At 47.4% G+C, this 70,768-nt stretch overlaps 3 protein-coding genes, 1 long non-coding RNA gene and 2 other non-coding genes across 11 annotated transcripts; 2 read left to right on the top strand and 4 right to left on the bottom strand.

The window, feature by feature from the left end:
• The first annotated feature begins 2,111 nt into the window (after positions 1-2,111).
• LOC101932206 (olfactory receptor 11G2-like) lies at positions 2,112-6,816 on the top strand. The gene is made up of 3 exons (XM_005310266.2): positions 2,112-2,168; positions 4,321-4,396; positions 5,078-6,816. Exons 2-3 carry the CDS (start codon positions 4,367-4,369, stop codon positions 6,023-6,025), a joined length of 978 nt encoding a protein of 325 aa, XP_005310323.2. The 5' UTR covers positions 2,112-2,168; positions 4,321-4,366; the 3' UTR covers positions 6,026-6,816.
• A 9,158-nt stretch (positions 6,817-15,974) lies between these two features.
• On the bottom strand, positions 15,975-23,711 carry CCNB1IP1 (cyclin B1 interacting protein 1). The gene is made up of 3 exons (XM_005310265.4): positions 22,123-23,711; positions 19,547-19,880; positions 15,975-18,324 (listed from the first exon to the last, which is right to left on the bottom strand). Exons 1-3 carry the CDS (start codon positions 22,417-22,419, stop codon positions 18,125-18,127), a joined length of 831 nt encoding a protein of 276 aa, XP_005310322.1. The 5' UTR covers positions 22,420-23,711; the 3' UTR covers positions 15,975-18,124.
• A 3,897-nt stretch (positions 23,712-27,608) lies between these two features.
• On the bottom strand, positions 27,609-36,159 carry LOC101931633 (uncharacterized). Of its 6 annotated transcripts, none has more exons than XR_002889847.3 (6): positions 36,054-36,114; positions 34,550-34,601; positions 33,257-33,337; positions 32,085-32,228; positions 29,665-29,739; positions 27,609-28,850 (listed from the first exon to the last, which is right to left on the bottom strand). It is a non-coding gene; the product is annotated as an uncharacterized LOC101931633 (long non-coding RNA). The 6 variants fall into 6 exon arrangements; XR_006173257.2 differs by having other exon boundaries at positions 34,550-34,720; positions 36,054-36,086; XR_006173258.2 differs by lacking the exon at positions 36,054-36,114 and adding an exon at positions 35,481-36,044 and having other exon boundaries at positions 34,550-34,720.
• LOC112060541 (small nucleolar RNA SNORA79) lies at positions 29,101-29,248 on the bottom strand. Its single transcript, XR_002889850.2, has one exon. It is a non-coding gene; the product is annotated as a small nucleolar RNA SNORA79 (small nucleolar RNA).
• On the bottom strand, positions 30,017-30,094 carry LOC112060542 (small nucleolar RNA SNORD126). Its single transcript, XR_002889851.1, has one exon. It is a non-coding gene; the product is annotated as a small nucleolar RNA SNORD126 (small nucleolar RNA).
• A 20,977-nt stretch (positions 36,160-57,136) lies between the features above and the next one.
• LOC135974649 (olfactory receptor 14A16-like) lies at positions 57,137-58,093 on the top strand. The gene has a single exon (XM_065563066.1). It carries the CDS (start codon positions 57,137-57,139, stop codon positions 58,091-58,093), a length of 957 nt encoding a protein of 318 aa, XP_065419138.1.
• The last annotated feature ends 12,675 nt before the right edge of the window (positions 58,094-70,768 follow it).

Consider the following 70,768-nt stretch of genomic DNA (forward strand, 5'->3'; position numbering starts at 1 on the left):
ATCCCACACATAAAGGGTTTTGCTCTTCCCTTGGCTTGGAAAAGAAGAAATACATCATCCCCCCGCAGTGTGAGGTCTACACTTGGCCTGTGTTTATAAAGCATCTTTGCCCTTCGATTCCATGTATACAGCATAGGTGAGATGCAGCCACTTCTTGGGTGGAGAAGGTTGGGAACAACCGCACAGTGGCACTGCATGGGGAAAGCTCGCCTGGTGCTGAGATGCAGCCAGCTCTGGGGTGGGGCTGCTGGGTGACAGCGTACAGCGACAGTGCTCAGGGAAGGCTCGCCCGGTGCTGAGGGCCTATGTGTGTCCCTGCTGCTGTCTGCTGGAGGGAATGAACCCCTCTCAGTGGTTGGATAGAGCGAGAGAACCCAGCACCTGCTAAAAAGCAACAGAGAGTCCTGTGGCACCTTTAAGACTAACAGATGTATTGGAGCATAAGCTTTCGTGGGTGAATACCCACTTCGTCAGACGCATGTGGCTGCTAGAACACAGAGCACTGCCTTAGTGCTGCCAGCCCCTGCCTGGGATTTGCCATGTGTCCAAGGGGCTGGTGTGGGGACTTTTAATGTGACCTCATCTTAACACCCCCAAGTCCTGTTTGTCGGGGTTGGGGGGCTGTGTGTGTGTGGTAGTGTTGGTGTCACTAGGCATAGCTACCAGGTAACTCAGGGGAGTGGAAGGCCAAAGAGCCGATGAAGCTCTTCTGCTCTGGGTCTATGAGCCACAGTGACTCCATTTTGTGAACTCTCACCTACTTCTATGCTAACTGCTTACATATTGAAGCAGAAATGTAAGGGTCAGCTTTTCTAGCAGGCAGACTGCTGTAAACAGGCCTTGCAAGGCCAAAAGATAAGCAGACAAATGGGAATTTTTCTAATTGTAACCCCTACAGAAGGGAGGCGTGGGAGGGGTAAGAGGGAGTAACAGAACAAAGGCTTACACAGAAACAGCTTGGAGTATAAAAGGTAAAAGTTGTTTGTATGTGTTGCACTGGATTTGAGACATGCTGGTCTCCTAGTGCCATTTCAGAGCTCTGAAATAAACTTGGCTGCTTTCTCCCCTCGGTGTCTTTATTGGTGCCAAGCACACCGGGCGACAGACCCCTGTTTGCCATCTCGGGGCCTTTTTAGGCAGGCAACAGTAGGGAGGTCTGTGTGTGTGTGTGTGTGTGCTGTGGGAGGGCTGCGGGGTGGGGACGACTCTGTGGAAGGCTGTGTGTATGTGTGTGGGGAAATATGTGTGGGGGGTGTGTGTGTGTGTGTTGGGACTGTGTGAAAGGCTGGGGGGGGGGGGGGGTGTGCTCTCCCTGGTACTCCCCTGGGTGTCCACAGATCATTCAGGGATCAAATCCAGATCTGGCTGCTCCCACCCACTCCAGAGACCACGTCCCAGGCCTCCAGTGGCTCAGAGAGCAGATATCAGCCCCCTCTCGCCCTACCCCCTTCATAGCAGAGGCGGGATGAGGAGGCTGAGATCTCACAGCCAGGTATGTTTTCATACACAGCTTTATTCTTGCTTTGCTTCTTCCATGTCTGCTGCACTGTTCTGCCATCCAGCCCAACCTGCTCCAACCACTAACCTGGCCATGCACAAACTCAGGCTGGAAATTGGTGTCTAACTATCAGAGGGGGGAGGTTCTGCAACAGCCTCACAATAGGAGTTGTTGGGGGAGCAACTTCATTAGTTTTGAGGGAGAGATAGAGAAATGTAGGAGTGTGATTGCATGATGGGGTTTCCCTTTTTTGGCTCTGTGTCTTACCATCAGAGGGGAGAGGTTCTGCAACAGCCCACAATAGATGTCATTGCCAATTACTGAGTTCAGCTAAAAAACGATTTGAAACAGTTCACCCTTATTTCCAGTTTTAATCCAGATAAGATTTCCAACCTTCTTTCTCCCCAAGGCCTTTCCTCCCTATCTCTTCCTCTCCTTCTTGCTGACCAACAGTTTTTCCTTTGCACCTAGGCTCACATAGGCCCTGATTTTTGAGATAACACTGGCACCTGGGGTGGGAAGGGTTTTTAGCTGAAGTCAGTAATTGTCAATGACATCACTTGTTTGTTGAAGGGTATAAAATAAATTCTTAAAAGCTTAATTCCTAATACCTGCTGACCACGTTGGAGCCGACCAATATGGATCTAAGCACCCCAGGGTTAGCCCGTTTGTAAGTATCTTGATCAAATGTTTATAAATGTTTTGTTACTGTTTGGATGTAGTAAATTGCTTATTTTTAGGCTTTTTAGGCATGTTTTTGAGCAACTGTATAAATACCATTTGGCCTTTGGATGTAATAAAGGAATTTATGGTTAAATTAGTGTTGTGATATTATTGTGCATAAATAATAATAATTCTGACATCCATTCAATTCCAATGAGTAATTAACATGGTGGAAAAAAGGTACTCTGTTTTAAAATTCTAACCCTGTCATCTCTTCGATGCAGGTGTTAGTGCTCGCAATAAACATCCCCCAGTTCTCCCAGTAATTATCCAGTAAAACCATCTCATTGTCCCAGTATAACTCAAGCTGTGAATTTAAACCAATATAGTTAAATAAGTGCAAAAGGCTGTGTGGTTATTCTTAATTCAGTTTAAACCAGATTACTCTGGTTTAATTTAAACTGATTAGGAATAGGTTTATGCTAAGCTGAAATCAGCTAAGGTTGCATTAAGTTATACCAGTTGCTAAAGCCTAAATTGTTAAGAGTGCCCTGTAAACTTCCTTATGCCACCCAGTAGTTCTCCACTAAAGAGCAGATTTACATTTTAAACGGACAGGCAGACAGATAGATAAATAGAAAAGTAAGTGTAAGAATAGATATGGCTTGGTTAAAAACAAATAGAAAAAACTGCTTTAAAACATTTTAGGGTGGGCTCTTTTTCTCTTTCATAAAGAAGCAAGAAAAGAAAATCATATTTTACAGTTCCTTTGTGGATGAGATTCTGATCTGTTATATATTTTCTGCACTCAGATGATCAGAGCAGATACTTCTTTGGATTTGACTGGAACCTGGAATTTATGTAGGACTATTTTAATCAAATCTAAAATACATGGAAAATATATTTATTTGATTTAACATTTCCAATCTCTCTATTTGAATTGTACCAATCTGATCTATACATTAATATCATATATACTTAGTACTAGAATATTTGAATTTAACCTGGAAATTAGTGTAATATATCATTCTTAATCCAATATTTCAACTAATTCAAGAAATATGTCCTATATAGAAATAATAACTCAATATTTTAATCAGCTCTAGAGGTTAAAAATAAAACTACACATATAATATTTTAACTAAATCTAAAAATATATTTATTTCTTAATTTAACATTTTAATAAAATCTATAAATTTATATATGTTAGCTTAATATTTTAAGCACTTCTAGGAAATATAATATATCACTATTAAGTTAATATTTTAATAAAATCTGGATATTAGTACAAAATGTACTTACTAATATTTTAATAAAATGTAGACAAAAATAATATAAAATTCTTAATTTACTATTTTAATGAAAAATAAGAATATAGCATTCATTTATTTTAATCAAAATAGGTATTCATATTGTATATAAATATTAATGTAGCATGTTTAACAAATCTGCAAAACATCACAATATGTACTTATTAATTTAATATTTAATTAAATCTAGAAATTAACATGATATATAAATATTAATGTAATATGTGAAGTGAATCTAGAAATCAATACATTATGGATTTAATGAGTTAATATTTTAATTGAATATAGGAATGAATATGATATATAATTCTTAATTTATAATTTAATCAAAATTGAATTTAACATCATATATAATTAATCATTTATTTAAATGTAAAGTAGAAATTGATAACATATAGTTCTTAATTTATTATTTTAAGTAAAAATAGGAATTTATATAGTTAGTTTTTCTTTTAATCAAAAATAGGAATTGATATATAATTATTAATTTTACATTTTAATCAAATCTAAAAATTAACATAGCATGTGATTATTAATTATACATTCTGAATCTTGTAATTAATATAATTTATTGCTCATAATCCATTATTTTAATCTAATCTGGAAAATATAATGTGTAAACCTATTTAGGGGAGGGACTGTCTTTTTCCACCGTGTTTGTGCAACACCTAGCACAATGAGATCCTGGTCCGTGACTGGGGTTCCTAGGTGCTACCACAATAATAACTAATATAATATACAATTATCAATAAATAGTATAATTTTCAATTGACTCTCAACATTTCACATGTAATGATTGATTGCAAAATTTAATCATATTGATATTAATAGAGATTTTTTTTATATCAGATCTAGATTTTCCTTCTGCAGAGCTGTTAGGGCCAATCCATGATTGATGTCGTCTTTGGATCTGTCCAGACTCAAGGTAAGGAATTTTAAAAAGTCCTCTTGATTCAATTCTGTGTCATCATTAGTTAGAGCAGAGGAAAGATAGGGGGTAAAATTTTCCAAGGTACTTAAATTGTTTAGGAGTCTAATCCAATTTCCAAAAGGGATTTAGAGCCAGACTTTCAAAGGTATTTAGGTGCCTAAAAATGCAGTCAATTTCACTTTAGCCTTGAAGCGCAGCATTAAATCATCTCACCCTGCTTTCTGAGCATTACTTGCTGTGATCCTAGACTGGTCCATAGGAGCTTCTCCAGCTATGGAAGGATGAGCAAGAGTTTGTTGCCCAAACAAGACAGCTGGACGAATGCCTCAATGCAGGATCTTCATCCAGTCCTAAGGGTTACAAACACAGAATAAACCCAGCTTGCGTGTCAGATTCCAGAAGGAGTTTGAAATGTGATATGTATGAGAGAGAGAGCAGGACTCTGAATGTGTGTGTCACTGCTGCCCCCCGTTGGAGGGAATGAGCCCTGTTCTGTGTGTGTATGTGAAAGAGACAGACAAAGGTTACTGCCCCCTACTGGAAGGAATGAGACCCGCCTTGCATGTATGTATATGTGTGTGTGCGTGCACATACTATTCCCTACTACTGTAGACCCCTCTCCCCTCCCAGAGCCCTGGGTAGAACCTTGGTGTCTTGTTGATTGTTTCCTTTCAGCTCCAGGGACCCCTGATAAATCCTACCAATGGCACCATCCCGATGTCCAACTTCATCCTTCTGGGTTTCTCCTCCATGGGCCAGCTGAGCCGCACTCTCTTCTGTGCCCTTCTCTCCGCCGCCTACACCGGGACACTGGCAGGCAACCTGTGCATTTTGTGGGCCGTGCTGCAGGACCCCCACCTCCAACGCCTGCCTATGTACATCCTGCTGGGGAACTTCTCCTGGCTGGAGATCTGCTATGTCACAGCCACGGTGCCACGGATGCTCTCAGACCTGGTGTCCCCTGGCATCCCCATCTCCTTCCAGGCCTGCTTCGTGCAGTTTTACTTCACCTTCTCCATGGGAGCCACTGAATGCTTCTTCCTCGTGGTCATGGCCTTGGATAGGTACCTGGCCATCTGCCACCCCCTGCACTACCCCCTCCTCATGTGCCCCAAACTTTGCTGGGCCCTAGTGGCCTCTTGCTGGCTCTCTGGCTTCCTGTGGTTCATAGTGCCTGTTGCCCTCATCTCCCAGCTCTCTTTCTGTGGCTCCAACACCCTGGATCATTTTGTGTGTGACCTGGCCCCATTACTGGCTGCCTCCTGCACCCCAGCTCCCCGGACTGAACAGACCTGCTATGCCCTGAGTTCCCTCATCATGTTCACCACCGTCCTCTTCATCCTGGCCTCCTATGGGCTAGTCGTCAGGGCAGTGCTGAGGCTGCCCTCAGGGGCCAAGCAACACAAGGCCTTCTCCACCTGCACCTCACACCTGGCTGTCGTGGGCCTGTTTTACGGCTCCGTCATGGTCATGTACGTCAACCCGGCTGCCTCGGGGGACAGCGGGAAGGTAGTGACGCTCTTCTATGCAGTGGGGACCCCGCTGCTCAATCCACTGATCTACAGCCTGAAAAACAAGGAGATGAAGGAGGCTCTGAGGAGGACACTGCTGAGGGAGCGGTAGGGGGTTCTGCTCTGGCCCAGTCTGCAGGGACTGGCCAGTCACTGGAGTAGGCAGAGGGGTATGGAGCCTTTCTCTTCTGGGGTTTCTGACTCCAATCCTGCAGGGGGAACACAGACAGCATTTTGCATGACCTCTAGGAGTCACTCGTAGCATAAAAATAACTGTTTGATGATACAATCAGAACACAAACAGGAGCTGGGGGAGGTGTGTGTGTGTGTCCCCTGGCTGGAGGAAATGTGTGTATGCAGAGGACAGGAGAGCAAACTGATTGTGTGTGCAGGGAGGCTGGCTCGCATCTCTGCCCTTTTTGTGTAGCTGTATTTCAAGATTGTTACCTGCATAAATGTGGTATCACACTTAGATCCAGAGAGCAAAGTTCTGCTCTCCTTTTCTCTGCTGGCAATCAGGAGCAACCCCAGTGATGTCAAGAGATTGACACCTGTGCAGCTGGGACCAAAATCATGGTGATATATTTGTATGTTACAGACCACACTCCCCTTCCACAGCCAGGGACAGAACTCAGGAGTCCGAGCACCACAGTCTGCAAATGCATCCTAGAATACTCAAGGAGCTGACTGAGGAGATATCTGAGCCATTAGCGATTATCTTTGAAAAGGCATGGAAGACGGGAGGTATTTCAGAAGACTGGAAAAGGGCAAATATAGTGGCCAACTATAAAAAGGGAAATAAGGACAACCTGGGGAATTACAAACCAGTCAGCTTAACTTCTGTACCCGGAAAGATAATGGAGCAAATAATTAAACAATACATTTGCAAACACCTAGAATATAATGAGGTAATAAGTAACAGTCAGTATGGATTTGTCAAGAACAAATCGAGTCAAACCAACCTGATAACTTTCTTTGGGTAACAAGCCTTGTTGATGTGGGGAAGTGGTAGATGTGGTATATCTTGACTTTAGTAAGGCTTTTGATACTGTCTCGCATGACCTTCTCATAAACAAACCAGGGAAATATAACCTAGATGGAGCTACTATAAAGTGGGTGCATTACTGGTTGGAAAACCGTTCCCAGAGAGTAGTTATCAGTAGTTCACAATTATGCTGGGAGGCCATAACGACTGGGGTCCCGCAGGGATTGGTTCTGGGTCCAGTTCTGTTCAATATCTTCATCAGTGATTTAGATAATGGCATAGAGAGTACACTTATAAAGTTTGCGGATGATACCAAGCTGGGAGGGGTTGCAAGTGCTTTGGAGGATAGGATTATAATTCAAAATGATCTGGACAAATTGGAGAAATGTTCTGAATAGGATGAAATTCTATGAAGACAAATGCAAAGTACTCCACTTAGGAAGGAACAATCAGTTGCACACACACAAAATAGGAAACGACTGCAGAAGGAAGGAGTACTGTGGAAAGGGATCTGGGGGTCCTAGTGGATCAAAAGCTAAATATGAGTCAACAGTGTAACGTTGTTGCCAAAAAAGCAAACCTCATTCTGGGATGTATTAGCAGGAGTGTTGTAAGCAAGACACGAGAAGTAATTCTTCCACTCTACTCGGCACTGATTAGGCCTCAACTGGAGCATTGTGTCCAGTTCTGGGCACCACATTTCAGGAAAGATGTGGACAAATTGGAGAAAGTCCAGAAAAGAGCAACACAAATTATTAAAGGTCTAGAAACCATGACCTATGAGGGAAGATTTTAAAAAATGGGTTATTTTAGTCTGGAGAAGAGAAGACTGAGAGGGACATGATAAAAGTTTTCAAGTACATAAAAGATTGTTACAAGGAGGAGGGAGAAAAATTGTTCTTCTTAACCTCTGAGGACAGGACAAGAAGCAATGGGCTTAAATGCAGCAAGGGCAGTTTAGGTTGGACATCAGAAAAACTTCCTAACTGTCAGAGTGGTTAAGCACTGGAATAAATTGCCTAGGGATGTTGTGGAATCCCCACCATTGGAGATTTTTAAGAGCAGTTTGGACAAACACCTGTCAGGGATGATCTAGAGAATACTTAGTCCTGCCATGAGTGCAGGGGACTGAACTAGATGACCTCTTGAGCTCCCTTCCAGTTCTATGATTCTATGATAATCTAACCCCCTAGACCCCCACTCCCCTCCCATTGCCAGAGACAGAAATGAGAAGTTCTCTAACACATCAGAGGGGTGACATTCTAGAACAACCTCCCAATAGGAGTTGTGGGGGGCAAACAACTTAATTAGTTTTAAGGGAGAGCTGGACAAATATATGTGTGGGATTGTATGATGGAGTTACTTGTGGTGGGGAGCAGGGCAGCCCTGACGGTCCCTTCTGGTTCATCTCTGATGTTCTAAAAGTTCATGATTCAGGGTTTCAGCTGGTCTCCTGCAAAGATCAGGAGGAATTCCTCTCCCCCAAAATGGGTTCTGTTTTTTGGGAGGAAGTGGTTGTTTGTTTTTTGTTATTCTCTCCTTCCGCTGAAGAATCAGGGATCAGCATCAACAGCTGGAGCTGGGACGCTGGGGGGCAGGTCAACGCTTTGAAGTGGCACCGAGCTTTCTCTCTCGGGTGCTGGGCTGGTTGGTTCTTGCTCACATGGTCAGGGTCTAACTGATCGCCATGTGTGGGGTGGGGAAGGAATTTCCCCCCAGCTCAGATTGGCAGTGACCTTGGGAGGGTTTTGCCTTCCCCTGCAGCATGTGGGTGCGGGTCACTTGCCAGGATTAGCTGGGTGTATCTCACTTAATTATTTCCCTGCAATTGTGGGGGCCTCAGGCACTGGTGCCCCTCGGTCCCTCCTGTTCTCTGCCTGTGGCATCATAGTTTAGCCTCCTGAGGGCTGTCCTACTTTGCTCTAATTTCAGTTGCTGGGTGGTATTGGTGGTCTCTGATCTACAGAAGGTCAGACTAGAGATCTGCTGGTTCCTCTCTAGTCTTAAACCCTAACCGAGGACTCCAGACTCCCAGCCCCCCTGCTGTAACCCACTCAATCCCACTCCTCTCCCAGTGCTAGGGATAGAAACCAGGAGTGCTGACTACTCTTTCTCCACCCTCTCTAAACCACTAGACTCAACTGGAGTCCAGGAGTCCTGGCTCCCAGTCCAACTCTCTGACCAGTAGACATGCACCCACTGCCTGTGCTGTGTAAATTCATTAACAGAAGCTTTCCAACGCTGTGGTGTTTCCATCCAGTATCTTTCACGGGAGTTAGAGCCATTTAATAAATCATACCGACCAGAGTGCAAATCCCTTGGTGGAATTAGCTTGTGTTGATGTCTGAACTCTTCTTGCTCTGGGTATTGATGACTTGGGCCATTGGGGGAGCGAATTAAAGAACTGAGCTGAGTTTGCTGCCAGTTCCTGCTTGAAAAGTTGGAGCCAGGCAATTAAAAGTAAATGTTATCTCATCTTCTGAGAGAGTGGAGTTCAGATCTCAGTGCTAGGACAGGGGTGGGGGTTGTGGTTCAGGACTGGGGGCTCGGGCAGAAGGGGGAGCTGAATCTCCAGGGTCCATTCAGCTTTGGTGTCTCTGCTAAACCGAAGACTGCCAGTCTGTAGACAGAGGACTGATGAAGGGTCCCCTTGGTTTGAAAAGGCTGCCTGGTGTTGCTGCAGACACGGCCTGAGGACACTGCGCCCCACAGGGGTAGAACAAGCCTCCCCCAGGAGTCTGGCTCAGCTGGACTCACTGCAAGGAGCTCCAGAGAGAGACAGGGATCGTTGGCGCCCCAAGACCCAGGTTCAGAGCCGTGGAAGCCTGGCCCCATGGAGCTGTGTGGATTCTTGGGGCCAGCCCAGTAACGGAAAACTCCCAGGAGATTGGGCATAGGCGACTCCATGACAGCGCCGCAGCCAGATCAGCCCTTCTCACAGAAAACGAATCGGCAGACCCCTCCCCGCCCCCCCACCCCGGTAACCATTAGCCCAGGGGTCAGAGCGCCTCCCCCGGTTCAAGCCCCCTACCCCCGGTTCAAGTCCCCCTCTGCATGATGTGGGCAGAAACTTGTCCGCAGCTCCCCTACGGTGCAGGGGAGTGCCCTTACCACTGGCATTAGGCTGTGCACAGGGGCTGGCTCTCAGTCTCTCCTGTTCCACTTTGTATGAAGCAGTCGTTGGCTCAGGGACTTGAGCTTGACTTTCCTCCTCCCGGCTGGGTGCCCTGACCACTGGCCCATACAGTCCCACCAGCTCGCTGCTGTGTGATTATTTGACACCCAGTGGGGCAGCTTCCACAGGAGGCTGAGAAAGACCCAGATCAGACCCCCCCACTCCCTCCATCACCCAGCAGGCAGGGCGCTAGCATGGGGGAGCTGGAGCCAGGTCTCTGGTCCACATCAGGCAGAGTGAGGATCTGAACCTGGGTCTCCCCCATCCCGGGTGAGCGCTCCAGCTACTGAGCTCTAGAGAACGCAGGAGCCTCCCCTCCTCCTCTGCTGCCTGTGTTTGTGAGGCGCCTGAGCCAGGAGGTGCATTCTAGGGCACGCTCTGAGCACGCCCACCGGGTTGGGGCCTGCAGGTGAGCTAGGCGGGGAATGCTTCCTTTGTGAATCCTGCCAGGGCTTAGACTGAGCCAGGACTGAGGTGGCTGGCACATGCCCACTGGCCATAACTTAGGGACCTACCAGGTGAGGCGGCAGCTGAGGGGGGTTTGGAGGATCTAAATGTTGGACTTAGGCACCTAAACCTCACTGTGGATCTGCTTGATCTGGGGAATTTTCCTTGCATTGGTGGGGCAGGCACAGGGCCGGCTCTAGCTTTTTTGCTACCCCAAGCAGCAAAAAAAAGCACCGCCCCCCGAGCCCTCCCAGCTGAGCCGCCCCCCCGCCGAGCGCCGGAGCCCACCCCCCCCGCGCCGAGCGCCGCCGGAATCCCCACCCCCAGCCGAGCGCCGAGCCCCGCGCCGCCCCCCCAGCTGAGCGCCGCGCCGCCGGAGCCCGCCCCCACCCACTGCTGAGTGCTGCTGGAACCCCCCTCCACCGCCGAGCGCCGCCGCCCCCCACCGCTGAGCGCCCCCCCCCCGCAGAATGCCGCACTGCGCTCCCCCCGCCGCCCCTTACCAGGTGCCGCCCCAAGCATGTGCTTGGGTGCCTGGTGCCGGCCCTGGGCAGGCAGGCCGGCCGAGCAGCTCAGCCACACATCAGGCTGTCGTAGCCAAGGGCGGCTGAGCAGGTAGTCAGATTAAGAGCTGACTAGTGACCATCTCAATTTACTTTCCTGAGAGAAATAAATGACACATCATGGACATGGAGTAGTAGTTAAGGAGACAGACACGCAGATGGTTGCGTAGGGGAATGGACAGACATGACTCACTGACCAAGAACCGCATCGATAACAGATTTTATTCATTAGAGAAGAAAAAAAAAACCCTTTAAACATATAAAATTATAAAACAAATCAAACCTTCCAAAATAAATATGCTGCCGCTCTGTATACATGGAGAGCCGGATACCGGGCCAGATCTGTTCTGAAAGGCAACTAAGGAAGTCCGATCCCCAAACCGCACAGAGATTTGGTAGCTACAACGCATAGTTGTGGGTGAGGACAAAGTCACAAAGTTCAGTCACCAGGTTTGCCGTGATGGTATTGGGGAATGCTATTCCTGATGGCTTGTAGTCCATCTTTGTGTGGAATGTTGGTGTAGAGGGATTCTACATCCATAGTGGCCAAGGTGGTGTTTTCTGGAAGATCACCGATGAATTATAGTTTCCTCAGGAAATCAGTGGTGTCTTGAAGATAGCTGGGAGTGCTGGTAGCATAGGGCCTGAGGAGAGAGTCCACATAGCCAGACAATCCTGCTGTTAAGGTGCCAATGACTTTGTGACTTTGTCCTCACCCACAACTATTTCACATTTGGGGACAATATATACCTTCAAGTCAGCGGCACTGCTATGGGTACCCACATGGTCCCACAGTATGCCAACATTTTTATGGCTGACTTAGAACAACGCTTCCTTAGCTCTCGTCCCCTAACGCCCCTACTCTGCTTGCGCTACATTGATGATATCTTCATCATCTGGACCCATGGAAAAAAAGCCCTCAATGAATTCCACCATGATTTTAACAATTTCCATCCCACCATCAACCTCAGCCTAGACCAATCCACACAAGCGGTCCATTTCCTAGACACAATTGTGCTAATAAACGATGGTCACATAAACACCACCTTATACCGGAAACCCACTGACCACTATACTTACCTACATGCCTCCAGCTTCCATCCAGGACACACCATACGATCCATTGTCTACAGCCAAGCTCTAAGATACAACCGCATTTACTCCAATCCCTCGGACAGAGATAAATACCTACAAGATCTCTATCAAGCATTCTTAAAACTACAATACCCACCTGCTGAAGTGAAAAAACAGATTGACAGAGCCAGAAGAGTACCCAGAAGCCACCTACTACAGGACAGGCCCAACAAGGAAAATAACAGAATGCCACTAGCCGCCGCCTTCAGACCCTAACTGAAACCTCTCCAGCGCATCATCAAAGATCTACAACCTATCCTGAAAGATGATCCTTCATTCTCACAGATCTTGGGAGACAGACCAGTCCTCGCTTACAGACAGCCTCCCAACCTTAAGCAAATACTCACCAGCAACTGCACACCAAACAACAAAAACACTAACCCAGGAACCTATCCTTGCAACAAAGCCCGATGCCAGCTCTGTCCACATATCTATTCAAGTGACACCATCATAGGACCTAACCACATCAGCCACACCATCAGGGGCTCATTCACCTGCACATCTACCAACGTGATATATGCCATCATGTGCCAGCAATGCCCCTCTGCCATGTACATTGGCCAAACTGGGCAGTCTCTACGCAAAAGAATAAATGGACACAAATCTGACATCAGGAATCATAACATTCAAAAACCAGTGGGAGAACACTTCAACCTCTCTAATCACTCAGTGACAGACTTGAAGGTGTCAGTTTTGCAACAAAAAAACTTCAAAAACAGACTCCAAAGAGAGACTGCTGAACTCGAATTAATATGCAAATTAGACACAATTAACTTAGGTCTAAACAGAGACTGGGAATGGTTGGGTCAATACACTAATCGAATTTTTTTTCCCCCATGTTAAGTTCTCCTCACACCTTCTATGGGTCATCTCGATTATCACTTCTAAGTTTTTTCTTCTGCTGCTACTGATAGCTCATCTCAATTGATTGGCCTCTTACAATTGGTATGCATACTTCCACCTTTTCATGTTCTCTGTATGTATAAATATCTTCTGTCTATGTGTTTCACTCTATGCATCTGAAGAAGTGAGCTGTAGACCATGAAAGCTTATGCTGAAATAAATTTGTTAGTCTCTAGAGTGCCACAAGTACTCCTGTTCTTTTTGCAAATACAGACTAACACGGCTGTTACTTTCAAACCTGTTTCCAGTTACAGGCCTGTTATTTGCACAGATCTTGGGCTCGGGGCTTTAAACAGCAAAAGGAAAATGGCTAAAGCTACCCAGATGCTCAGAGTGAGTGCACAGGGAAAAGCACATGGAAAAATTGGGAGGTTAATTCACATACAGGGATTGAAAAAGCAGAAGGCAGTCTAAGGTGGGTATACAGCAAGGCTCTGTGTGTGTGTGTCTGTGTATGTAACACAAGTGTGTGTGTGTGTGCTGGGATCAGTACGTGTGTGTGCAGGAATCAGTGTGTGTGTGTGTGTATCGCTATGTGTGTGTGTGCAGAGATCAATTTGTGTTGTGTGTGTGTCTTCAGGGATCACTGTGTGTATTCATCGCTGTGTGTGTGCACAGGGATCACTGTGTGTGTTCATCGCTCTGTGTGTGTGTGTGTGTGTATGTGCAGGGATCAGTGTATGTGTGTGCACTGCTCTGTGTGTGTGAAGGCTCAGTGTGTGTATCACTCTGTGTGTGTGTAGGGATCAGTGTGTGTGTGTAGGGAGTAGTGTCTGTATGTGTCATTGTGTGTGTGTGTGTGTGCACAGGGATCACTGTGTGTTCTCATTGCTTTGTGTGTGTCTGTGTACTGCTATGTGTGTGCGCAGGGATCAGTGTGTATGTGTGCATTGCTACGTGTGCAGGATCGTTGTTCAGGGATCAGTGTGCGTGTGTCGTGTGTGCAGAGACCAGTGTGTGTGTGTGCACTGTTGTGTGTGCAGGGATCAGTGTGTGTTTGTGTGTGTGTGTGTGTATGTGTGTGTCTGTGTGCAGGGATCAGAGTGTGTGTGTATGGGTGCATTGCTATGTGTGCAGGGATCAGTGTGCGTGTGTCATGTGTGTGCAGAGACCAGTGTGTGTGTGTGTATGTGCACTGCTGTGTGTGCAGGGATCAATTTGTGTTTGTGTGCAGGATCAGAGTGTGTGTGTCATTGTGTGTGTGTGTGTGCACGGATCAGTGTGTGCGCACATAGATCAGAGTGTGTGTTGTGGGTGCAGGGAACAGAGTGTGTGTATCGCTCTGGGTGTGTGTGTGTGTGTGTGTGTGTGCAGGGATCTCTCTGTGTGTGTAGGGATCAGTGTGTGTGTACCACTGTGTGAGTACACAGGAATCAGTGTGTGTATGCGGGCACTGCTCTGTGTGTGTTTGTGTGTGTGTAGGGTTCACAGGGGCCTGTGATGCAGCAGCCCTGTTCTGGTACTTCCAGGGTTTGCAAGGTGGTGGTTTCCTTCTCCCTCCTCAGCCATGATTGCCCAGCTCCTCCCCTTCCTCTGCCTCTGAGTTCACCGCAGGAGAGCGGAGCCCAGACCAGGCAGGGACATCTATGGGGCTGGAGGGGGAATGCTATGCACTGCACACACACAGCCCCTTCACTGCACCACCCCACACGCACTGCTCTTGCACTGCACCTCCCCCCAACAGCCCTTGCATTGCTCTTCACACACACAGCCCTGATTGCTACCCCCCCACTTCTGCATTGCAACCTCCCACACACTCCCTGCATCGCAACCCCTGCATTCCCCCCCCCCCCCAGCCCCTGCACTGCACCACCTACCCACACAACCCTTGCATTGGTCAAGACACCTCCCACCTCCCCCCATTTACCAGCCCTCTACAACCTGGCCTGTGCTCCCTACACTGCCCACCTCTCCCACTCCTGGGATCTCTTTTAATTCCATGCTCTGCTAGGGTTGCCACCTGTTCAGGTTTTTCCAGGATCATCCCTTTGTTGAGGTAGCTGTCCTGGGAAGTCTGTCTGGGTGCTCGGTTCGTGCTGCCAGCTGTCTAGTATGATGGGCTCAGGACCATCCCGGCTGTATCTCAGAGGTGGCAGCCCTACAGACCTCCCAACACTCCTGGGTTTTGTGGGACTGTGCCGCTTTGACCCCAACCCCCCTGTCCCGGTTGAAGCAGCTGCTGTCCTGTGGGGACGGCTAAGCTCGACTCCCCGCTCCAGGCATTGTGCCCTGATTCCTGGCGCATGGGGTTGAAGCGGGGGAGTGGGGGCATGGCCAGGCCAAACACAAACGTCGCTGTGACTCCGCGCACCAGGAACCAGGGCGTAACGCCCAGAGTGGGGAGCCCAGCCCAGCCAGCCCTGCAGGACAGGAGCTGCCACTGTAGGGTGAGTATGAGACAGGCTCACTCACCCCGCCCTCCCACCACCACCTACCTGGGGGCAGCACCTGTCCCTCCAGGGGCCTCCCACCCCCAGGCAGCACCTAGCCCCTGCATCCACAGGTCTCCTTTCCCCTGGGGACAGCACCCATCCCACTTTAGCCACTTGAAATATTGGGTGGTACAACCCTACCCCAGCCTCTGCTGCCCACCCCCTCCCCATGTTGTGCACACCCTGCCATCCACCTCCCCTAATTTACATCCACCCCCTTGCAACCTGGCCTGTGCTCCCCACACTGCCAACCTCCAACTCTGCTGGGATCCCTTTCTGATTCCACCCCCCTGGCCAGCACTCACCACCTCCCTGCTGCCAGGTTCCCTCCCCAATCCTCCCCCTGCAAGCCTCCCAGCCTGCACTCTCCACACTGCCCTCCTCCCGCAGTTTACCACGCCTCTGCAGCCTGGCCTGTGCTCCCCACACCGCCCTCCTCCCTGCTGCTGGGATCCCTCCCCAATTCCCATTCCTTGTCTGCATGTCCCACACTGGCTGTTTCCCCTATTGCTTAGGGTTACCATACGTCCAGATTTTCCTGGACATGTCCAGCTTTTTGGTCCTCAAATCCCCGTCTGGAAGGAAATTCCAAAAAGCCGGGCATGTCCGGGAAAATAGGGAGGGGTCATGGGACTTGGATCCGGGCCGGAGCCGCTGGGGCCGGAGCCAGAGCCACTGGGGCCGGCGGTGCTCGGCCGCCGGCCGGCGCCACTCAGCCAGGGCCGGGCCGGACCTGCTCGACCGGAACCGGGGCCCGAGCCGAGCCGGGCCGGAGCCGCTGGGACCGGGGCTGAGGGTGCTCGGCCGGCGCTGCTCGCCCAGGGCCGGGGCCGGGCCATAGCCGCTTGGCCGGAACCGGGGCCCGAGCCGGGCTGGAGCTGCTGGGTCCGGGGCTGGGGGTGCTCGGCCACCGGCCGGCGCCGCGCGGCCAGGGCCAGTGCCCCGGGGCCCAAGCCGAGCCGGGCCAGAGCCGCTCGGCTGGGGGGGCCAGACTATGCTGCGCCTCCTCGCGTGCCACCGCCCCAGCCCCAGCTTACCTGCTGCCTGCCTGTTTCAGGCTTCCCGCGAACATTTGATTCGTGGGAAGCAGGAGAGTGGGAGGAGCAGGGGGGCGGAGCGTTCATGGGAGGGGGCAGAGTTGGGGCGGGGACTTTGGGGAAGGGGCGGAGTTGGGGTGGGGCCAGGGCGGGTAGGGGCGGAGTTGGGGCGGGGCCGGGGCCCCGTGGAGTATTCTCTTTTTGTTTTTTTAAAATATGGTAACCCTACTATTGCTGGGATCCCTCCCCCAGTTTACCACTCCCCTCCCACCTGGCCTGTGCTCCGCACGCCACCCGCCTCTCTCACTCCTGGGATCCTTCCCTGATCTCACAGACCCACACCCAACCTGCCCTCCCTACACTGCCCACCTCCCACACTGCGGACATGCTTGATCCAACAAGGACTAGAAACCAAGATACAAAAGATCAATTTTTTTCCTTTCTTTTTTTGCTAATCTTATTTCTGAGAGGGTGAACAACCTATTTACAAAGGTCACTGTATACAGTGCACAAATCCATTGGTTGCGAGATGCCAAAACCAACCCTGCTTCTCCCATTGTGGGGCCCAAAAATTATAAATCCTTGTGAAAGTGAGGGCTAAATTAATGAGTGGGAAATGAACATGGCTGAACTTTAAGTGGGGGAAAATAACTGCAAAGGGAAGGATGAGGTGGAGTGTACCCAGGGGAACATACTGGATAACACTGAGAAATACACACACACATATGAAAACAAGCATAAATATAAAAGCGAAACTATGCATGTACACACCCATGGAGCTACGCATCCTCCCCCATTCAGAGATAAATGCACACACAGCAAGAGGCACCTACCCACATATATATCTGTATGCATACACAAGAGAGAAAGACACACCAAAATACACACACAGATTTAAGCGCACATATTGACTTACACACACAGATAATACATAGCTATCTAGATTTATACACCCATGTGTACAAACAAACACACCCACGCATAGATTGACCCAAATACATACACAGAGGCAAACACATACCAGAATACACACTTGCATAGATTTGCATGCACACATAGAGACAAACACAGACACACCCACACATTATCTCACACACACACACAGACAACAACAATAAATTTGTAACCTATTAAGCAGAGTACATCAGAACCAGGCCCAGATCCTCAAAGGTATTTATGTGCCTTGAGGATCTTGGTCCAAATGCGATGGGATATTACAGTCAGAGGGTGTCAATTTTACAATCTGAGGGGGACAATACAAGGGTGAGAGAGGTTTACAGTCTGAGGGACAGTCTGTTGGTGACAGGTTGTGACAATGAAATTGACAATCAGAGGTGACAGGGCATTACAGACTAGGATGAGAGGTCAAGACAATCTGCCGGTGACAATCAGAGGGTGATTACATTACAATACCTAAAAGAAATATCCCAATACTGAGGAGAAACCCAGATCCAGACAATAAGCATTTTCGCTCTTTCCCCCACTGACGGATGGGCTGAATTTCCAAGAGGCAGGTGTGGAAGGTGCATTACCGGTTACATCCTCTTCATCTTGTAGGCCCTGCTGGCTCCAGGATGTGGCTCCAGCTCGTTGCTGGGAGAGGCGAAGGTGAAGAAGCTGTTGCTGGATTCACCCGCAGGTGGGGATGTGGCAAAGAAGGGTTTGAAGTGGAAGTCTCCCTCCCCACACCTGCCCCGGACTGGTGTGGCATCCCCAGGGAACCTGGCAGCATTACCTAGGAAGGGGATGATACAGGGTCAGTGGGATGCTGGATTCTCTATCAGAATAGACATTAGTGACTATAGTAGTGTGACAATTCAGGAACTGAACATAGAATCTCCAAATCTAAGACCATGAATGACCACGGCTTGATTTAAATGCAGGAGCTAAGGTTGGGTTTGTCACAGGACATGGTAGAATTTGAAGGCCTGATTTAGGCCTAAATCCATTAGCCTGGATTCGTAAACCTTTTGATGAGGAGGTACCACCCATGAAAGAGACAAATGCCAATGCTCAAGAGTCCAGGCCCCAAAATTCATGAGATTTGCTTACAAAATCATGATGTTCTTAAAATTATATAAAAGATTTCCTTCTGGTTCTGTAGCATTTATTAGCACAGTTTCCCTCTTTTCTCTGCAACCATGAGGACTACAAACTTACCCTTTTTTTAAACACACCAAATGCCCAGAGACTCACAGTAAAGTTTGTGCATTGGCGATACCACATGGCTAGCTAAGGTTGGAGAAATTACAAGGGATGTTCAAAGCTTTGGGATTCAGGGTGTGAATTAACCCATGTTCTGGAGAAATCCCCTCTGAGGGGGGAGAAAGGAGCTTAATCTCCATGGCCCATTCAGTCCGTGGCCTCTCCTCTGAGACTGCCAAGGAGGGGGGCTATTAGCGTGAGTGGGGTTTGATAGATGGACAACTGTCCAAGCTGAGAACCCATCAACTTGTCTCACACAGGAGTGTCTAATCAAATATTTCATAGCCAGGGCCGGCTCCAGGGTTTTGGCCGCCCCAAGCAGCCAAAAAAAAAAAAAAAAGCCGCGATCATGATCTGCGCCGGCAATTCGGCGGGAGGTCCTTCGCTCCGAGCGGGAGTGAGGGACCGTCCGCCGAATTGCCACCGAATAGCTGGACATGCCGCCCCTCTCCGGACTGGCCGCCCCAAGCACCTGCTTGCCAGGCTGGTGCCTGGAGCCGGCCCTGTTCATAGCACTTGGGAAGTTGCTGATATGGCAACACTTGGAGAGTGACTGGTCTGTGTGAAGCCCTCCTCCTTCAAACACACACACATATGTGCCTCCTCCTGCCCTATGGCATGGAGGGAGAGTTCAGTCTCTATAGCCCACTAAACCCTTGTCCCCTCCACTAACAGTGTCAGTGTAGTGACTCCTTATGCCAGCTTTTGCAACCTCTGTTAGTAGTGAAATGAGAACTCCCCACAGATCTTACCCAATGGGAAGCCAAAGACAGCAGGCTGAGGCATCATGGGAGGCTCGTGGGCAGCCTCCTGATTAGCCACGGCAATGTTGCGCAGACGGAGGCTGTCGTAGAGGCCCTGGAGCTTCTGGTACTGGCGGTTGCGCTCCATGAGCTTCTCAGAGAGCTCGCTGAACTTCTTCTTGTACTCCTCCAGCACCTTCTTCAGGGAGGAGACCTCGCTCTTCATGGAGGTCAGTTCCATGTCCTTACTCTGCAGCTGCTGGGTGTACACCTTCTCCATCTGCTTCAGGTGTCCCTCAGCCTTGCTGTAGGTGTATTCCTGGTACAGGCGCTCCTGGTGAACCTGCCATGTGGAGATTATGACAGGTGTGACAGGCTTCTTTGACCACTGATTGTCAAAGGAAAGTGAAGTCACTCCACTTGAGATATAGTAGCATGACTACAGTGTACCAAAGGAAGTATGGTCTGGAGTTAAGCCACTGGACTGGGACTTAAGAGGTCTGAATTCAGTTCCCACTGCTGCCACAGTGACTTTGGGTAAGTCACTTAGGTCAATATTCTCAAGAGGGACCACTAATTTAGGGTTGCCAACATGAGACATCTATGGACTGATTTTCAGATGTGCTGAGCACTCCACACTCCAACTGAAGCTGATAAGAGCTGTGGGGTGCACAGTGTGATGTTATTGACATAAACTGTGACTGTATAAATCATTGTTGCAACCAGGGTCTTATGGTTGCACCAGGTCTTGTACAAGGAGGCCAAGTGGGGTGTCTATGGAAAGGTTGTAGTCTGCTGGTTATGATTATGCTGTCTGTATGTGTGTATCATTTTTGTATCCAAAGTTATGAATATTGACTATGTACTTGTTTGGTTCTAAGTAGCCTCAGTGAAGCATTTGGTCATCTTCTTGGTAAAGGACTATTCTCAGTAAGTGCCCAATCAAGAAACACTTAACTAACAATGGATTTTGTGAGATGCCAATCCACATCTGAGCTTTCCTGGGAACATTCAAACTAACATGTAAACAATGGTGTCGGCCTGCAAAAAGCTGCATCATTCATAGACATGTGACTTGCCCAGGTGACTGCAAACTCCATCTTGTTGAGGGGATTTTACACAGGAGAACAAAGGGGTTTCTACCCACAAGAGAAAGACTATATAAGGCTCTGGAACCCTCCATTTTGTCTTCAGCTGGCTCAAAAGATAGCCTCTTCACCCCAAAGAGATGCTTGAAAGAAATTGGAACAAAGGACAGTAACTACGGGGGGGGGAGGGGCAGGGAGAGTGATTGCTGGACCCAGACTAGGAAGGAATCTAGTCTGTAAAAGAAGCTTATTGGAACATCTTAGGGTCAGATTTACCTGCATTTAGTTTCCTACTGTATTAGGCTTAGACTTGCATGTTTTTGTTTTATTTTGCTTAGTAATTTACTTTGTTCTGTCTGTTATTACTTGGAACCACTTAAATCCTACTTATTATACTTAATAAAATCACTTTTTGCTTATTAATTGACCTAGAACAAGTAATTAATTCCTGGGGAAGCAAAAAGCTGTGCATATCTTCCAGCAGTGTTATAGAGGGCAAATAATTTATGAGTTTACCCTGTATAAGCTTTATACAGAATAAAACAGATTTATTTGGGGTTTGGATCCCATTGGGAACTGGGTATCTGGGTGCTAGAGAAATGAGCACTTAAGCTGTTTTCAGTTAAGTCTGCAGCTTGTGGGGGATGTGGTTCAGACCTGGGTCTGTGTTTGTAGCAGGATAGCGTGTCTGTCTCAACAAGACAGGCTACTGAAGTCCCAAGCTGGCAGGGAAAACCAGCTCAGAAGTAGTCTCAGCACATCAGGTGGCAGTCCCAAGGGGGTTTCTGTGACCCAACCCGTCACACACAGCATCTCTATAAATCAGGTCATATGGGTCTCATGTTGAGCACTCAAATGTGAGACTCCTAAAATTAGTGGACACTTAAAAATGTTGCTTTAATGTCCATACTTCAGTTCCCTACATGTAAAATGGAGATAGTAATAGAGACATACTTCTCCTTGAGGGTAATTCATGAATATTTGTGAGGTGCTTTAATACTGTTGTGATGTAAGGAAAGAAAGAATGTGTAGCAAAGATGGACAGAACCTTCCACGGTGACAGACGAGAAAGAGAGGAATGGCTAATAGAGCAATAATGTTTTACACTGACAGTTGGACAGAGAAGGAGGGAGGGAGAAGTGCAAATGCCACACTCTGGTGATTTTGAACCAGAGAGTGAGGGGCAACCTTCTCTGTGGTCCAAGGCCACACAACAAAACCAAACAATGGGATTTCTTAATCCTATTCCATTCCCTTTGGCTCCTTTCCACAGTTTTCAGGACAAAAAATATAGCACGGTGGCCCTCCCTTTGGAGTGACCTAGGTATCAGCTCTGCCCTCCATGCATGAGATATAGGTAGCCATAAAGACTGACTTTTGGATCTTTCATTCCTTTAGCAAACAAAATCTCTTCCCAATTATATTTTCAGAGACACTTTTGAAGGTGTCTACCTATCTTAGGACATCATGCTGATGCCCCACCTAAGGTGGATTTACCTGGTATGTCCAGAAGGCGAGTGCGCGGGAGCTGATGTCCAGCACAGTCTCTGGCCGAAGTCCAGCCAACACCATGGCCTTGTGTTCTTCAGAGGGACTTAGCTCAGTGCGGACAATGTCTAGCTTGCCAGAGAGGGCACTGTTGCAGGCAGGACAGACTGCTGGTGAACGGCTGAATTCCCCACTGCCGTGCTGGTCACAGAAGATGTGTGAGCAAGCCGTGACCCAGGCATAGCCTGAGAGCTTGACACGGCACTTGCGGTAATTGCACAGCAACATGTCCTCACACACAGACATTTTAATGGAGCCAACAGCAAGGGTGTTGACTCCAAAACAAATACCCCCTGGTGGAAAGGAATCTGCCACTCACCACACCAAACCTATAGAGCAAAACAAACATACGGGCTGGGATTCTCAAAGGGGCCTAAGAGAGTTAGGCGTCCAACTCCCATTGAATTATGGGATTCAGTCATCTAACTCCCTTATGCTGCTTTATAAATTCCACCCTAAAAGCCGAAGTGGAAACACTGACACTTTTATGCTGCATCAAAATAACCAGTTGTATATTTTTCTTCAGAAGCCTCTTGCGTCTCTGAAGAAAAAATGGCCCAATTTTCAAAAGTAGTGGCAACCAAAATCCCACATTTGGCCACTAAAATGGTCACAGGATACTTTAAAGGCTATTTGGGGAAACTCTAAGTGTCAATCCTCATTTTGGGGTTCTGGACAACCTATGTGTGAAATTGGCCATGTCCCTTCGGGAGATGACATTTCTTCCAGTCTAGTTAATATTTTGAAGGGGCAAGTATAATTCTTTTAATAGTGTCCAAAAGCCACATTGGGAGAGTCCTGTGCATGTCAATGGTGATAGAGTAGCACAGTTGGCAGAGATGCACAGCTTTTGGGTATGTGCTGATCCAGCTTTTTACTTCTGCCAATGCACATGGGGTCTATAGTGTGCTAATGCAGGTTTGGCCTGTATTAACACCAAGGTGTTAGAGCAGGGTGGGGCTGGGAGTTAGGACTCCTGGGTTCTGTTCCAGTTGTGGAGAGAAGTGGAGTCTAGTGGCTAGGAGTCAGGACTCCTAGTTTCTATCCCCTCTTCTGTGCAGGCAGTAGGGTCTGGGAGGCAGAACTACTGGGTTCTATTCCCAATTCTGGGAGAAGCCTGTTTTCTAGTGGTTAGAGCAGGTGGGACTGAAATTAAGGTTCCTGCAGATGCTTCCCAACTCTGCCATAGTTTCACTTTGCAGTGTTGTAGCTATGTTGGTCCCAGGATATTAGAGTGACAAGATGGGTGAGGTGATGTCTCTTTCACCAACAGAAGCTGGTTCAATAAAAGATAAGTTTTTGAGCTTGGTCCAGGTCTGGTCCAGAAGAAGAGCTCTGTGTATCTCAAAAGCTTGTCTCTTACACCAAAAGAAGTTGATCCAGTAAACGATATCACTTCACCCACCCTGACTTCATTTTGTGCTCTTGGGCTAGTCAGTTGTGTGTGCAAGTTTTGAGGGGGAACTACACGGCTATTAAGACAACTACTTCCAAAGTATCAGAGGGGTAGTCGTGTTAGTCTGAATCTGTAAAAAGCAACAGAGGGTCCTGTGGCAATCTGAAGAAGTGAGGTTCTTACCCACGAAAGCTTATGCTCCCAATACTTCTGTTAGTCTTAAAGGTGCCACAGGACCCTCTGTTGCTTTTTACTTCCAAAGTGTATTTGTAGTTTTCTGCAAGGCTTTCAGTGCAGGTTTGGGGTGCACCAATGGCAGTTTCACAGGTGCTGGTAGAGGGATTATTTCCCTCTGCCATTATAGGCTATGACATGGGCCAACACGGATTTCTGTTGTCCCACCAATACGGGTTTAGTGGATACCAATGGTGTCTGGTCACACATCAACACAGGATTCCTTGCTTTGGATGATGCATCTTTTGACATTGCAACTATGCAATGTTTTCCTGCCATTGAGCATTTGATGTTTGCCGACAGAGTACTGCCATGAGTCCATATGGTGGATTTTTATATGTCCAAATTGGCACACGCCAACAGCATTTTATCTCATGGCAATATTGGGACTTTGTGTTCGTTAATGTGAGCCTGGCTGACACCAGTGTGTTTTTTGGTCATTAAAGTGGCCTTTTTAGGGCATCCACCCACACTGGCTTGGCATGAGCCAACATTGGCACAGCATAAGCATGACATGCGCCAAAATGGGTGCCTCGCAGCTTTGATATAAGCCAATGTGGGATTAGTAGGCACCCCATTGTCGTTTTTAGGAGTATGCGTGTGTGTATAGGGTGGAGAGGGGTTGCCCCATTGGCTTTGACAGAGCCACTGAGTCACAAACGGCTCCATTTTATAAAATGGCGGCTGTACCTTCGTGTCCTGCGAGGTGAATTTGACACACGTTTATATTTGGCGGGCAAGACTGACACGGGGTGTGGGGAGGAGCTAGTACCCCACAAAATAATGTGGGGGCTACTCGCTCATTGAGCCGCCTTTTTTAAACCACGGAGCGGTTAAAAAAAAATCGTTGGGGCAGGGAAAGGGCGGGAAAATTAGCTACCGCCTCTGGCGAGGAAATCCGTCTCTGCGCATGCGCCGCTGCTTCCGTGCGCTTCCCCCTCCCCTCGCCGAGGAGCAGTCCGGCGTTGCCCCCACTCCCTCCCGCTCGCACCCGCCAACGGTCGCGGCGCGCGACAGCTTCTCCCTTCAGCGTCCCAACGCGTCTCGCGCCGCCCGCCCGCCCTGCTTCGGTGCCCTGTTTGATGGGAGAGCAGGGAAGGAGCGTGGAACGTACCACTGTAGAGAAAGGGGGAAAGGACTAGGAGGTGAGGTGGCGCAAAATCCATCTAGCTCTAGAGGGATAAAGACAAAAATTCGCTACAAAATATTTTGACTAGAGGCTGGTGTCCCAAAGTGCGCCAAAAAGGGTCTCAGCTTGCTGTTTACACAAAACAATCCCCTTCTGCGGAAATGGTTTGGTCCGAAAGTCCCTCCCCGGCTTCTCTGCACAGCCACTGTAGGGGAAGGGGGCCATGACATGGGGGAGTGAGCGACCGCAGCGCCGCCTTCCCTGCCCACAAGCCCAGACCCGCGTGCTGCTGCTGAGTTAGCGCCCAGGCCCCACGTCACCAGGGCACCCCCCCCTCCGGCTGCCCGACCCACTTCACCAGGGCACCCTCCCCCACTGCCCGACATGCCGCTGCCAGCCCGTCACCGGTGCACCCACGCGCCCTCTCCCTGACCTACGTCACCAGGGCACCCGCCTGCCCGACCCATTTCAACAAGGCAGCCACGCGCCCGCTCCTGAGCCACGTGAAAATGACACTAACACGTCCGCTCCTTGACCTGCATCAAAATGGCATCCACAGTTTCCCCATAAAGCCATGTCAAAATGGTACCTACCCACTGCAGCATTTTTCAAAGTGGTACCCAAGGCTTCCCCCACAAAAAAGCCAAGTCAAACTGGCACCCATATGCCACCTCCAACCCATCTCAAAATGATACCAATGAGATTCCAATAAGAACTATCAAATAGAGACCCAACATCCCACCTCTCAACCCCTATTAAAATGGCACCCCACAGGTTCCTCATAAAAGCCACATCAATATGGCACACTGAACCCAACTGCATCTCAAAATAGCACCCATGGTCTCCCCATAAAAAACATGTCAAAATGGCACCCACACTGCCCTCTCAACCCACATCAAAACAGCACCTCTAGAATCCCAATAACAGGCATATGAAAATGGTGCTCATCTGCATGTTAGGGGCAATACATGAGCAACCATCTCTTTATTGACTCTCTATCCTGCGTCCTACACTGATGGGAGGTGCTACTGCTGGAAGGAGCCAGCTTTGAACTTCTGATAGCTGGTGATTTAAGACTCCATTTCCCTGGATGCTAAAAGACATCCCTGTTTGTACTGTATCAGAGAGGTAGCTGTATTAGTCTGAATCTGTAAAAAGCAACAGAGGGTCCTGTGGCACCTTTAAGACTAGCAGAAGTATTGGGAGCATAAGCTTTCGTGGGTAAGAACCTCACTTCTTCAGATGCAAGTAATGGGAATCTCCAGAGGCAGGTATAAATCAGTATGGAGATAACGAGGTTAGTTCAATCAGGGATGGTGAGGTGCTCTGCTAGCTGTTGAGGTATGAACACCAAGGGAGGAGAAACTGCTTCTGTAGTTGGATAGCCATTCAGAGTCTTTAATGCTGTTTAATCCTGATCTGATCATGTCAAATTTGCAAACGAACTGGAGCTCAGCAGTTTCTCTTTGGAGTCTCACCCTCCCTGATTGAACTAACCTCGTTATCTCCATACTGATTTATACCTGCCTCTGGAGATTTCCATTACTTGCATCTGAAGAAGTGAGGTTCTTACCCACAAAAGCTTATGCTCCCAATACTTCTGTTAGTCTTAAAGGTGCCACAGGACCCTCTGTTGCTGTTTGTACTGGTCTCATGCCCCCCAGAAAAACCATGCCATAAAATAACTCCACATGGATTCAATCAACCACCCACCCTGCTAACTGCAAATCTTACCAGCTAGTTGGGGGGGGGGGGGGTGAGGGGGCAATACTGTTATATTTGGATTTAACTTGGTGGCTTGTACATTTCATAGCTTCTGTAGGCTGAGCTTATTGCACACATCAGGGACTCCCTGCATCCCTCCATTTCCCTCTTGCCAGCAGCTGTGTGCATCCCCATTCCCACTTACCCCCATGCCAAGGTCCCCAAAGTTACCATGTGGGAGGGGTTCTGTATACCCCCATTCCCACATCTCTCTATAGCAGGGTTCCCCAATCTCCCCCTGCAATTGCAGGGGCTGGGTATGCCCCAATTCCCCATTCTCCTCTTCCACCTCAGGGGCTCTCTCTGCACCCTATACCCCTCTATGCCAGGAGTTGTGTGTCCACTTCCCCCAAACCGGATTTCCCCCACTAGGTTCTGTGCACTCCCACTTCCCCTTCCTCCCCCCCCATACCAGAGGCTGTGTGCGTGCCCCCACTTTCCCCTCTCCCTATTTTTGGTCTATGAGAAGCTATTTAGGGTGTCAAAGGTTAAATTCTGGTGGTAGGACACACAAATGAGCTAGGGGCACTGTTATGGTGGAAGGAGTTAATGGCTTCCATCAACCAGTTCTTTAGTCTATAGACAATTGCAGAGGTGCTTGAAGCAGCAGCTGTGCTAAACAGCTGGCAAGGGCTCCATGTCTGTCGTTCCCCCTCCCATTTTCCCTTTTGGTTTTCCTATTTTCCCAAAAGCGAACAAGTTGCTGGCCCTCAGCACCTCAAACGTTCCCTGAAAAGTTGGAAATGATTGCATGCAGTGTTCAAAAGTTATCACATTACATATGTACAGAAATGCTATCAAACTGAGAGACCTTCACCCACAGTTAAAAAGCAATCACGTTAAAAGAATAAAATTGCAACTTCTCCCATAACGGAGTACAACAAAAAATTTTTAAAAATGGAAAATTACAAATTTTTAAGATTCATGCTGGTTTAATTTTAAGTACATGATTTTGGGGAAATGCTTGTTTCTTGTGTTCAGCTGAACCCCCAAAAGCTAGTTCAAACTCTTGATGACCAAATGACCCATGTTTTCTGGGATGGCCCTGGTTTTGAGGGTCCATCTTGGCATCTCTGCTCATGCCACTGAAAATTTGTCCTGACTTAAGTATAACTCCCCCGGCTATCTAAACTCAAAACCACATGTTGCTGAATTTGTTTCACATAGCATTGCCTCTCAGCTCCATCTCTCTCGCTGCCTCCCAGCTGTTCAGCACAACAGCTGCAAGATGTAGCAGGATTGCAGTGGTAGTCCCCAGCTCAATAGGGAAAGGATCTACATCTGTTTATTTGGGGTGAAGAGAAAACAGGATGATAGAGGATGCCAACATTCCAAGCACGAAATAAAGGTCTGAGCTGGTGTCAGAGGAGTGTGCACCTGTAGGGTCGGGGAGACATGGTTTAAATACATTTAGGTTAAGATTTTCAAATCTATGAGATTTGCCTGTTAAATTCCCATTATTTTTTTAAATGGGAACTGGGTGTCCAAACCCTGAGTGCATCTGAAAAATCTCAGCCTAACCTAAATGGTGTTGGTAGTAGAAAACAGATAGTGGACATGATGGAGTCAATTCACGGAAGAGTGGAAAGTAATTTTGGACACGGGTAAATAGATCAATGTTGGTTAACCATCCTGATCCTCAATTTTGTACAAGTCCATCGATACTAGTGACTAGGAGTCTTAAAAATACCTGGACAGATATTGTATCTCAGACATGAGATCAAGCCCTAACTCATTTCACAGAAAGGGCAACTGAAAATTGCAATGGATTAAAGATGGGATTTTCAAAGAAGCCTAAAGCAGCATGGCATCTAACTCCCTTAAATCTTCTGTGAAAATCCCAACTACAGCCACTACTGACCTGGGCTGAATTCAGACCAGTGCATTAGAGTTGAGAAAGCTCCATTTCCTCCTTTTCTACCACTGCCCTTTTGTACAAGAACACCCAACTTTTACACATCCATTCAATCTAGTTTTATTATTTATCCTGTTTTTAGTATAGCCTTCCCTGGACATAACTTCAGAGTCCTTGTAATGCAGATCGGAGACAGGGCAAATCTTTTAATCTTCAGGCCCCAAATTCTCTCTTACAGTTGATGCTGGTGGAGAGAAAGATACATTTTCCTTTCCTTTAAGGCTCATCTCAAATCATCCCTGTAAAGATAAAGGTTCAAAGATGTAGTATGCAGCACACAGTTGCATCTTGGAAACCTAGTTGGTGCAGTGAAGCTAACTCCTCCCAGCTGAGGCCAGCATAGCTCCTAGTGCCTCAGTGCAGGCAATCTTTTAGCTCACGTTGAAAAATTACTATCTGGTTACTATAGCTCACTGCCTAAAGTTTACAGAGCAGGTTGTTTTTAAACCCCATTTCTGTCCCCAGAGTCCAGTCCCCTTCTGCCTCTTTGAGTGTCTGACCCCGCAAAATTCAGAAGGTGCTAACGGACAGCCAAACCCATCCAAGAGCACCCTGAGTGAAGAAAGGCCAAGCTTAATCTACGATGACACAAAATCCCACTGCCCATGGCTTGTGGCAGCAAGAGGAACGGTCATCGCGGTCACTCTCCCTTAAATGAACAGCTCTGAGAGCAAGAGGACTCCCTAGAAAGAACACCCTGTGAATTTCCCCGAATAGCAAACGTTTACTAAGCCGTTACCCCAGTAAAGTTCTGCAGCAGGGAGTCCCTGTTCATATGTGCAGAAAGATATGGCTTTCTGAAAGCACCTGCAGCTTCAGGCACTGAAAGGCAGCCTGGCAATGTTTGGAAAATCAGTTCAGAGACTGTTTGTCACTGAATGAGGAATGCATGATGTACCCTATGCCAGACATTTGTTATCTGCTGGCAAACTATGTCTGCCATAGTACCCTATTTTTGTCCCATACCTCCCCCCGATAGTGATATTGGCTGGGGGTACCAATTTGGGACCACACTAAGAAATTGGATGGATACGAACTTCCTGCAGCACTTACATCTGTGATTCCTATAAGGGAACCAGGGTGAGGAAGAAGCGAAACCAGCCAATCTTGTCTTCAGAGTTCTTGCACCTACAGAAGCAAAGAGGAATTATTTCCAGGTAATGACTTTTTTTTTTTTTTTTTAAATTAAAAAGAGCATGCTACCAGCTACAGGGAAAACTCATTTCCGTGCATCTCTGTCCTGCCTACATTTGCACAGAAACCGGATCCATGTTTCTGAAGAGGTCCCCTGAATCTGCTACTTATTCCCCTCACTGTCTGGGACTTTACATATGGTTGCCTTGGAAACCATTAGAACATCAGTTTTCTCCTGAATCAGACTACAGCTGCAGGTATTTGTTTCATTAGTCTGCTCAGGGCATGTGTGTAATCAGGGTAGATCAGGTGAAACACGGACTGAACATGCGGTTCATCACAGCAGACCCCTCCTAAAAGTGACAATGTGGTTGCCCCTCCCACACACAAACCACCACCCAGGACTCTGAGATCTCAAGTGGTTGAGAATTTTAGCTGCTTCCTCACCCAACTTCCTCACATTGCAACATGGACTCCCTAGCTTCCCAACTTTCCCTGCAAGATAGATAAAATCCCTGCATGCATAAACAGGGGAGTAGCCCGTAGAAGCAGGGAGGTGATTTTACCCCTGTATATGGCACTGGTGAGTCTGATACTGGAATACCACATCCAGTTCTGGTGTCCAGATTTTAAAAAGGGACATTGAAAAAATGGAGAGGGTTCAGAAATGAACCATAAAAGTGATTCAAGGGCTGGAGAAAATGCCTGATAGTGAGAGAATTAAGAAGTTCAATCTGTTTAGTTTAAATCAAGAAAAGGAAGCTTGAGAGAGGTGACCTGATTACAGTGTACAAGTACCTTCACGAGGAGAAAACACAGGGTCCTATAGGTCTCTTTAATCTAATGGAGAAAGGCAGAACAAGAACCAATGGCTGGAAGTTAAAGCCAGGCACGTTCAAATTAGAAATAACGCACATGTTTCTAACAGTGAGGGTGATTGAACAAACTCCCAAGGGATGGTGGATTCTCCATTCCTTGCTGTCTTCCAATCCAGACTGAATTCTCTGGTCGGTATTGAACTGGAGATCAGACTAGGCAATCTAATGGTTCCTTCTGGCCTACGAAGATCTGGCTTTTCAATACAGCCATACAAGCAGCTGCTAAGGGCACAGCAGACGAGGAAATGGCACAGTGAAGTTACCTGGAGACACTGTGAGGCGAGAGCTAGTGCAGGGAACTATTTTAAAGGCCCATGCAGGGAGAGTGGGGAGAATGGCTGAGTTTTAGAAAGGGAAAGGAGTCAGGGAGTCATAGTGGGGGTTACTAGGTGACGTTCTATGCCCCGCACAATGCAGGAAGTCAGACTAGATGGCCATAATGGTCCCTCCTGGCCTTAAACCTTGACCCCATCTACTATGGGAAATGCCCAGATTTCACTGCAGGCCTGAAACGGAAGCCACACAGGGAGTTCGTGCTTCTCTCCTTCTTTGATGTAGTGGGGTCTTCTCAGGGCACATGTGGCATCAGGGTGGATCAGGTGAAAGATGGTTTGAACATATCGTTCATGATGGCAGACCCCACCCACGCCCTCAAACCCAGCTGGGACATCACCAATGACAAAGACCAGAGGGATCTCCTGGTCTGAGAAGAAACTTCTTGTAGGCTGGGTCTTCCCTCCACACCAACCCTCAAGATAGCCCATAACTGGATGCATGGGGGGCTGTCTCATACAGTAGCACACTTCCCCCAATACCAAGTGTCTGTCCAAGGGGTGCTCATTGTGCCACAAGAGCGAGGATCTTATCCCCAATATTTCTGGAGTCTGAGACATAGGAACATAGGTCTTGCCATGGAAAGTGAAGGATTAAAAAGTGCCTCAAGCACAGGGACAGTTGTGTGGTTACGGTTCTGGACTGGGACATCTGGGATCAGTTCTCAGCTCTGCCACAAACTACCTGGGTGACCTCAAGCAAATCCTTTTAAATCTCAGATTTGGGTACCTAACTCCACTGGGCTCCTTTGAAAATCTCAGTCTTCAGCTCTCTGTACCTCGGTTCCCCATCTGCAATGCTGATACTTCCTGTTTTCCATCCTTTATAACCTAAGTAGACAAAGTCAACAAAAATCTTTGGGACAGGGATGGCCTCTAATGAAGTATTTGTACAAACCCTAGCACAGCAGGGCCTTGAGGCTACAGTGTAATACAACTAATAATAAAACAGTGGATGGGCCCATCAAGTCAAGCATCCTGCCTCTAGCAACACATCCCCGGCAACTTCCTAACAGATCAGAGCAAGCTCTGAAAGCACAGGAGCTGATTATCTTCATCTCAGCTCAGGTAGGCCATAAAACCACTCAGTCCCTTTTCTTTAAGGCCCTACTCAGTTGGAGGCCCTTACCCTACTGTCCTTGGGGCTCAGGTCCAGGATGTTTCATTACAGACCATTTTCAAGATTCAGTTACAGTACTTCATTTTTCCACTTTAGCCCCGATCATTTCATGGGGGTGGGGAGTCAGTCTTCATCCTCCAGCCTCTTCACAATCTGAAACAGGCAAAGAAACATTCATAAGACTAGAGTGTGACCAACACAGCCTCTTCCTCTCCCCTACTGTTCCAGCTACACCAGAGATCAGAGTTGCCACTGGACTCATCTAAACCTAATTCCTAGCACACCACAGCCCAGTTCTACCAGAGCATAGCTAGGCAGAAAGAGATAACACTATACATGGAGGGGAAGATAGCAGGAGTAAAAGGAAGTCACTTCTGGGGTGGAGGGAGGCAGCGAGAGCAAAGTGCAACAGGAGAAGGGAGGGGAATATTTTAGTGGACATCTGGGTAAACTCCCTCCTGATGATTACAAAAGATCACATGGCCCTTTTAACATCCATGGTGAGCAGACAGGATCTCAAATTTTGTTAAGGCCTCAAGCAAAAGACCGAACAGCTTCAGACAAAAAGCATTAATTTATCTGCAGTGGCAGGAGGAAGAGATGAACCAGTCCTGGACAATGAGGACTTAAAATCTGAAGGCCTCAAGACATCTGAAGCCACAAGTCACTCCTACTACACTCCACTGTCACAGCTGAAAGTTGGATTGGTCAACACAGCTGGTAACAGATACTTCAATCAAATCAGAACTGAAAAACATCTGCTACATTACAAAGGCCAAAGCTGAAGGTTTGACATGCCTCAGCCTGCACTATTTGGGGGAAGGGAGATGGTCTGGCAGGCCTAATGCTGCCCTGATCTACCTAACAGGAATACCCTGGAGTCCTCTCTCCAGGTTGGAAATTTTAGGTCTTGCTAAAGCACTTAAAGAGAGGTAGCCAAATAGAACCCAGGAGTCCTGACTCCCAGTCCCCCTTCTCTACAACTAGACTAGATTCCCCTTGCTCTAACCACTAGTCCACACTCCCCCAGAGTTGGGAATAGAACCTAGGAGTCCTAATTCCTAGTTCCCCTGTTCTAACCCATTATAGTTGCCCCTAGATTTTCACAGTTTTGCTGTTATGTAATGTTTAACCCCCTGGGCAGGGATTCTCTGTTCCTCTGTAAAAAGCCAATCTCATACCAGCTCACTGAGCCCCATATCTGGAACGTGGCATTTCTCAAAGCAACCGTTTCCTCCCAGCTCATCAATTCCATTTTCAGTCTAAAATGAAGAGATACAAACATTGATTTAGGATACACAGACCAAAACCTGGCAACCAGACCACATCCAACCCTGCCATAGCTATGTCAGAAAATTGGTGTTTAAAGGTTACACTAGAGACAGGATTGTAAAAGCCTCCACAGCAGGATGTTCCCACCTTTAGGGGTCACCAATAATGCTATACCCACTAAAATTAATACAGTAATAAGTGTTTGTCTTTCTCTAGCTCCTTTCTTCCAAAAATCTCCAGAGGCTTTCAGAGGAGTCTAAGGGAATTAGGCACTTTACTTATCCCCTTAGGCTCCTCTAACAATCCCAGCCCAAGTGCTTTACAAATATTAAGCCTCATCCACCCTGTGAAGTCAATATCATCTCCACTGTATAACTGAGGAAACTGAGGCACAGAGTGGCAAATCACTTGCCCAAGGTCACACAGCGAGAGGCAGAGCCATGAATAGAACCAAATGAAGGTCAATCTCAATTCACTCTTCTCTAATCAGTAAACTCCACCTCCTCCCAGCACCAGAAACAGAGCTCCCATTATCAACTATCTGAGCACCTCACAATTTCTTCCTGGTGATGTAGGGCATTGCTATTATCCACATTTTACAGATGTGGAATTGAGGCAGAGGGCCAGTTTTTTTAAATGTCTGTGGGCACCTAAAGAGGCAGATTGAAATCAGTAGGGGTTAGGCACCTAGGCACTTCTGAACATCTCATTGTGCATCTATCTGTATCTTTAGATGCCCAAGTACCTATACAAATCTGGCCCAAAGAGACTAAAACTTGCACAAGGTCACACAAGAAGTTTGTGGTAGAGCAGGAAATTAAGCCCATGTCTCCCAAGTCCCAGGCTAGCATCCTAATTGCTGGTTCATTCTTCCTCTCAGCCAAAAGGCTTTACACTTCTAATCTCAGCTCTTCCTGATTTACTTTGGGACTTTTAAAACTAGACTGAACAAAGTGATAGAAAGCAGACTGTAGGGAACAATCTTGCACTAACCCCAAGAAGACAGGCCTGTTAGGCCACACATTCTATGTAGCTCTAACCTTCTGTGTTAGAATAATCCTTAATTGAACCCATTACTGCCCTGAATCAGCCTCCAGACTTTATCCCACTGCTTCATTTGCAGATCCAACTCCCAGAGCAGGGCAGAGAACCTTTCTGTTAAAGCCCGGCTGCTTGCAGCCTATGGCCTTTGCATTCTGTACCTGAAATCCTTTGAGGCTTCATAGATACTGGGCTCTTGGGTATCTTTCTGACCTGCATAAAAATTGTTGGCTCTCTTTATCATGATAAGTGCAAGGAGATGGTGCTACAGATCAGGTAAAAGTTGCAGTCTGGGATCACTCACAGGTTATGAAGTACCCAACCACTAGTAGCTAATAAAGGATAAAAAACAACAATATTCGATAACGTGCGCTTTTTCTAGGAACTCCCATCCAAAGATTTTTGAGTGTTTTATAATCATGAATGAATCAAGCCTCACATGCTTCTTATGAAGTATTATTCACATTGTACAGGTGAGGAAACTGAGGTACAGAGGGGCAAGGGCAAAGTGGCTTGCTCAAGGTCACCACTGGAACAGGGTCAGAGCCAACAGTCAGGAGTCTTGACTCCCAGCCCACCCACCCCCATCATGAAACTGCATTTTTTAAAGGGGGTCCGGATGGCACGTGGGGTTTGGCAAAGGCACTATACAAGTAGATGGAAGTTTTACCACTAGAGTCAGACTGGGCTCAGGACAGCCTCTGAATTCCACCCTGTGTTTCAAAGCCAGCAGAGCTTGCTCAACTTTCTTCTCTTGTAATTAAGCTTCCATTTATTTACTTCAGTGATGCAGCATGCAGTTCCAGCTGCAAATTATAAAGTGGGGAGAATAGCCAAAGCTTTCCCCCAACACGTGGGCCACACACAGCGTGGGCAATTTCACCATTACCAGCAGCAGCATTTTTGAACACCAAGTCAAACCCACTGCCAGCTCACTCCACACCCCTGAAGAGACTGCTAGAACACACAGCAGAAAGCACCGTGTTAACCCAGCCTCCCTCCGCAGCAGGGACATTCTTTGTTCAACTTTCACCAGCTCACCCACCACGTGGTTTTTCCTCTTAAAAACAGATCTGTACATAAAACACCTACTGCTGTTTATGATGGTTTGCCTACGACAGAAGGAATGGGTCTTAGGGCTTTGCTCTCCCAGAGCTGGGAGTAGAATCTACTGGATTAAAGGGCAAAATTAAGCGTCAGAACTCCTGCGTTAGCTTCCGAGCTCTGCAGCACACTCCCTGCGTGCCCTGAAACAAGTCACCAAATCATACAGGGGTGGGGAGAAGAGAGGAGTAGGAGAGAGATCACGAACTCATTCTACAGCATGTGTGACTTCATGCAGACCTGAAGAGGAACCTGCAGACACATAGTAATTTATTAAAACACAGGGACTGCAAAGTCAATGGGGATTTCAGGGGTGTCGCTGAAAATCGCACAGTTTTAACAGAGCACATTCCCACTAATCCCCTGCCTTTGGCCTTACGTAAAGGGCTGGCCTACGGATTCTGAATTCAACCCTAAGGCCAAATTCAATCCACGGGAAAACCTTTCTCCACCACATACAGTTTAACTACATTTATTCCAATCCTAACACATGGGTGGATGGCAAAAATTAAACTCAGAATGGCAAAGGATTCAAACCGAGCTAGAGATCTTGCCACTTACCAAGCACGCTGGTCTGGGAGTACAGGAACAGGATACGTACAGGAAGCATGGTGATGATGAAAGACAGAAAGATGAGAGGAAGTGGTAGGCGGGACAGAGAAGAGAGCAGCTTTGCAATTGGCTGAGAGCATAAACCTGTCAGTCTCTCATTTCCTTGAATCAAAAAGGCGAGATGCCGAAACATTAATCCGTTGAGGCTTCAAACCATGTGGCTACAGACCTTTACAGAGCTGAGTTTGGGAAAATTGTGTGATGGAAATCAGTGGTTTTCTGTGAAATCTCTCAAAAAGATGTTTCAGTCTGTATTAGAGAATGCAATCTTGGGCCAAAATTTGAAAAGCTAGGCTGGAGTTTTTAGAGGAACTGTCCAGAAATCCTGATGTAGGGTCTGTTCAAAAGTGCTGAATAACCCTACTCAACATTTCTGAAAGTCACTTATTTAGGAGGCTAAATCAGGGTGTAGGAATCAAAATTTAGGCTCCTGGTTTTGAAAAATTTAGCCCTGGAATTTTGGGGTCATTTTGATTCCCAAACCCTTTACAAATAGTGTAATATCAATAAAAAAATATTTCACATTTATATAGCATTTGGGATTTTCCTCATTCTGAAGTCCCAGGACTGGAAAATACAGAAGGATACTGGCAATAGAGAGCCAAATTTCAAAAGTAGCTAGGCACCTAACTCCCATAGGGTTAGGCACCTAATTTGCTTAAATGCCTTTGACAATCCTAATAATATATATCCAGATTCAGAGTCAACAGAAGCTGTGGGAGGGATCTGCAATGCAGGACGTCGATAACATTTGTGGGTAATATAAATGTGGGAAATCTTGGCAAAATCGGCAAAGGAAAATAATAAAATCCCTTGTATACAATGTTTCCTACTAGACTGCTCTCTCAATTTCACTGATGTAACCCCATTATCTTCAGTGGAGTTGCTCCAGGTTTAAACTGGTGTATTTCACAATAGAATTTTCCTTTCTGTCTGTCTGTAATACAAAGATAGGTATCATTGTTGCCATTTTATGGGTGGAGAAACAGGCACAGAAAGAGATGAAGGCCTAGATCCTCAAAGGTATCGAGGCATATAACTCTCACTGGGAATTAAGCACCTAAATATCTGTGAGATCTGGGCCCAAGTGACTTGTCTGAGTCACTGGCCAAGATGAGAATAGAACCCAGATGTCGTGATTCCTGTTCCCATTGTAACCACCCACTCACTCACCTCCTAGAGCCCGGTATATAACCCAGAGGTCCTGACTTCCGTGTCCTCTTTTTCTGACCACTAAATTAGCTTTTCCTCCCAAAACTGGGAATAAGACCTTGGAGTCTGGACTTTCAACTTCCCTCACATACTTTGCAGTGAAACCAGAGGCAAAGAATTGATTTAGCTTCTCTGCAATGGCCTTATCTTCCTTGAGTGCTCCTTTAACACCTCGATCCTCCAGTGGCCCCACTGATTGTTTGGCAGGCTTCCTGCTTTGTATGTACTTAAAATTTGTTTTAAGTACATGCTTTGCATGTACTCAAAAATGTGTTAGTTTTTGAGTCTTTGGCTAGTTTCTCTTCAATTTCTTTTTTGGACTGCCTAATTAAACTTTTACACTTGACCTGCCAGAGTTTATGCTCCTTTCTATTTTCCTCAGTAGGATTTAACTTCCAGTTTTTAAAAGATGCCTTTATGCCTCTAACTGCTTCTTTTATTTTATTGTTTAGCCATGGTGGCACTTTGTTGGTCCCCTTACTGTGTTTTTTAATTTGGGATATACATTTAATTTGAGCATCTATCATGATGTTTTTAAAAAGTTCCCATGCAGCTTGCAGACATTTCATTTTTGTGACTGTACCTTTTAATTTCCATTTAACTAGCTTCCTCATTTTTGTGTAGTTTCCCTTTCTGAAGTTAAATGCTACTGCGGTGGGTTTCTTTGGTGTTGTTCCCGCCCCCCAGGATGTTACATTTAATTATATTATGGTCACTATTATCGAGTGGTTCAACTATATTCACCTCCTGGACCACATCTTGTGCTTCACTTTGGACTAAATCAAGAATTGCTTTTCCTCTTGTGGGTTCCAGGACTAGCTGCTCCAAGAAGCAGTTATTCATGGTGTCTAGAAACTTAATCTCAGCATCCTGTCCTGAGGTGACATGTACCCAGTCAATATGGGAATAGTTGAAATCCCCCATTACTATTGAATTTTATATTTCTATAGCCTCTCTAATCTCTCTGAGCATTTCACAATCACCATCACAGTCAGGTGATTGGTAGTATATTCCTACTGCTATATTTTTATTATTCAAGCATGGAATTTCTATCTATAGATATTCTATGGTACAGTTTGATTCATTTAAGATTTTTACTATATTTGACTCTGCTTTCTTTCACATATAGTGCCACTCCCCCACTAGCATGACCTACTCTGTCATTCCAACATATTTTGTATCCTGGTATTACCGTATTCCATTTATTATCATTTCACCAAGTTTCTGTGATGCCTATTATATCAATAACCTCATTTAATACCAGGTACTCAAGTTCACCCATCTTAGTATTTAGACTTCTAGCATTTGTATACAAGCACTTATAAAAGTTTGTCACTTTTTAGCTCTCTGACATTATGTGATGTAATTGAATGGGACTCTTTCATTTGACTGTTTCTCTTCAGTTCCTACCTGTACTTTATCAACTTCCATCCTCACCTCCTTACTAGGATATAGAGAATCCCCGTTAATAGAGCCTCCCGTAAAGGATGCCTCTGTCCAAACTGTGTGCTCTTCCGTACCCATCCGCTTTTTCCCAGCCCTTAGCCTGAAATGTCTATAACCTTTTCAACCTTACATGCCAGCAATCTAGTTTTGCGTTGGTGCAGGTGGAGCCCATCCCTCCCACATAGCTCCTCCTTTCCCAAAAGGTTCCCCAGTTCTTAACAAACCCAAATCCTTCTTTCCTACACCATCATCTCATCCACACATTGAAACCCCACAGCTCCACCCGTCCAACTGGCCCTGCGCGTGGAACCGGAAGCATCCCAGAGAATGCTACTGTGGAGGTCCTGGACTCCAGTCTAGCTTGTCATCCAGGCAAGCTGGACTTAGTGATAGTTGGTTGCCATACACCAAAGATCACAAAAGATTCAAGTTGCTTTCAGTCACAAAAGACCAGTCACTTACCCCAGGTCAATTTGTACCTCAGATCTCACACCAAAAATAATCCTTGTAGCCAATCTTATAGTAAACCAACTAAGGATTTATTAACTCGGAAATACCAGAGTTATTTATAGATTAAAGCAGGCAACATATATACACAAATGAGTTACAGTCTATGGTTCTATAGTGGGTTAGTGGAGGCCCCGCTCACTCTAGTTCAGTGGGAGGCCACTCTGCCTCACTACATCTCTGTATTTGAAGTTAAGTGGCAAGGGAATTAGCCAGTCAACTGTCTATGTCTCGGGTGGGACTGAGCAATCAGCAGTCCCGGGAGGCTCTGGCCCTTGGGCAGGACTGGTAAACATAGACCTCCTGGCCTATGGTAGGGAAACTGCTACCCCAGGGGTGAAGGGGTAGGGGGACCCAGGCCCAACCTACTCCACTAGGTTCCAGCCCAAGGCCCTAGCAGTGGTGGAGGGTTCCGCCACTGGGTCAGCAGGGATCCGGCCCCAACACGCTGATATGGGGTTCAGGCAGCAAACGCAGCTGGACTGGAGTTGGCTGTCCCAGGGCCACTTCCTATCCTTCCCTCGGGGTGTACCTGCCTCCATGGGGGTCCTCCATCAGCCTGGCGTAGATAGCCAGCGGCAGCCCCAGCCACTCTCCAGGATTTTCGTCTGTCGGCAGCGTCCGCTATTCGGGCCAGTCCTCAGCACGGCAAGGGTCCCCCTTGGGCTTCAGCTCTGGGAGCAGGCGGGAGGCATCTGTCTCCTCCAGCTACAGGGTTCTCCCTTTATACTTCCTGTCCCACCCCTTGACTTCTGGTGGGCGGGATGAGCTGGCTTTGGCTCTGCCCACCCTGGCCCAGTATGAGACCCCTCCCACTCTGTCTCAGTGGGAAGCCACTCTGCCTCATCACAGGTTCCAAAAGGTGACACGGTTGTAGTAATCTGTCAGCACTGAATGTCTTTTAGGGCTAATCCAGATTGAACCTGGGGATCTCTGCTTCTGTTTCCTAGCTCCAGCCCTGTGAGAATATAAACAGCAAAGAGAGATATAAAATTTTCTTCTGTGCCTGTTTTTGATTCATAGATTCAAGGACTGTAAGGGACCTCGAGAGGTCATCGAATCCAGTGCCCTGCCCACATGGCAGGACCAAATACTGTCTAGACCATCCCTGATAGACATTTATCTAACCTACTCTTAAATATCTCCAGAGATGGAGATTCCACAACCTTCCTAGGCAATTTTTTTATCCCCTTCTTCCAGCATTCACGCTGATGGGACGAGCTTTCTTGCACATAGCACCTTCATGAGTGTGAGAGGGTGTCACGGGGTGCACAGGCTCAGTGCTCTGGTACTGCTCTGAATGAAGTTCAGACAGGACCCTCTTGTAGTGTGACAACCCCTCAGGGCACACTCACTAGGGCAAGCCTCTTTGGCTTCAGCGCCTCCTGGGTCTGACCTCAGAGCGTTCAGCACCCCAATTTCACGCCATAAGCTCCCTGCAGTGAGTCCACCTGAATAAGACACCTGGGGAAGCCTTACACGCCCCCCAAAGGGGCTATGCACCCCAACTTCACAGAGTCTCAGCCAGCATTGTAAAACAGAAGGGTTTATTAGTTTATTAGTCGTCTGGAACATAGCGTAGAACAGTTCTTGTTAGCACAGGAAGTAGAAATATTCAGCAAAGTCCGTCTTGGGAAGACCCAGAGCCCTGGGTTCTCCCCCTGAGTGCCAAACCAGGAGACTGACCAGCTTTAAGAAGCCCATCCTCAGTCATGCCCAGTTGCCCCTCCTCCATCCTTTGTCACCTGACCTCCACTTCTCTCTTTATTCTCCAACTCCTTCGGCTGGCTCTTGCAGAGGATGAGCCCAGGCCATCAGTTGTCAGGATACCGGCCGTTGTCTGAGCCCAGGGAGCTAGATGGCAGTCATACCTGCCCTCTAGAGGTCTCTGCAACAATCACAAACGCTTGTCCCACCACCTAGATACTTGGGGAACACATAGGGGAAACTGAGGCACACACAGAGTATTCATACAAAACATTAAGAAGATTGCCACTTCATCACAGAGGGCCATTAACCTAGTCTTTGTATCATGATGTTCCCCAGTGGCCCATTTAGTTTTGATAGTCCTTGATGGGCAGTGGACCATTCCTCCTGAGTTGGTTCACAGGTTCACAGCAAGCATTTTTACAGTTATAAAGCAAAACTTACATATCACCTTATAGCATGGGATACAGACATTACAAGTGAAATTAATGCATGCAGAAAATTACAAGCATTCCATAGACTCTAAAGACTAAACACATTCTTATAAGTCTAATACCTATCTGGAACAATACTAACATACAAGTGAACTGGTCTGGTTCCCAGCTATAAATTTGTCAGTGCTCAGCTGACGCATAAAGCCTTGGCAAGAGCTGGCATCTGGTCTGCCAGCATCACAGCTGGCTGGGCCCCTTAGAGGTTGGCGCTTCAGGGACCACCCTGTCTGCCTGCCGGTTCAGCTGGTTGGGCTCTCCCTTGAGTCGTGGGGCCCCCTTGGCCTCCGGCAGCTGCTCTGGTGAGGCAGTTAAGGCAGTATCTGCTGCTAAATAGTTCTCCATTAGTTGGACCATTTCGGCTAGGGACTCTGGCTGTTGTCTAAGCACCCACTCCCTACCCCCGGTCAGGAGTATGTGAACAAACTGCTCCACCAGAATGAGCTCAGCCACCTCGACTCCATTCTGCGTGTCCAGCTTCAACCACCATCAGCACACGTCCCTTAGTTTCTGGGCAACCACACAGAGCTGGGCTCCCCAGGGATATTTGTGGGGAGGGATAGCTCAGTGGTCTGAGCATTGGTCTGCTAAACCCAGACTTGTGAGTTTAATCCATGAGGGGGCCACTTAGGGATCTGGAGCAAAATCAGTATTTGGTCCTGCTAGTGAAGGCAGGGGCCTGGACTCAATGACCTTCAAGGTCCCTTCCAGTTCTAGGAGATAGGATATCTTCATTAATTTATTTATCATTAATGATCTGGAGGATGGCGTGGACTGCACCCTCAGCAAGTTTGCAGATGACACTAAACTGGGAGGAGTGGTAGATATGCTGGAGGGTAGGGATAGGATACAGAGGGACCTAGACAAATTAGAGGATTGGGCCAAAAGAAACCTGATGAGGTTCAACAAGGACAAGTGCAGAGTCCTGCACTTAGGACGGAAGAATCCCATTCACTGTTACAGACTAGGGACCAAATGGGTAGGAAGCAGTTCTGCAGAAAAGGACCTAGGGGTTACAGTGGACGAGAAGCTGGATATGAGTCAACAGTGTGCCCTTGTTGCCGAGAAGGCTAACGTCATTTTGGGCTGTATAAGTAGGGGCATTGCCAGCAGATCGAGGGACGTGATCATTCCCCTCTATTCGACATTGGTGAGGCCTCATCTGGAGTACTGTGTCCAGTTTGGGGCCCCACACTACAAGAAGGATGTGGAAAAATTGGAAAGAATCCAGCGGAGGGAAACAAAAATGATTAGGGGGCTAGAGCACATGACTTATGAGGAGAGCTGAGGGAACTGGGATTGTTTAGTCTGCAGAAGAGAAGAGTGAGGGTGGATTTGATAGCTGCTTTCAACTACCTGAAAGGGGGTTCCAAAGAAGATGGATCTAGACTATTCTCAGTGGTACCTGATGACAGAACAAGGAGTAATGGTCTCAAGTTGCAGTTGGGGAGGTTTAGGTTGGATATTAGGAAAAACTTTTTCACTAGGAAGGCGGTGGAATCTCCTTTCTTAGAGGTTTTTAAGGATAGGCTTGACAAAACCCTGGTTGGGATGATTTAGTTGGGAATTGGTCCTGCTTTGAGCAGGGGGTTGGACTAGATGACCTCCTGAGGTCCCTTCCAACCCTGATATTCTATGATTCTATGATTTCTCCTCCGGGAACCTCTGTTGGAAGGTCTCCTTCGTGATGTCGAGGTAGTCCAATATGGCTGCTTTCACCTGGGCATAGTCCTGGGCAGACACTTCATCCAGCCCCCAATACACAGCTCTGGGCTGGTCCCATCAAGTACAGTGCCAACAGGATGGCCCATTGGGCTGCCGTTGCCACCCATTCAAATGTTACCAAGAAGGCATCTGGGTCATCCTCGGGGCCCATCTTTGAGATTCAGCGGTATGGGTGAGCCCCAGGTTTGGGCTTATACTTCTGGAGGGGAAGCCCCAGGGCCTAATCCTTGGCAAGAGCTGACATCTGATCTGCCAGAATCTCAGGCCTAAAGCCCTGCATTAAGGCCACGACCTGTTGGACCACTCGTTGCTGTTGTTCCTGTTGCTGTGCCTGTAAAGTCCCTGACCAGCTGGTGCTGCTGGGCAGCCATTTGCTGCAGTAGTTGTTGCTGCTGCTGAACACCTGTTGCTGCTGCTGGTTCTCCGTCATTCACTTAAGCAGACACTTTAGGTCCATATTGTCTGACCATGTCTTCTAGTCTGGGGTTGTCTGACTGTCTGAGTCTGTCAGTCCTCCCCTTTCTCCAAGTTGTGATGGCCATCGTTCGTGGGGAGCATTGCCTAGTGGTCAGGGGTTTGGGCCCTTTGACCTGCAGAGGGGGTTTTGGTAAGGAAGCCCGGGCCCTCCCACTCCACTGGTCCCTGGCCCAGGGCCCTATGAGGGTGACAAAAGGATCTGAAACCTAGGAGTGCCTTAAGGCTGCCCTCCTTGGGCCAATTCCTACCATCCCTCTATTGTCCACAGTTCATAGTCTGCACAGGAAAGCATGGAGGGGGTGTGACAGACCCCCATGGTACAACCTGGACTGTGGAACTGCTGTGTCCCCTTTTACTCTCTGGCTCAGGGTACCTCTCACACTGCTTTACTAGTGACCAGCAGCCCCTTCAGGCTTCGCTCTCACACAACCATTAGCATGTGAAGGCACACCCAGAGTTACATACAGGCTCTCACAGCCTCTCATGAACTATACATATGGAGACACCAGCAAATCGCCCCAACCCCTGCCTTGCACCCCTGAAATGTACTGTCTTACACTGCTCAAGACCTTCTTCATCAGTGCAAGCACATTAATTAGTTTGCCACTTCATCAAAGGATAGTGGTCATGCGCGAGTCTTTGTAATCTGAGCAGATTCCCCAAGCACTTTAGACAAACTCATTGGTAAAGATAAAACATTAAAATAAATGTATTAACTACATAAAGATAGATTTTAAGTAATTATAACTGTTAGGCATAGAGGTCAGAGTTGGTTACATAAGAAATAAAAGGTAAAATCATAGTCTTTGGGCTGATCTACACAAGGGGGGGATCGATCTAAGACACGCAACTTCAGCTACACGAATAGCGTAGCTGAAGTCGAAGTATCTTAGATCGAATTACCTGGGGTCCACACGGCGCGGGATCGACGGCCGCGGCTCCCCAGTCGACTGCACTACCGCCGCTCGCTCTGGTGGAGTTCCGGAGTCGACAGTGAGCGCGTTCGGGGATCGATATATCGCGTCTTAACGAGACACAATATATTGATCCCGGATAAATCGATTGCTACCCGCCGATACAGCAGGTAGTGAAGACGTACTCTAAATTGTAAGTTTTATCAGACTAAGCCAGATTTGAATCAAGCAGTTTTTCTCACCCCACTAGACATTGTAAGTAGTTCACAGTTCTTTGGTCCCAGGCTGAACAGAGAATTCAGCCTGTGTATTATCTTCCCAGTTCAAAATCTTTTCTTCCAAACTTTCTTGTTGCCTTCAGAGAAGGTGCGGGAGGAGAGAGGTGAAATGGTGATGTCATTTCCCCTCATTTTATACTCTTTTCCAGGTGCTGGAAAGATCCTTGCTGTGTCATGGGGGTTAGACAGCCCCCATTGTGTATGTGCTCTCTCAGGAGTCTCCGGGAGGGGCCCACTGGGAGAGTAGATTCTCCTTAATGGGTCATCAACACATAGCTGGCTAGTCCTGATGAAAATCTGTCTTGGGGGTGTTAGTTGCTCATTTGTTGCCACTGAAAGACTAGTTGTGGCCATCTCCCAGACTCACAACATACTTCAGTAACATACATAAAGCAAAGCTTCATAACTTCACATACAATGGTAATGCATATAATTCAACAGGATACTAATGTTCAACAGATCATGACTTCTCAAATCATAGAATCGTAGGACTGGAAGGGACTTCGAGAGGTCATCTAATCCAGTCCCCTGTACTCATGGCTGGACTAAGTATTCTCTAGACCATCCCTGACAGGTGTTTGTCTAATCCCCTCTTAAAAATCTCCAATGATGGAGATTCCACAACCCCCCTAGGCAATTTATTCCAGTGCTTAACTATCCTGACAGTTAGGAAGCTTTTCCTAATGTGCAACCTAAATCGCCCTTGCAGCAAAGGTCAATGAGAACAATTTTTCTCCCTCCTCCTTGTAACAACCTTTTATGTACTTGAAAACTGTTATTATGTCTCCCCTCAGCTTTCTCTTCTCCAGGCTAAATAAACCCATTTTTTTCAATCTTCCCTCATGTTTTCTAGACCTTTAATCATTTTTGTTGCTCTTCTCTGGATTTGCTCTAATTTTTCCACATCTTTCCTGAAATGTGGTGAACTGGACACAATACTTCGGTTGGAGTATTGATACCTCACAAGGCATACTTTGTACATAACATATCATAATCATAAAACATTGGTGAATATGTGGGTACACGGTGTTATTTTGAGATACAGTGTGTAACAGGGGCCAGCTCACCATGTGGCACCTCTTCATGGCCAGGAGTGGCATGGTAGTTCTCTCACTGCTTCCTGTGGTGACTTGGCCTTCTGGCCAGGTCAGTTCTGAGTCTCTTTCCCCTTCAGGGCCAGTCCATAAACCACACACAGGGAATTAACACAAATAAACTGGATTAGTAGGTGAGAGGGGGAAATGCGTCCCTCTCAGGGTCTATGAGAAGCAGGTCTTCCCTTTCCTCAGGGAGGGATCTTCAAAAGCTGTGGATGGAAGAGATTCTTCCTTCCCTCAGTCCTTTCCTCAAGAGCTGCAAGATGAGGGTCCTTTCTCTCCCTGGTCTACCCCCAAGTGAGTTGTTCTGTTCCCTTTTAACTCCTCCTCCAGCCTGTGCATCTCTTACAGGTGTGGTGGGGCAGGGCTGGCTGAGTCCAGAGCAGCTCCTTAATCCCTCGTTGCCCAGTGTGGCGTTTGTATATCCCATCACATAAGAACATAAGAACGTCCATAATAGGTCAGACCAATGGTCCATCTAGCCCAATATCCTGTCTTCCGACAGTGGCCAATGCCAGAGACTAGGGACACCATCATTGCCCATCCTGGCTAATAGCCATTGATAGACCTATCCTCCATGAACTTATCTAGTTCTTTTTTGAACCCTGTTATAGTCTTGGTCTTCACAACATCCTCTGGCAAAGAGTTCCACAGGTTGCCCATGTGTTGTGTGAAGAAATACTTCCTTTTGTTTGTTTTAAACCTGCTGCCTACTAATTTCATTGGGTGACCCCTAGTTCTTGTGTTATGAGAAGGAGTAAATAACACTTCCTTATTTACTTTCTCCACACCAGTCATGATTTTATAGACCTCTATTATATACTCCCGTCTCTTTTCCAAGCTGAAAAGTCCCAGTCTTTTTAATCTCTCCTCATATGGAAGCTGTTCCATACCCCTAATATTTTTTGTTGCCCTTTTCTGTACCTTTTCCAATTCCAATATATCTTTTTTGAGATGGAGCGACCAGATTGTAAGGGGGATTCTTTTTTTGATTCCCCCCCTTTGCCATCTTGCTTTTTTGTATGTTGTTGTTTGTCCTCCATGTTGGCCACCCTTCTTCATGAAGGAATTGGCACCCTTTTTCCCAGCGTGGGAAAGCTTGGGTCAGATGACTGTCTGATCTGCCTAGCAACAGCAAAGAATCTGTCCAACGACAGCAGGACACAAAAGGGTGGAGCAACCTGTGATCTGGGCTGTCTGATGTAGTGACAGACTGTGCTTGCACTCACTGCTGTCTTCTACAAACAGTCAGTAGGATTGTTGTCTCAGCTGAAATAGGAAAGAGAGCAGTCTGAACCCATGCTGGCACACACTGTACTAGCTGTAGTACTGTATGTGCCCACACGCTTGGCAGCCACCCCAGAAAGGTTGACCTGTCTATACCATCTCACTTCCTGCCTAGACATACTTACCATCTGTTATAGTCCGCAGTGCTTCCACTCCGGATAGCCAACATCTGCTATTCCCCAAGTTATTGTCTGCATATTTACACCCAGGACTATGTATCAAGAATATAAGAAAGAAGACCCTGAAGGCAGATTACCTGTGTGTATCCTTGTGTACCTGTGTTTCTGTTCCCATCCTGTTCCCAGTGTCCGGATCGTTGTCGTCTTCCCTGGAGTCTGTGTGTCCCTTATCCTACAAGAGATGATGATGTAAATCTTTGTGATTCTTTCCCTTACCTACCCATGTTGTACTTTGTCTCTGGGGTTCTGGGCTTAAGGCCCACTGTTAATGTATTATAATAACCGAGCTATTACTAGTTATTTAGCTGTTATCGTTTACTTACCTGTTGCCCTCATGCTGGGGGTCCCATTTAATAAAATCTGTTTCTTTGCACCGTATCTTTCTGTCAGTCATCTATCAATAACAGACCCTGATGATAGAAGCGGGATAAGGGGGCCGGCATTTGCGTCTTTTATATTTTAACCCACTGTTTTAGGTCATCACTTTAGTTTTCGGGTTAACATATTGACGACCACAGCAGGACCCCCTTTTGTTTGTTTAGTAATTTTAGCTACGTTATTGTTTGCTCGGTTCGGTTATTTTGGCAGCCAATAGGCTGTGTGGGTGGGTTGCCGTTCCAAGAGCGCCGGAGCAGTGCCAGAAGTGGGCAAGCCTTGTGTGCCGGTGGCTAGAGAGCCATCCCCGCTGAACTGGTCCTTGTGTGCCACTGATCTCCTGTCAGCAAGTGTATGGAGGGCTCACCGGTCTCATCTACTGGGACCGAGCCTCTGCCTGGCTTGTGCCCAGGAGGAGTGTGTTTGGCCTTGGGTGCCGAGGGGAAAAGAAGCAGCTGAAGTGCTGTGAAGGGTGGACTACCCACCCCTCTTCAGTGTGATTTATTGTTTGGGCCCATTGTGGAAAGACAGCCTGAGCGCTGTGGTGGTATTGCTTGCAGTATCCCTCACCAAGAGTGTCAGTGGGCAGCCGGCAGACTGCGGTGAAAGCCCAGCTCTGGTGGAAGGCAGCAGCATTGTAGTTTTGAGCAGGTTGATGCCTGGCTCATTGCGGGACCTACCTCAGCCTGTGGGAAGACAGCCGAGCTGCTGCCAGGAAGGGGAGCTAACTACTTCCGACACATATCAGACAGGGCCGAATGTGTCAGTACTGTAGCCTGATACAAAGGCTTCAGCAGAGGGCTTAAATGTCCAGGGTCCCATTTGGTTGTACTACATGTCCAAGATGTGTGCTTGGACCTATGAAGAATCCGGATGGCTGCCACTCCTGAAGTATCCCTGCAGTCAAGCGCGTCTTACTTTGGCAAGGGGGAAAATCCATGGGCAAAGGGGCTGTTCTGCGGTGGGAATTCTTACACCACCTTGTTGAGCAAGTGGGAAAGCTTTGTCCAGGATGAGCCAAAACCTAACAAGAAGCAAAAGAAGAGGGCCTTAATTTATGGGCTACATATGGTTTGCAGGTAATTACAAGCATATAGTATTATGCAAGGGTTAACCATATCCCAACTAGAGGGCCGGGTAAAAGCTAAAAACACCAAGTTAGACAAGTTAGGTGGTAGGGTGGAAAGGTTAGAATCCCAGAATGGAAGCTATCCAGCACAGATAGGCAGGTTGGATCTGCAGGTGAGGGACTTCAGTGATCTCCTAGCCAAAAAGGAGAAGGAGATCCAATCACTAACAACTAAACAAGAGGAATCCCAAGCTGCCATTGGGGAGCTAATGAAGGAGGTCTGCTCCAGCTAGAGCCAGCAAGCTGAGCATTCCAACGGCCAGAAAAGAGTGAAGAAGCTTCAGCAGAAGCTGCTGCACACGAGGGGGCTCCTAAGAGCCATCAGCCGAGGCCCTCTGAGAAAAAGTTCAGGAGAATCAAGTAGTGGTACCAGCAGCTCGAGTGATACTGAGCAAGAGATTCTTCGTAAAACAAGGTGGCTGCAACCGAAAAGAGTGAAAGGACAACTGCCTTCTGCTCCCATAGAAGAAGATCTCCCAGCAGCAACAGAGACGAAGATCCAGGAGGGGAGAATCTTGCCCATGGCACCACTAACAATGACGATAATCAGCTACGGGCCAGATTCAACACACCCATTGGACACCTGGCATGAGATCAAGCCATATGCTCCTGAGCAGTAGGAAAGCCCTTGGGCTCCCCGAACAGGGAGACGGCCTTAGACTGGCTGGCCAAAATAAGCTCCCTCCCAGGACTCAATAAGGAGGATGCTATTGCCTTAATATGGGAGTCTGTGCCAGGAGAGGACTTCAGAGCTCTCCCCATCCATCTGCAGGTGGCTGACACCGATACCACCATGCAGCTGTATGAGGGTGTAAAGAAATTATATTTTCCTCACCAGAACTTAATTGGCAAGTATTACTCAGAGAGACAGGGGGCCCAAGAATGCCCCGAGAGATATCTTAGTAGGAAGAAGCTGCTGTTCCAGCTTGCAGATGGCCACTCTTGTGGCACCCCGGAATTTCAGGAAGCAGTTCCCACTAGTTAGCTCCCACTTTAAAGGTGGCAATGGGACCGGTGGATCACTAGATCATACCCCTGAGAGATATGGAGGATAGGATGTGGGAAGCCTTTGAAGTCCAAAGGGAAGCATTCCTGGCATTCAAAAAGGTCTCCGCAGTCACGGACAAGCGCAGTAAGGAAAAGGAGCTCAATGTGAAAGACTCTGATCACCTGAAGAAGACCAGAAAGCATGTTACATTCCAGCAAGATAAATACCAGAGTAGTTCCAACAGCAAGGAACAAAGAACATTCCACAACATTTTGTGGCAAAAGCTGCTTCACTTTGAAAACAAAGAAGCTATCAACGGTCTGCCGACTGAGGAGCTACTGCAAAAGCTAGAACAGCATAGAAGAAAACATGAAGATGGAACCGTGTATGAGCCTCCAAAAGGTATCACAAATGAGGTTGAACCAGCTTTTGTAACCTGAGCAGATTTACCAAACACTTCAGACAAACTCACTGGTAAGAATAAACATAAAAATAAGTTTATTAACTACAGAAGATACATTTTAAGTGATAGGCAAAAAGTCAGATAAGTTAGCAAAAGAAAATAAAAGCAATCTAAACTCTCCACCTTATTAAACTTAGACAATATCTAGTTTAAGCATTTTTTCTCACCCCACTGGATATTGTAGATTGCTTATTGTCTTGGATACACAGGCCTTTCCCTGTCAGGCCTGGGGACCAGTCTCCTCAGCTCCAGCGTTCCTATTGCCCCGCATATCACAGTCCCTAGGATCTCCACCAGGGTTTTCTGATTCCAGCCCAGCTTCTGTGTAATATATGGATGAGGATTACAAAGAGATTTAGGCACCTAAAGATGGAGACAGGCACCTAGTGAGATTAATCAAAGATCCTAAGTAAGCCAGGTGGCTAAATCCCATGGACGTTCAATGGGAGTTAGGCACCTAACCTGCTATTGTAATAGAATAGCTAGGTGCCTAAATCCCTTTATAATCCTGGCCCCGTGTCTATCTTCTCAAGTTCTAAGGCCTGGGCTTCACTTGAACTCCAGAAACATTAAACCTATCATTTGCAAAAGAGCCTATTGGAGCAAACCTTGGGTTTATACAACTGATACACCACCATCTGCAAACCTCTGCAAGAGCAGACCATAATGGACTTTATCCAGGGAAATGTAGGTGCTTACAGGGTTAGGCAGCAGCTGAGCAGAGGTTTTGAGGATGTAAACTTTGGACTTAGGCACCTAAATGCTTTTGCGGATCTAGCTCTCGGCTACTGCTCAGTGGGGCTGGGTTTGGACAGGTAACTTAGAGGTGAAAGCAGCAACTTCATCTCGTATCTCCCGAGCCAGCCTGTCCCATCCTGCTCTACAATGTTTGAAGCATCCACATGGAAATGGGGTGTGAACTGAGACCTCATCTCCTTTCAAATGTTCAGGGGGCTAAGATAAGGGACAGTCGTGCTCGCTAAAGATGCCTGATTGGGGCACAATCTATTCCCAGGCCCTGCCACAGTGTGGTGCACACCGCATGGTGTGCAAGGGACAGAACATCAACCCAGGGATTCAGTTACTGATAGCAAACAAAGCAATCAGACCAAGCAGGGAATCCCTTAGAAAACTCCCATGAGGAGCACAGAGCTTTGATTATCCCCAGTGGGCATTAGCAGGGGAGAGAGTAGAAAACAGCTCAGCAGAAGGGACCCAATGTATCTTGGGTGCAAAATCACTGATTTCCCTGGAGAGGCCCCAGGAATGGGCTTGGCCCTCTGGAGGAACCAGTGATTGACTCTGCAGCATCCTGTGCAATTAGAGCAGACACAAGGGGCTGTGGGTGCTGCAGAATCTGTAACCATACAGCGAACTTTTACTACAGGCCATGAGCTGTGACAGTGATTTTCAGAGTGACTTCAGGGAATTACATGCCCAGCTCCCATTGACTGACAGGCCCAACAAGGACAATAACAGAACACCACTGGCCATCACATACAGCCCTCAGCTAAAACCTCTCCAGCGCATTATCCACAATATACAACCTATCCTGGAAAATGATCCCTCACTCTCACAGACCTTGGGAGGCAGGCCAGTCCTCTCTTACAGACAACCCCCCAACCTGAAGCAAATACTCACCAGCAACTACACACCGCACCACAGAAACACCAACCCAGGAACCAATTCCTGTAGCAAACCTCGTTGCCTACTCTATCCCCATATCTACTCTGGCGACACCATCAGAGGACCCAACCACATCAGCCACACCATCAAGGGTTCATTCACCTGCACATCTACTAATGTTATATATGCCATCATGTGCCAGCAATGCCCCTCTGCCACGTACATTGGCCAAACCGGACAGTCCCTCCGCAAAAGAATAAATGGACACAAATTGGACATTAGGAATGGTAACATACAAAAGCCAGTAAGTGAACACTTCAATCTCCCTGGTCATTCTATTACAGATTTAAAAGTCACTATCATTGAACAAAAAAACTTCAGAAACAGACTTCAAAGAGAAACAGCAGAACTAAAATTCATTTGCAAATTTAACACCATTAATCTGGGCTTGAATAGGGACTGGGAGTGGCTGGCTCATTACAGAAGCAGCTTTTCCTCTCCTGGAATTGACACCTCCTCATCTATTATTGGGAGTGGACTACATCCACCCTGATTGAATTGGCCCTGTCAACACTGGTTCTCCACTTGCGAAGTAACTCCCTGCTCTCCATGTGTCAGTATATAATGCCTGCATCTGTAACTTTCACTCTACGCATCTGAAGAAGTGAGGTTTTTACCCACGAAAGCTTATGCCCAAATAAATCTGTTAGTCTTTAAAATGCCACCAGACTCCTTGTTGCTTTTGTAGATACAGACTAACACGGCTACCCCCTGATACTTGAGCCCTGGTTTGACCTCTATCTGGGCACAAAAAATCAGCACCAAAACACACCAACGTTAAGAAAAGTTAGAAATAACTCCTTTGGAGTCAATGGGGCTGATTTCCTCTCACTCACCCTGGTGTAAATCAGGAGTAACTACATTGCAGTTAATAATCCTGATTCCCCCATCACTCTTTGCAGGGTAAGTCCATGGAGTTAAAATGGAGTATGTCTGGTCTAAGGAAGAGGAGATTCAGGCCCATTGACTCCAGCCCCTGCTGCATCCTCCACCCCCTGAATCCCCTTATCCTACTCCCTGAGTGTTTCCCTCCCTCTGCCTCACACAGGCCAGACCCCCAAACAAACATCCACAGCACCTAACCCCCTCCATCAGTCTCACAACCCTCCACCCCACATACCCTCTCAGCCCCTATTCTTTGAGATTCCCCCTCCCATGGCCCAGAGCCAATTCCCCTACCCAGAGTTCCTGACTGAGCTTCCTCAGAGATCCCTGCTTAACTCCTCTGTACACCAGTCCCCTCCTCTGCTTAACCCAACTCCCCTAAAATGGCCCCAGCCCTAGGGAGCATCCCCCACCTCAGCTCCAAACACCTGCCCATTCTCTCCTCCTTCTCCCCATTGACAAGCCTTGGCCACCATTTCCTTCCTTCCCATCTCTCATTCTTCCTCTGCCTGGCCCAGTCCCTTTTCTGAACAGTATGTTCAGGGTGGCCTCTGCCCAGCCCCACCCACTACACAGCTAACCTGGGGAACTCACTGCCACAAGGTATCACTGAGACAAAATGACCAGCAGGCTGAGACACTGACAGGGATCATGAAAGCCTTCACAGTTACATTTGATCAGAGAATGAATTAAACCGCCATGATGCAAGTCTCCAACCGGCCACTCACAGGGAATCTCCCTGACGTAGAGGTTAGTGCAGAATTGTCCATTGAGGGGGGGCGGGGTCCCTGCCCCTCCCTCTACAGTAGCTGGTGCTGGTCCCTCCAGGACTCACTGCTCTGAGCAGGGCTGTTCCCAGGAGCCTGGGGAAAGAGGCAAATTTATTCCCACAAAGCTCTGCTGACTCTCAGGGTTGGATTCAGACACTCCAGGGCCATGCAAGGGACTCTGCCCCCTTGATCTGGTGTCCCACGTGGAGTGTCAGTGGCAGGAGGCCCTCAAAGAGAGGCTGGAACAGTGGCATAGGACCCCTGCTCTGACCCGGAAGAGGAGCAGGTGACTGTCCCCCAACTCCTTGGGATCAGCATGGTGCCCACAGACAGGCAGGGGGCAGTCATGTTACTCCGAGTCTTTACCTCCCCAGCCAGGGTGTATCTGCTTGGGTGAGGGGGTCAGGACTGCTCTGCTCTTCCCCTCCTCCTGCACACTGATCCCCCTGCTGGGGTGGGGTTGGTAGAGTCCTCCAGAGCAGTGGGGCTGGGAGTTCATACCCCATGGAGATGCCTGGGGCAGTTCCCTTCTTCCAGAGCCCTTGTCTCAGGCCCTCTTCAGACTCAGGCAGACGATGCTACAGATGCTGCAGTGGGGGCAGATCTCCCCATCCCATCCCTGTTGTTTCAGGCTGTGGGTGATGCAGTATCTGTTGCTGGCCCCTGTCAGAGCCGGGGCACTGGACTCTGGTGATTCCTATGTTTCTGTGGAACACAGGCAAATTCTGTTTGGGAAATAAAAAGACAAATATTTCACCCAGATCTATGAAAATTCATTAAGAGCTCAAAGAAAACTGAATCATGGATCATCTCTAAATAAAAGTTTCATTATGAATTTTCTCATCCAGTCTCAATTATTATGCCCCAGATTTTGGTAAAGTGAGCCACAGAGAGTTGAAGTAACATAGCTGCATAGTTTTTGGCATCTTGTGACCTCTTATATCTAGATCCCTGGCTGTACTAGTTATCATTTCAGGCTGGGATTCTCAAGGGAGTCTAAGGGAGTTAGGAGCCCAGGATATACATCCTTACTGCCATAGGCTCCTTTGCGAATCCCAGACTTTCAGGAGAAGCCCCAGCCCACGGACCAGGATTATAAAGGCACCTAAAGAAAGAGACAGGTGCCCATGGGAATTTACAATAGCATCTAAGCAGGTTAAACTCCTAACTCCCAGTGAATAACCATGGGACTTAGCCACCTAGCTCATTTAGGAGCATTGATAAATCCCCGTAGGTGCCTGTCTCCATCTTTGTAATCGTGGCTCACAGAAAACACAGAAGCTGGGCTGGAATCAGGGAACACTGGGGGAGATCATATGTGGAGGTGCTATGTGGGGTTCATACTTGTGGGACAAAATGGCTCTTTTGTCTTTATCACCTAGGCATCTATGCACTCACCTCTGGGCCACTGCTGCTAAGCTGTGCAGGGCTCCAGGGAGTGTGTCCTGCTAGCCCTTAGGAAATAGACATGAATAAATCACCTTCCTGCAGCATCAGTCCTTTAATGCCAGTGATGCTCAATGCCAGCTACACACAGATCATCTGCAGAGAGCAACAGGTTTGAGTCTAGTTCTGTCAGTTCAGAGGAGGTGGGGAAAGGATTCTCGGATACCTGTGTGTGCCTTTAACTTCTAGATTCTGGTATATAGATAGATATTGACCAAAGAATCCTGGTACTGGATGACTGAATGTTTCATATGTTGGGAAAAAATCCACAAAGATCAGTACAGTAAGTTTGCTATTTCAATTAAATATGTTGGGGGGTCAACATACAGGGGGAAATTAAGATGCTAAATAAGACTTTCATTATGAACTCATTAAGACTTTTACTTTCAATTTAATCAAATACCTGTTGCTGATTGGAATTTTTCCACCCTTTGGGAAAAATTTGACTTTTCACAGGAAACCCCAAATCAGTTTTTTCCCCAGTTTTTGGCAAATGAAAAACTTTCTGCTGAAAACTGGATTTTTTTTTATCACAATACCAAAAAAGTTTGGTTTTTGAGTTTTCAGTTTCTTTACAAAATAATCCCAAAATGTTTGAGATTCTGAGATTTTGTTGGTGGTGGTGTGGTTTAGATAAAAAAACAATCTCCCTTAAAAATAACACAGCTGAAAATTTCCAACCAGCCATAAATTTTAAATAAATTGGAGAACATTAATATTGCCTGATAAGAGCTTGATTTCAAACCATTTATTCTATTGCAGCTGTGTGATTTCTCTTTCAAAGGGATAGTTGCGTAGAGGTAACAATTAAATAACCAGTAACGTTGGCAGCACACACAATGTTTTATACAGACTAAAATCTTTAAATCCCAGTTTAGAGTTGAACCAGGCAGCCAAAGCCTGTCTATTCTGACCCCATTCAAGGACATACAGGAGCTCACTGGGAGTAGAACGCTGATCTCCTGGTCTAGCTCCACACTGCTGCCAGCTGAGTATAAACATTGTAAATAGGTGTGCAAAACATTCACAGACTAAGACATGGGGCCATGTTATCAAAGTTATTTAGGTGTCTAGTGGGATTTTCAGAAGCACCTAGGAGCTTATAACTCATTAATTTCAAGGGGTTTTGGGGGCATAGATGATTTTGAAAATCCCACTAGGTGCCTTTAACAATCAGCTCCACAGCCCCTCTCCGAAAGCTCTTACTGTCCTAGTAGACATGGCAGAGAAAGGGAGGGAGGGAAAACAGAGGCAGAAAAAGGGGAAATGACTGGCCTAAGGTCACACAGCATGTCACTGGCAGAGACAAGAGTAGAACCCAGGTGTCCTGACAACCGCTGCACCGGACAGCACAGAGTAAACAATACAACATAGTGGTGACGGAGGGATGCTGCTAGTCCATTGTTACATTCAAACTGAAGTGCAGCTGGGAGTTGGTCCCATAAATCAATTTGTAAGCAGGCATCAGACTGTCTAGGCACAGAGCTTTCAGATGAGCTGCTACTTATGATGCAGGAAGAGTCTATGTCATATTGCTCTTCAAAGTGGAACTCAGGCCGTGTTGGCATTTTAGTCTATTAGTTTAATGTCCAAGTTGTGAGCTCGGTGATGGTCGCAATGGAGGGACCCTCTTTGCAAGAATTGTTGGATTTGGAGTGTGCTTTGTTCCATCGTTCATACTGCATTTATCAAGCCACACCTTGGGCCAAATCCTCAGATCATGTAAAGTGATGCTCTGTTGAGTTTAAAGGAGGTTGTACTAGCATGATAATATGACTGATGGATTATCAGAGCTGAGGAGTACTAACAACACCTAGTCGTTGTAAGTGATGAGTTCTGTGCACCTTTGAGATTCATATAATGAGATATTAGAGAAAGGGGAATCAGAGCAATTGTTTCTCTCACTCTAATCCTGACCATTGTCCTTCTCATTCCCTGCACAGCCATCACACAGTGTACTGAAGAAGAAAATGTCCAACCAAACCACTGTGACCGAATTTCTTCTCCTGGGATTCTCTGACGTTCGGGAACTGCAGATTTTACACTTTGTGGTGTTTCTACTGCTTTACCTGGCATCCCTGCTGGGGAACCTTCTCATCATCATAGCCATAGCCTGCGACCACCACCTTCACAACCCCATGTACTTCTTCCTGATGAATCTCTCCATCCTAGACTTCGGCTCCATCTCTGTCACCATTCCCAAATCTGTGGCCAATTCCCTCACGAACACCAGATCAATTCCTTATTCTGGATGTGTTGCCCAAGTCTTTTTTTACATATTCTTTGCTTCAGCAAATTTTGCCTTACTGACCATAATGGCGTATGACCGATACATTGCCATCTGCCAACCACTGCACTATGAGATGGTGATGAACAGAAGAGCTTTTGTCCAAATGGCAGCCAGTGCCTGGATCAGTGGTTTTCTCTACTCTGCACTGCACACCGGGAACACGTTTGCGATATCCTTCTGTGGAGGCAACATGGTGGATCAGTTCTTCTGTGAAATCCCCCAGCTCCTCCACCTCGCCTGCTCTAACACATACCTTGGTGAAGTTGTTGTTATTTCTTTTAGTGTGCTTTTATTTTTAATCTGCTTTGCTTCTATAATTGTGTCGTATGTTCAGATTTACAAAGCAGTGCTGAGAATCCCTTCTGAGCAAGGCCGGCATAAAGCCTTCTCCACCTGCCTCCCTCACCTCATTGTGGTCTCCTTATTCCTTTTCACTGGCACCTTTGCCTTTTTGAAACCCACCTCCAACTCAACCTCAGATCTGAATCTCTTGGTGGGTGTTCTCTATTCCATAATGCCCCCAATGTTGAATCCGATCATCTACAGCATGAGAAACAAGGAAATTAAAGGTGCACTGAATAAACTGATAGGTTGGAGGTTATTCAGGAAAAATAAAATGTCTATATTTCGCCACTGATCATGATTTCATTCTGTGTTTCTTTATAAATATAGACATCTGATGACATTATTGCCTTCATAAGAACATACTGTGCAATCAGTTTATGCAGAATTGAGTATTTACACTAATAAATATCCAGACAAATTTAAGTCAAGAAAAAAAGTAGTTACTTGAGGTTTGCATCAACGCAATTAAGATCGGAATCTATCTATCTATCTATCTATCTATCTATCTACTGCTAGCCATCACCATTCTATGTGATAATCTTGCACATAAAATCAGTAGCCATAGCGAAGTCCCTAGTGGGTTCTCTGGCTCTTCTTATTTTTCAGGATAATAACTCTGACTGAGGTATCAATGCATTTGTTCTTCTGTTTGTTTGTTTGTTTGTTTGTTTTTCTTGGTCAAATTTTTAGTTTATTTTTGTTATGTTGTTTGTTGTTTTTATTTGTTTCTTTCTTCCAGGTGGATTTGCAGGTGGGAAGGCCTGGAGAGATGGTGAGCATTTTCTCGGACAGTATTTTCAATGTTTGCCTTCTCTTGGGAATATTAATATGTCATATCTTTGATGGGGTTTTCTAAGTGAGCTGAAGGTTTGCTCCCCACAATGATAAAAGGGTGGAAAATAAGTTTCTGCATGGCTAAGTTCCTCCTGAAATAATTATGTATATACTCTTGGGATATTATTGTATTATTAATGATGTGTTAGGGGACAAAAAGCCTCAGGTAGCTGTCTTTTATTCTTAACCTGAAGAAGTGCTCTGTGTAGCTCGAAAGCTTGTGCCTCTCTCCAACAGAAGATGGTCCAATAAAATATATTACCTCACCCATCTTTTCTATGTAAGAACTGTGTCATTCTTGCTATTGTACAAAGCCTGTTTTGAAGAGAAACTTTTTCCAGTGATTTCTAAAGAAATTCTAATTCGGGATAATGAGGCCAAATTTGGATCCCATTGAATTCACTGAGGTTTATCCCCTCTCTTCAAATAAATTAGGATTTGGCCAATAGCCGATATACACAAGGATCCAGAATTATCTGATAGACACCTGGAGAAAGTGAGTGTGACATACACCTCTACCCCGATATAATGCTGTCCTCGGGAGCCAAAAAATCTTACCACGTTATAGGTGAAACTGCGTTATATTGAATTTGCTTTGATCCGCCAGAGCGTGCAGCTCCGCTCCCCTGGAGCGCTGGTTTACTGCGTTATATCCGAATTTGTGTTATCTTGGGTCGCATTATATTGGGGTAGAGGTGTATATGTAAGGGTCTGATATCCCAACTCATCTAAACCAGCACCAATGTAGAGTAGACCCATTGACATCACCAATTTAAAACTGATGAGGTTCTGGCCCAAAGTCTCTGGGCTCCACTCAGTAGTGACATAAACACTGGTATAAGTTATTTGTTTGGGGTCATTTCGTTCTTGTCTTAGTGTAAGTGGAAATGTGCCATCACGCAGAATCATAGAATATTAGGGTTGGAAGAGACCTCAGGAGGGCATCTAATCCAATCCCCTGCTCAAAGGAGGACCAACACCAACTAAATCATCCGAGCCAGGGCTGCATGCATTGATCTGCATGCACTGATCTGGTGTTCCATATGCTATCCCATATAGATATACTCACCTCCAAGTGAGAAAGGATCTTAAAAGTTATTAGTATTAGAATACCATCTTTGTGCATAGTTCTGTACACTATATATATGACAGACAAAAACAGATCATGTGATTAGACAGAGAGACAGACAGATAGGACCATTTCTTCTCCTAACACACAACCTCATTTAGTCATAATGATAGATTTCTATTTGATTGTGAATTATGTTAGCTAGCTAGATAATCAATGAAAATTATTGTGCTTCTTTTCATGTTAATGATTGACTTTGTCCACATCATGATTTTCTGATAAGTACTCCTTATTAACCATTATTTAGCAAAGATTTTTTATGACTATCTCTTACTCCATTACTTCCTGCAGCTCCTCAGATGGTGAGATTTTAGTCCGTGGAAAGGTGATATCTACAATGCATCATTTCTTCACATGCCAAGTCCAGCTCACTTTAGGGGTTGTTCAACGTTTGTATTTGCTGTTTCGTTAATATTAAAACAAAATTTGCAATAATTATTTTGAGTCACATTTTCAAATGTTGCTTTTATTCTGCATCCTGAAAGGACTCCAGAATTCTGCAAAAATTACATATTTGAGCTTTTATTTTCAATGGAGTTTAAGCAAGTTCGTGCAATAGATAGGAATTCAGAACTTGGTCCAGGTCCAGGTCCTCCAAGGTATTATGTATCTAGCTCCCGTGGAACTTGGTTTTTGGTTTTGCCACTGACATACTTGGTGGCTCTGGGCAATAGCCAATACTTGGTGCTTCACAGCAGGTAAAAAATCAGCTCATCTAGTGCTGCATATGGAATGTAACTTATTCTTTATGCCCATAGGCCAGCTCAGAAGAACTTATTTCCCATTCAGGCACCAAATTAAATGACTGCTCAGAACTCCAGTATGAAACTAGAGAAAAGCCTGGTGAGAGTCTTTGGGTTAAGTTTAAAGGAGAGAGCAACAAGGGTGATGTCATAGTGGGCGTGTGCTATGGACCACGGAATCAGAAGGATGAGGTAGACGAGGCTTTCGTCAGACAACTAACTGAAGTTTCCAGATCACAGGCCCTTTGGACTTCAGTCAGCCTGACATCTGCTGGGAGAACAAGGAGCAATGCACAGATAATCCAGGAAGTTTTTGGAGAGTGTTGGGGATAACTTCCTGGTACAAGTGCTGGAGGAACCAACACTAGGGGCTGTGCTCCTCTTGACCTGCTGCTTACGAAGAGGGAAGACTTGGTAGGGGAAGTAGAAGTGGGTGGCAACCTAAGCAGCAGTGACCATGAGATGGTTGAGTTCAGGATCCTGACAAAAGGAAGAAAGGAGAGAAGCAAAATACGGACCCTGGACTTCAGAAAAGCAGACTTAGACTCTCTTAGGGAATTGATGGACAGGATCCCCTGGGAGAATAACATGAGGGGGAAAGGAGTCCAGGAGAACTGGCTGTATTTTAAAGAAGCCTTATTGAGGGTGCAGGAACAAACCACCCCAATGTGCAGTAAGAATAGCAAATATGGCAGGCGACCAGCTTGGCTTAACAGTGAAATCGTCGGTGAGCTTAAACTCAAAAAGGAAGCTAACAAGAAGTGGAAATTTGGACAGATGACTAGGGAGGAGTATAAAAATATTGCTAGAGCATGCAGGGGTGTAATCAGGAAGGCCAAGGCACAATCGGAGTTGAAGCTAGCAAGGGATGTGAAGGGAAACAAGAAGGGTTTCTACAGGTATGTTAGCAATAAGAAGGTGGTATGGGAAAGTGTGGGACCCTTACTGAATGGGGGAGGCAACATAGTGACAGATGATGTGGAAAAAGCTGAAGTACTCAATGGTTGGGTTTTTTTGACTCCTTCACAGACATGGTCAGTTCCCAGACTGCTGCACAGGGCAACACAGTATGGGGAGGAGGTGAGCAGCCTTCAGTGGTGAAAGAACAAGTTAAGAACTATTTAGAAAAGCTGGACATGCACAAGTCCGTGGGTCCAGATCTAATGCATCCAAGGGTGCTGAGAGAGTTGGCTGATGTGATTGCAGAGCCATTGGCCATTATTTTTGAAAATTTGTGATCGGAGGAGGTCGTAGATGATTGAAAAAAGGCAAATATAGTTCTCATATTTAAAAAAGGGAAGAAAGAGAACCCGGGGAACTACAGAACAGTCAGTCTTACTTCAGTCCCTGGCAAAATCATGGAGCAGATCTTCAAGGAATCCATTTTGAAACACTTGAAGCAGAGGAAGGTGATCGGGAACAGTCAATATGGATTCACCAAGGGCAATCATGCCTGACCAACCTGATTGCCTTCTATGAAGAGCTAATTGGCTCTGTGGATATGGGGAAAGCCATGGATGTGATATATCTTGACTTTAGCAAAGCTTTTGTTAGGGTCTCCCACAGTATTCTTGCCAGCAAATTAAAGAAGTATGGATTGGATGAATGGACTATAAGGTAGATAGAAAGCTGGCTAGATTGTTGGGCTCAACAGGTAGTAATCAATGACTCCATGTCTAGTGGGCAGCCGGTATCAAGCGGAGTTTCCCAAGGATCGGTCCTGGGGCCAGTTTTGTTCAACATCTTTTTTAATGATCTGGATGATGGGATGAATTGCACCCTCAGCAAGTTCGTAGATGACACTTAGCTGGGGGGAGAGGTAGGTATGCTGGAGGGTAGGGATAGGGCCCAGATGACCTAGACAAATTGGAGGATTGGGCCAAAAGAAATCTTATGAGATTGTACAAGAACAAGTGCAGAGTCCTGCATTTAGGAAGGAAGAATCCCATGCACCGCTACTGTCTGGGGAACAACTGTCAAAGCAGCATTTCTGCAGAAAAGGACCTGGGGATTACAGTGGACAAGTATTGTGTCCAGTTTTGGTCTCCCCACTACAGAAGGGATGTGGACAAATTGGAGAGAGTCCGGAGGAGGGAAACGAAAATGATTAGGGAGCTGGGGAACATGATTTACGAGGGGAGGCTGAGGGAACTGGGGTTATTTAGTCTGCAGAAGAGAAGAGTGAGGCAGGATTTGATAGCAGCCTAAGGCTGAGGTCTCTTCCAACCCAAATATTCTATGATTCTATGATTGTAGAGAAGGGGGGAAGGACTAGGAGGTGAGGCTGCGCAAAATCCATCTAACTCTTGAGGGATAAAGACAAAATTCACTACAAAATATTTTGACTATAGTCTGGTATCCCAAAATGCGCCAAAAAGGGTCTCAGCTTGCTGTTTACACAAAATAATCCCCTTCTGCGGAAATGGTTTCATTCGAAAGTCCCTACCCGCCTTCTCTGCACAGCCACTGTGGGAGGAGGGGGGCCAAACACCCAGGAAAGACTGAGCAGTGAGTTCCTCTGGTGGCTGCATCCCAAGAGCTGCTGCTGCAACGAAGGAGAAAAACATGTCTGCTCACACACAGGTAATTCTGTGGAGTTAATGAAGGAACAGGTTATTCCAGGCTAGCTGAGGTTCTGGTGCCACTGGGTTCTTAGCTATTGCAGGTCACATGTCAGTGCAAGAAATATATATTAAGATCTGCAAACGCCTTGTAACACCCTTTGTGCCTCAGCCCTGCCTTGTTTCTAGCCAAGGGTCCTGACAGGCAATCTGCCATCATGTGAGATCCAGGCTGGGATGTGTGTTCCCCCTCTATGGGGTTTGGGTCAGTTAGAGCACGTTGTTAGGGTGCTTTGCGCAGAGGTGAGATCAGAGCTGGGCTCACAGCCCTGGAGACCAGATTCAGCTATTTAGCCCCAGAACAGGTACAGCCTGGGCTGTGACTGTGTTTGAAGCCTGCACATGCCGGGATCAGCTTGAAAACTGCAGGGAGTCTTTCAGTCCCTGATCCTGTTTAGTCCATCGCCTCTCGGCCAAATCTGCCCAATGTGGGGAAAAGGGAGTGCCCCTCTGTGGAGTGGATCCCCGTCTGCTAGGAACTGTAGAGAGACCCAGCAACTCAGGACACCCAGGAAAGGGACAGGGCAATGGCAGTTGGATAACACAGTGATGGGTGCATGATAGATAGATAATGACTAAACAATTCTGATGCTTGAGAATCACGTGCATCACAAGCTGAGACAAATTCCACTAAGACCAGCACAGTAAGTTTGGTATTGCAGTTATATATTTGGGGGGATTAATATATAGGGGAAAGATAAGAATATAAATGTGAAATTACAATCTGATCTCTTTTAGATGTTTGGTATCAATTTAATTAAAATATCTGATGCTGGTCAGATTTTTTTTCCCTCTGGAAAATTTTGAATTTTCACTTTAAACCCTAAAAGTGATTTTTTCCCCTCTCCTACAGTTTCTGACAGTCAAAAAAAATTCAGCTGAAAACCAAACAGAAATTTTTTAAATGTTCAGTTTTACAAGAATGATCAACAGTTTCCAAGACAACTGTCTGATTTGGAGAAAAAAATGTTTAGTTGAAAACCCAATTTTCCATCAAAAAATAAATAAATTAACAGCTAACTTAACAAAGAGAAGGTACAGAAATGACTTGATAAACATCTGTAAGTATCTACATGGAGAAAACAAATTGCGGATCAGGTTTAAATAAATGTCTCCATGTGAATTACCTATCCACTCCCTGTAAGTAATCCCCATGTTACAGTTGGATTGAACAAAGGCAGAGAGATTTGAAGTAATTTATTTGCATATTTGGGTTTAGATCACAGAAGCTCTAGTGTCTTGATCACCTCTCTAGCCCCTGCTGCCTAGCTGTACTTGTTATCATTTTAGACTGGGATTCTCAAGGGAATGTAAGGGAGTTAGGCAAACAAGATGTACATGCCTTACTTCCTTAGGTTCCTTTGGGAATCCCACCCTTCATTTACTGAGATTCAAGAAAAGCCCAGCCCTTGGAAGTAACAAGATAGACACAGGGATAGATTACAAATGGGTTTATGCACCTATATATAGATATAGATGCCTAATGGGATTTTCAATACCACCTAAGCAGGTTAGGTGCCTAACTGTCATTGAATTTTCATGGGATTTAGCCAACTAGCTCACTTAGGAGCTTTGATAAATCCTACTGAGTGCTTGTCTCCATCTTTAGGTGCCCAAATCTCTTTTGTAATCCTGGCCTACAGGTAACACAGAAGCTAGGGTGGAGTCAGGGTACCCGGCAGGAGATCCTAGGGCTTGTGCCATGCAGGGATCAGACCAGAGGATGAAAATGGCACCTTTTGGCTTGAAATCCATTAATTTATGACATTTTGCCTCTGGGCCTCAGCTTCTGAGCTGTGCAGGGCTTCAGGCCTTAGGAAATAGTGATCAGCACAGTAAGTTCACTATTTCTATATGTAACCCTTCTGCCCATCTAAGTTGGCAGCAACAAGGGCCGGGTTCTGTATCTAGGGGTTCCGTTTCGATAACGCAATGCAAAACCGGCTCGAGCCCCCACCCAGTGACCTGGGACACCCCCTGGGTGCCTCTAAGAGGCAATACTTCCCCTCTCGCAAGCACAGAGTCTGAGCGTAACAGAAAATGTTTAATAACATGAGGTAAACGACATCAGCATTAAATTGGAAAAACACCACAAACAGGATTCATAACACAAACCATGAGCAAAAAACCCACCCCAGCAAGTTGGGCTGTGTCCTTTCCCTTGGGTTTTTGAAACCAGCAACCCAAGGATCACCAAAGTCCCAAAAGTCCAACAACTCCTTAAAGTCTCTGTCCCTGGTCAGTGCAGCCCCAGAGTTCGGGGAGGGGCCCACACAGGGTGTTAAGGGACACCTTATGTGATCCGAGGCCAATGGGGTTCCGCCGCAGCCTTCACCACGAGCCGCTCTACTCCACCAGCTGCCCCGTGAGCTGCTCCCGCCGTCCCACGAACTGCTCTGGCAGCTGCTCCACTCTGCTCACCCACCTGTGAGCCACTCAGCTCTGCTCCACTTCAGCTGTCCCTTGGGCTGCTCCCACAAGGCTCCGCTCTGCTAGCGGCTCCTCCAGCCACTCTGCTCACCGACCTGTGAGTCACTCAGCTCCACTCCAACCATCCCCGCAAGGCTCCACTCTGCTAGCGGCTCCACCAGCCGCTTAGCAATATAGCTTCAGGCTCCCCCACTAGTTAACACAGCCTCAGGGATCTCAGCTCTTAATAATTTTCGCTCTTTTGTGATTTCAGCTCTTAGCAATTTCAGCTCATAGTAGGGGAGCCCCAGTGCTAGTGCACCATTAGCCCAAAGTGAATTCACCTCAGCAGTCCGTAACTAGACTTCTAATGGAATCAAAGTTAACTCTGATATTCTACAGTGGAGAGAGAAGGTAGTGCAATTGGTGTTTCAACCCCTCAGAGAGGGGCCCATACCATCAGGTACAAATACCTATCCCCATCCTCTCTCTGTTCACTAGGTTTTGTAACCCATGCCCCCTTGTCAAACAAGTTCTACTTAGGTAATGGTGAAGGACTCACTCAGTCCTTCTGTCATACAACAGTTTCACTGGCCTTGATTCACAGAATAAGGGTAACAAAACTTTATTCTTCCTGCCCCAATAACAGAGAAAACTGGGGATCCCACACCAGCCAAAGTAACCACTTTGAGTTGCTGTTGTTTCATGCCAGGCGAGTGGGTGTGCCTATGCAAACAAGATCAGCCCCTGGAGTTCTTTTCCACACTCGCCATAATTCACCATCAGATGTCAAGGTAGAGCTCATCCTGACTCTGCTTACATATAAAATACTGTTGTGGATTAATATACAGAGAAATGTAAGACCCTAAACATAAATTACAATTTGAACCCTTGAAGACTTCAGCTGTCAATTAAGTCAGACATCTAGACCCAGTCAGAAAAAAATCAGTGCGAAATTTCGACTTTGTATCAAAGCCTGAAATCAGAATTTTTTTCAGTATTTGTCAACCAAAAATGTATTTGTTTTTATCTAATTACTATTATTCTTCTTCGAGTGCTTGCTCATATCCATTCCATTAGGTGTGTGCGCGCCGCGTGCACGATCGTCGGAAGATTTTCTACCCTAGCAACACCGGCGGGTCGGCTGTGGAGCCCCCTAGAGTGGCGCCTTCATGGCGCTGAATATATACCCCAGCCGACCCGGCGCCCCCTCAGTTCCTTCTTACCGCCCCTGACGGTCGTTGGAACTGTGGAGCGCGGCATAGCTGTCCTCCACTCTCCCTAGCTTAGTTAGTTATTCGCAGTTGTAGTTATAGTTATAGTTCTAGTGTTTGTAGTTAAATAGTTAAATAGTTTTAAAGTTGTTATAGTTGTTATAGTAGTCCAGGGGACTAAGGGGGTCGTCTCCCCCTTTCTCCCCCGGCCGCGGGCCCGGGCTCATGCCCAAAGCTCCCGGCTTCAAGCAGTGCGCCTCCTGCGCTAAGCCTATGCCCACGAGCGACCCGCACGACTCCTGTCTGAAGTGCCTGGGAGAGTCCCACCAAACAGATAAGTGCAAGATCTGTAAGGCCTTCAGACCAAGGACCAAGAAAGAGCGGGACTTTCGGCTCCGGCAACTCCTGATGGAGGCGGCACTTAGTCCGGACACTCCCTCTACGAGCCAAGCCCCGGCACCTAGCGCCTCGGTGCGCAGTGCCCCAGCAGCACCGGCAATGCCGACCGCGCGGGTGGTGTCGGACAAACCTCCCCGGCACCGGACCTCGTCGGCACCGCAGCAAGCACCTCGGCGCCGGTCATTATCCCCAGGGCATAAAAAAGCCCATAAGACGGGGACCTCCGTGCTGAAGGCGCCGGCTCCCCCAGTGCCGGGGGTAGAGCCGAGTCCGCCGGTGGAGCACCGGAAACAGGTGCCTCCAGCACTGTCGACTCCGGCACCGAGGCCGTTGAGTCCGGTGCAGATAGCGTCTCCACCGAGACCGGCGGTAATACAACTCCCGTCGACTCCGGAGACCTTCGTGGCGGCGAGAGACTTGATAGCTCTCACAGAGCCGGCACCGCCTCAACCACTGGCACCGACGGCACCGTTGACTCGCCCGGTCCAGTCAAGGGGGAAACCTGCCCTGATGCGCCCTCCATCGCAAGGGCTGGAACCTCGGCACCGGTCCAGGTCCCGAAGCAGGTCCCCACGCCGCTCGCAGTCCCGGCGCCGAATATCACCTCGGCACCGGTCGTACTCGCGGCCAAGATCTTCGTCGCGGCACCGCTCTACGTCTCGGCACCGCTATGATCGTCGGCACCGATCAACGTCGAGACGTAGTTCTCGGCACCGCTACGGTCGACGCTCAAAGTCGAGAGGCCGCTCCCGGCACCGGGCATACTCCAGGTCCTCGTCGAGGTCCAGATCCGGCTCCCGGCACCGACGAGATCATCGGCACCGATCGCGGTCCCGGCACCGCGCAGAGATAGATCATCTCCGGACCGGCACCGTGCGGCACCACAGCCCACGGGAATCGTCTCGTCTCTCTCGGCACCACCATGGCCATCAAGATCGGTGTCTCGCTCCTCGGAGGACCTGTCGAGATCGGCATACCCCCCTCAAGGGCAAGCCGAGGAACGGAACTTGGGCCATTGGCAGGAGATGGCAGAGGACCACTCTCATGGCCCATCTCACTGGTCGTTTTGGACCCCGTGGGCGTACCACCAAGAGCAAGGGGCTCCAATACCATCGACCTCTCGCTCGGGTCACTCAGTTAGAAGGGCCCCGGAATCCACCATCTCTCGGCCTCCGCCAGGGGGCATGGAGGCTTCCGTGTCCACGCCACCCGACACCATAGATCCAAGTACAGGTGATGCTCCGGCCCAGGAGCAGGGGGATCAGGACCCTCCATTGGATCCAGTACCACCGGAGGCATCTTCCTCTTCCTCTCCGGATGAGGCAGTGGCGGGCACGTCATGTACAGGTCCCCCTCCGATAGATCTTCGGGCTCACCAGGATCTCCTGCGTAGGATGGCCCGTAATATGGACCTGCAGGCGGAGGAGATAGTGGAAGTGCAGGACCCTATCGTTAACATCCTCGGAGCGGATGCCCCATCGAGGGTGGCGTTACCCCTGATCCGCACGATACAAACCAATGCGGATACGATATGGCAAACTCCTGCCTCTATCCCACCCACAGCGAGAGGGGTGGAAAGAAAATACTTTGTCCCGTCTAAGGACTATGGGTACTTGTACACCCACCCCCAACCGTGTTCACTGGTGGTGGCATCAGTGAACGCAAGAGAGCGCCACGGTCAGCAGGCTGCAGCGCCTAAATCAAAGGAGGCGAAGCGGCTCGATTTGTTTGGCCGTAAGGTTTACTCAGCCGGAGGGCTGCAACTTAGAGCGGCGAACCAGCAGGCGCTCCTGAGCCGCTACAACTTTAACTCCTGGAACTCTATGGGGAAGTTTAAGGAGTTGATTCCCCAAGAGTCCAGGGAGGAGTTTGGAGCCATGGTAGAGGAGGGTAAGAAGGTGGCTCGGACCTCCTTGCAAGCCTCCTTGGACATAGCGGACTCGGCTGCGAGGACCATGGCTTCGGGTATCGCTATGCGGAGGATCTCCTGGCTTCAGGTTTCGGGGTTACCCCCGGAGCTGCAGCAAACCCTACAGGATCTGCCCTTTGAGGGACATGGATTGTTCTCGGACAAGACGGACTCTCGCCTGCAGAGCCTCAAGGACTCGAGAACAATCATGCGCTCCCTGGGGATGCATGTTGCGGGCCCACAGCGCAGACCATTTAGGCCGCAGCCTCAGCGCTTCTACCCCCCCCCGCCTCGTCAGAGACAGGACTCGACCCGGAGGCGAGGGCGAGGTGGTAGAAGAAGGTGGACTGGCCCTCAACCCGGCCAGAACCAGGGGCCACCTAGACCACCTTCAGGCCCCAGGCAGAACTTTTGAAAGTGCGGTCGAGGACGGCGCCCCAGTCATCCCCCAGGATCCAGCCCCCTCCTTCCGGGATCGCCTCTCCCACTTCCACCGTGCTTGGTCCCTTATAACTTCGGACCGCTGGGTCCTCCGCACGGTGGAGAAGGGATACGCTATCCAGTTTTCTTCTATCCCCCCCTCCCACCCCCCTTCCCCGTCCCTCTTCAGGGACCCTTCTCACGAGCAACTTCTTATACAGGAGGTTTCTACGCTCCTGGCCATGGGGGCCATAGAGGAGGTTCCGATAGAGTTAAGGGGCAGGGGATTTTATTCCCGTTACTTCCTGATCCCCAAGTCCAAAGGAGGTCTGCGGCCCATCTTGGACTTGCGCGGACTCAACAAATTCGTAGTAAAGTTGAAGTTCCGCATGGTCTCTTTGGGGGCCATTATCCCTTCCCTCGATCCTGGAGACTGGTTCGCCGCCCTCGACATGAAAGACGCATACTTTCACATCTCAATTTACCCACCTCACAGACGCTTCCTGCGATTCGTGGTAAACACGGTGCACTACCAATTTGCAGTCCTTCCCTTCGGCCTATCCTCGGCCCCAAGAGTGTTCACGAAATGTATGGCTGTCGTGGCAGCGTACCTTCGTCGGCAGGAGATACAGGTGTTCCCGTACCTAGACGACTGGCTGGTACGCGGTCGCACCAAAGAGCAAGTTCAAGCTCACGTCCACAGAATAGTGCACACATTCAACAAGTTGGGCATCCTACTCAACAAGGACAAATCCACTCTAGAACCTACCCAGAGAATAGATTTCATCGGCGCAGTTCTAGACTCCAGACGTGCACAAGCCATCCTGCCAGACAACCGCTTTGGCACCATCACGAGCCTCATTCAAGGGCTACAGGCCTTCCCAACTACCACGGTGAGGTCGTGCCTTACCCTGCTGGGTCACATGGCTTCCTGCACGTACGTAACCAGGCATGCCAGACTTCGGCTTCGCCCACTCCAGACCTGGGTGTCATCAATATACCGTCCACATCGGGACAGCCTGAACATGGTGGTCACGGTCCCGAACTCGGTCCTGACCTCCCTCACCTGGTGGCTAGATCACAATGTGGTCTGCGAAGGGATGCCATTTCACGCCCCACAACCCTCTCTGCATCTGGTCACAGACGCTTCATCTCTGGGTTGGGGCGCCCATCTCAACGAACACCATACCCAGGGCCTGTGGACTGCACCCCAGTTAGCCCTGCACATCAATGTTCGGGAACTGATGGCGGTGCGCCTGGCTTGCCAGGCATTTCTCAATCAACTACGT

Source organism: Chrysemys picta, chromosome 12, assembly GCF_011386835.1.
Source record: "Chrysemys picta bellii isolate R12L10 chromosome 12, ASM1138683v2, whole genome shotgun sequence".
Classification (NCBI taxonomy): Eukaryota; Metazoa; Chordata; order Testudines; family Emydidae; genus Chrysemys; species Chrysemys picta.

What these genes read in the sequence shown, in the direction of transcription:
- LOC135974649 (XM_065563066.1), top strand. Translation starts at nt 57,137, where the DNA reads ATGTCCAACCAAACCACTGTGACCGAATTTCTTCTCCTGGGATTCTCT.
- CCNB1IP1 (XM_005310265.4), bottom strand. Translation starts at nt 22,419, where the DNA reads ATGTCTGTGTGTGAGGACATGTTGCTGTGCAATTACCGCAAGTGCCGT. An exon ending in TCGCCTTCTGGACATACCAG is followed by an intron (nt 19,881 to 22,122) that starts GTAAATCCACCT and finishes TCCACATGGCAG; the next exon opens with GTTCACCAGGAGCGCCTGTA. An exon ending in TGTCTTTGGCTTCCCATTGG is followed by an intron (nt 18,325 to 19,546) that starts GTAAGATCTGTG and finishes TCCCCTTCCTAG; the next exon opens with GTAATGCTGCCAGGTTCCCT.
- LOC101932206 (XM_005310266.2), top strand. Translation starts at nt 4,367, where the DNA reads ATGTCGTCTTTGGATCTGTCCAGACTCAAG. An exon ending in TGGATCTGTCCAGACTCAAG is followed by an intron (nt 4,397 to 5,077) that starts GTAAGGAATTTT and finishes GTTTCCTTTCAG; the next exon opens with CTCCAGGGACCCCTGATAAA.